Source organism: Schistocerca gregaria, chromosome 7, assembly GCF_023897955.1.
Source record: "Schistocerca gregaria isolate iqSchGreg1 chromosome 7, iqSchGreg1.2, whole genome shotgun sequence".
NCBI lineage: Eukaryota > Metazoa > Arthropoda > Insecta > Orthoptera > Acrididae > Schistocerca > Schistocerca gregaria.
The window spans coordinates 406,875,864-406,947,952 of NC_064926.1; the positions used below are offsets into that span (position 1 = coordinate 406,875,864).

The 72,089-nt window shown below is 42.6% G+C and overlaps 1 protein-coding gene across 1 annotated transcript; it reads left to right on the top strand.

The window, feature by feature from the left end:
* Positions 1–2,195: 2,195 nt before the first annotated feature.
* On the top strand, positions 2,196–56,711 carry LOC126281477 (myrosinase 1-like). Its single transcript, XM_049980473.1, has 11 exons — positions 2,196–2,355; positions 4,703–4,836; positions 11,770–11,904; positions 13,412–13,534; positions 19,227–19,410; positions 27,688–27,782; positions 33,439–33,583; positions 37,104–37,252; positions 41,413–41,547; positions 44,669–44,775; positions 56,475–56,711. Exons 1-11 carry the CDS (start codon positions 2,202–2,204, stop codon positions 56,599–56,601), a joined length of 1,488 nt encoding a protein of 495 aa, XP_049836430.1. The 5' UTR covers positions 2,196–2,201; the 3' UTR covers positions 56,602–56,711.
* The last annotated feature ends 15,378 nt before the right edge of the window (positions 56,712–72,089 follow it).

A 72,089-nucleotide genomic window follows, 5' to 3' on the forward strand; every position in this document is an offset into this window, starting at 1 on the left:
AACCATTCTTGTTTGTAAACTTATGTGGGCTTCAAATTTCGGTTATAACTTTCCATTTTCTTTCTTTTCCCAGCTGGGCGTATAATTCTGCCATAAGATTTTTACATTCCCGTCATTTATTCTGCTTACAGTTAGTTCGAGAAGGTCCAAAAATTTATATCTCTCTTCATTCGTTTCTGTTATAAAATCGTTTTCGTTTGTAGGAGCATGAGCATTTATAATTGTGTAGGTTTTATTCATTGTTTCAGACGTCAGAGCTGCAATTCCTGGAGATATTGCTTACAAATTTGTTGAATCCATTATTTTTATATTCACTCTAAATCCTGCTCCAAAATGGGGACTTTGCTTCATATCCCTCCACCTTAGTTTCCTACTATAAAATGTATATTCTTGTGATTAGACGGGTCTTCTATCGTGTTTCTTATTTCTTGGTGCATTATTGAAATGTTTTGTTAACTTAATTCATCTCTGAAAGTCTTGAGTTTTCTGGTCGTAAGTAGTGAGTTTATGTTGTGCGCCGCTATATAATTTATTTTATTATGTTGAACCTTCTTTTTGTGAGTCAGTGAGCTTTTTGGTGATTGCAAACACTCTCATCATTGCTGTCTTCCAGTTGGCCACCCACAGAATCCGATTTAGCCTTTACCTGTCTTTTTGGGCAAGACGGTGGTATTTCTTTTCCCAAAAGACATTTCCTTACTTTTGTCGTTTTACAAGAATTGCAGCACACTAATTTACTGAAAGACAAGATTTTCACTATTGACTGGCTGTATTTATCGTTAATCTCTTTCGATTTCGAACTGATGCCATTAAGAAGTGCTTCAGGTAGAAAAACACATCAGTCATTTAAAAAAGTAAAGTCGAATGTCATTGTTCGCTAGTAGACTCCTGAGGGCAGGCTGAGCTAAAAGGATGAAATGGTTTTTCTTATCTTTTGCACAGCACGGCACGTTTCCTTCACGAATTGGCAATTTCGCGTCTTTATGTGTATCTGGAAAGTGAAGGCGACTGTAATGGCTGTATGTGCAGTGTGGTGTCATACTTGTGTTGGATGATGATGACAATGATGATGGCATGTTGTTGATGGTGACGGCAGATAAAGGGTGAAACTTGATACTGGGATATAGGCAACTCTTCTAAAATAACACGAATGGGGCCACCAAGCTTAACATCACACTCTCACGCACGGTCTACCGTTAACAGCGTCACTTGCCATCACCTCATCATACACTACGTACACTGGAATTTAATGAACAACGTTGGTGCAAAGACTGGTGATTCGGGACTTCATGTGACCACCTCTCAACCCTTTTTCCGTAATCCAAACGAAAAGCAGCAGACAGCACATGGCTTACGCAAGCAGTTACCTGTCCAATGGCAGTGACGATGCTAAACTGAGCTGTCGAGATCCGATGTATTCAACGTAGCAAGGGTATTCACTATTTCAATTGTTTCGTTTCCAGTAAATGTACATAGACAATGGCGGATTTTTCCGTTCAAAAATATTAATGGATACTGCTAAGCCAAGTCAAATACATTTATATATGTTCAGATTCTGCTGACAAATCTGGATTAACTGCATCTGCATGGCAGCATGATGTCAAAGTTGTCACATAACTGTACACTGCTGCGTGGTTCATAGGCAACAACGCAAGTCCCCTTTTTAAACAGCAATGACGAACGGCGACATAAATTTAAAATGAGGACAAGTAACTCTGACGAACACTGTATTCTGGAGTGGCTGTTTGAGTAGTTTTTATCACCGAGAGAGACAGTTGTGAGAATACCTAAATCTGCAGTCCCTTCGTAAGAAATGACTCATGCTATCGACTACATATCTGTTATTTTGACGCGAAAGTACCAGATAAAAAATCTATCAGTAAGCGTTCTGATGAGTCTTTTGGGTCTAGAGTAGCTATTGGAATGGCCTTTATGTTAACTGCTGTTAATCTCCTGTATTGACAGAGGAAGTTGTTAGTATAAAAAATATCGCAGAGCGTGAGACTGTTTTCTGCAGTGTCTGTAAAGGAAGTGACGAGCTTCATCATCTGATTACAGAAGTGTTACTTGGAGGTCAAAATACGCGACAAAAAACTATCACACGCTATTACAAACGTTTAATAACTGACAATTTATTGTTATCAGATACCTTTGACTGTTTATAAGTGACAACGAGCGCCGTTACAGCTGCAGCTTTGAGCATGGCGGCACGTGTGACATTATACCTGGAGATACTGGGAGTCGCCTGTCTGCTGGCGACCGCTCGCGCCAGAGAGGTCAACCAGTTCCCAGAGGGCTTTCTGCTGGGTGCTGCCACATCCTCCTACCAGATCGAGGGCGCCTGGAACGAGGATGGTGAGCGACACACTCATCTACGATACTCAGCAATTTCCAGATGTTTCTAGGAGAGTTAGAATCTGAGGAACAAGCTAATACAGAGCTCCAGTAATATTATTACTTCTTGTTTGCTTTCTTAATTGCCGCCTCAACGTTGGCCAAGTGACATTCTGAACACTTCTTATACTGTGCTATACTCAGATTCTACAAGACTGAGATTGCACTCATGTGACTCTTGACATGAAGGCATTTCATTTGATTTTCTGAAGAGAGGCTAAGCCCGTAACGCGTCAAATATAGTTCTTAACAACGAGAGATCTGCTGTTTCTAAGCGAACTATTACAACAGTGTATAAGATGTGTTCACAATTTACGTTATACGTCGCAGGCCTCTTACGCGACTTTATGTCGCAACTTATGTCAACTGAAAGTCTCGTCTGGGCATCGAACTCCTATAGATAATTCTGCTAAAAGAAGTTTTCAATGAGAGGGATTGATGTAGCACCTATCACTTTTCCGAAGTCATCTACCCGTTTTCCATTAAGTCGTAGACCCAAACTCATCTTCAGAAATCCTGCAAAGCAATTCGTTGCTCCATGTACCACCCATTTCACTCCATCCAGTTTAATTGTCGTTTACCCGTCTTTGTGGCCGAGGAAGGTAACGCACGCGTTTTTCGTGTTGCTCACGTGGGAGTAAGTCGGTTCGAATCTTGGTGCTGAATTAAATTTTCGCTGCCACTATTTCGTCGGCAATGGAAGGAGACGTCGTGGCATGAAGTTCTTAGCTAGTAGTCGCCGCGCCAGGGTCATTTTCGTGACGGAAAGGAGCCTGTGGGATTGGTAGATAGGGAAAACCTTTCCCATTAGGCGGATATACCTGCCTTTCGGGATCACCCAGTCAGTCATGCCAGAGGACTTTTCTTTACTCAGCGATCAATTTTCTTCTCATTACAACAAATCTGACAATTTGTTACGGCCCGTTGTTAGTCAATTTTATCCGGTAAATACATCATCTGTACGCACTTCATTCTCTAATGTTAGCTACTGTATGTGGGTCCTCCCGAAGACCTTAAGAGACATTAGGAAAAATTGTATTATGAAATAATAAATGTATCATGAGTATATCACTGCAACTAATTCTATTTTCTCCAGTAGCATTTTGATTATGCGTTACAGACATTATCTGTGCGATATCACTTGCGGTTACATTGTTAATATTTCGTAGTAAATTATTTCTAAATAATTATATTGCAAGCTCTTGAAAGTGTACTACACAGTGCAAAAACATAATCTCTTCAGCATCATTACCATGTGACGAACTGCCATTATGCTGGAGTAATTTCAGGAGAGGACATTTTGTTAATCAGTACAACAGAAAACCAACCACAATTTATAACATCCCTTTATTTTGTTGAAGACTAGATTTTTGGTACCCATTTTCAAATCATTCAGATACTCAAGATAGTATTTCCTAAAGTACAACAATCATGTCAAAACGACACACATATTTGTTTTCTCTGTAACTGTTCATTTGCACTTTCTCAAACACATGTGTTTGTTATCAGAACATGGTTATTATGTACTCCGAAACACTATTTTGACTATCTGGATGATCTGAAAATCTGTCCCGACCCGAAAATAGTTATCAAGTAAACAAAAATGAAATTTACAACATTATTTGTTTTTGCGCTGTATTGATTATCATTTTGGTTTAAAAAGAGCTTACAGCATCGGAACTGACAAGAACTATTTCCATACTGTACGAACAGAATGCCACCTTGGACGTAAGGCAAGGAAGTAGCTCGATAGTTTGAAGCACCTCCATTTAGGAGTGAGTGACCCTTGACACCTGATGCATGTCCTTTATATTTGTTGATGCATCATGATTTTAATAATAAAACTCAGACTCGCAAATTTAACAAGATTTTCTTCTCATGTGACCGTTAAAAAATTGTTTGCCGTGCAGAATTTCTTATTACAGCTTCAAATTGGTACTCTATTTTTTTTTAGTTTGATTCTGCAGTCTTATCAAACGTGTACACCATTTTGGTGTAGCATTTACTGCCGCCCTAATTGTATATATTTTAGTATGCTGACAACTATTCACTTCAATATAAATCTATCAAATTAACAATAACTGTTCATGTTTATACGGATGTGGAATTCTGTTATTCATAGCTTAGGTATCACAGATATTATATATACTTTAGTATTATTATTGCTGACAGTATTACTATATGTGCTATGTCGATCTTGCCCTTTTGGAAACTGAACATGATTTTTGTGGTCGAAACTGGAAGTTATTTTTTAATTCAGTAGTTTATCTAAGTTAACATGACACCCTACTACCCTTTTACCTTACAGGCAAAGGAGAGAGCATCTGGGACCACATGCTGCACGAGCATCCAGAGTACGGCAACAACGGCGAGAATGGGGACGTGGCCTGTGACTCGTACCACAAGTATGCCGAGGACGTGCAGGCGCTCAAGGACCTGGGGGTGAGTGTAATGCGGGAGGAAACCGGCGCACAGTGCTCTGTTATTGTGTAGTTCAAAATAGACGACATTATGAGAATGCTGAAGAAACCCGTTATCCTTGTGCTTTCTGATAGAGTTTCTTCTTTCCACATTCCACATACAATGACTCTCTGTCGTCACCTGTAGTGATGCACACCTAGCTGTTGCCAGAAAGTTAAACAAATATGTGTCTGACTCAGTTTCGGATATTACTCTTGAATAATCAGGTAAGCCAAGATCGCTAGCAATTTTTTTTATTACAGTGACTGGTTTCGGCAGATGCACGCTGTGATCCTCGGACCTTGTGACGTTATTAGTGTCACATGGTTGTTATAATAGAGAAAGTCACATAGTATATGCATCAATTAAAACGCGAAAAGGAACATCACCATGTCACAAATAAAATAACACACAATTAAAAATTACAACTTGTTGTGCCCGTGTCCCAGTGTACACTGATCTGTTGATACTACAAAAGCGACTTAGCCGGTATTATACTAGCTACGTCGCCATTGTGATGATGACCCAGCGTATACTAATAGCTTGACACCACAAAGGCTCAGATGGTTCAAATGGCTCAGAGCACCATGCGACATAACTTCTGAGGTCATCAGTCGCCTAGAGCTTAAAACTAATTAAACCTATCTAACCTAAGTACATCACACACAAGCATGCCCGAGGGAGGATTCGCACCTGCGACCGTAGCGGTCGCTCGGTTCCAGAATGTAGCGCCTAGAACCGGACGCCCTCTCCGGCCGGCTACACCACACAGGCGACCTAGCTAGTATTACACCAGCTCTGTCGCCATTGTGGAGTCAAGCGATTAGTGTACGTTGGGACGTGAGCACAACATGATATATGTGTTAATTGTATGTTATTTTCTTTGTGACTGTCTGATGTTTCCTGCCCCATTTTATTTGACGCAATATCACTATGTGACTTGCAGTACTGTAAGAAGCGTGTACAACTAATAATCTTACGACAGCCGACGATGACAGCGTATATCTGCCGAAGTAGGCCATTATAATGTAAAGAATTGCTAGCGATCTTGTTAAGATGATTCTTCATAAATAATATACACTGATCAGCCACAACATTGTGACGACCGACCTACTATCGATATAAACCCGTCAAGGTGATAGCAGCGCCACCTGGCGAGGAATGACTGCCAGTCAGACACACGCAAGGTGTGTGTAGCATCAATGAGCGTGCCGTCCGTGCGTAATTTGGAGGAGGCACGAGAGCTGACTGAGTTTGACCGACGGTGGTCTGATATGGCCCGGAGACTCGGCACGAGCATTTCGGAAACTGCATGACTTGTCGGTTGTGGTGACTGCCTTCAACACGTGGCGGAACCTAGGTGAACCACGTCCACACGTCCTGCGGTTGGGCAGCCACCCCTCGTTACAGATGTCGGACTTCATGGGCGGGGCAGAGTGGTAAAACAGAACAGAAGGCGAATTGTGGTGAACTTAACAAAGACATTAATGCTGGGCAGAGTACAAGCGTGTCTGAACAAACAGTGGACCGAATACTTCTAACGATGGGTAACCGCAGCCGACGACGCATGCATATGCTATTGTTAATACCACGACATTGGCAACTACGACTGAAGTGGGCTTGTGACCCTAGGCACTGGACGCTGGCGCAGTGGCAGAGCGTTGCATGGTCTGGTGAATCGAATCCCGATGCCTTCTTCATCATGCGCGTGGGAGAACGCGAATCCTTCATCTCCCAGGGAAAAAGTTCCTTGTACTTCAGAACGGAGACAAGCTGGCGGCGACTCCATTATACTCTGAGGAACATTCACGTGGGCACCCATAGGTCCAGTGGAGCTCGTACAAGGCACAATGATGGCCAAGGAGTTTCGTACACGGGTTACTTTAATACCTATAGGGAATATGGTGCTCACCGCATGGAAGAACCACCAACCAGATAGATCACATCTTGCTGGACCAGCGCTTTAATCATAGTCGTGGACGTCAGGTCGTACAGAGGACACGACTATGCTTCAGACCACTTCCTCGTTGTATGCATCCTTAAATTCATGTTCACCTATATGCATAAGAAGAAGGGGACACTACAACCTTCTTTGAATGTTCAGGAACTATAGGAAAGTGTCCTTAAAGAACAATATGCTATAGAAATTAAAAACCGTTTTGAGGTCCTAGAGACCCAGGAAGCAAGAGAGAACTTGGAGGAAAAGTGGAAAGAAATAAAGCCCACTGAGCTTAGTGTAGCGGAGGATAAACTGGCAAGGAATAAGGTAATGAAGAAGACGAAATGGTTCAACGAGACATGTCAGAAAGCTACAGAAAAGAGGAAGAAGGTGAGGGAAAAGTGGCTAGCTGACAGGGAGAATGAGCAGAAAACGGAACATTTTATCCACGTCAGAAGGGAGACAAGGCGAATCCTAACAGCAGAGACGAGAATATATCTAACCAGTCTGCTAACACAAGTTGAGGCAGAGAGCCAAAACAAGAATGAATTCAAGGCAAAAATAGCCCAATTTCTTATTAGAGATAAGAACGGCAACTTGATAAATGACAAGGAAGGAATCGTAGATAGATGGAAAGTATGTTTCTCAGAACTGTTGAATCGCCCAGACCCAGATGAGATGTTACCTGCAGACACTACGGAGGAAAGGGAAGATGAAGGAGTGTGGTAAATTAGTGAAGAAGACATGAAGATCGCAATCAAAGGATTCAGAAACAAAAAAAGCCTCAGGGGAGGACAGAATAACTTCAGAATTAATCAAGGAACGAGGTGAGAACTTACACTTAGAGATACATAAAGTTATCCAGTTGATATGGGAGAAGGAGACACTGCCAGAAGAACGAATGTTGGCTATAATATGCCCAATATTCAAGAAGAGAATCAAAATGGAATGTGGTAACTACAGAGGAATCAGCTTGTTGAATGTAACGTATAACGTACTGTCTATTATTATCCTCAGAAAATTGCAACCATTCATAGGCAACAACATACGGGAGTACCAATCTGGCCTTCGACCAAACCAATAGACAATAAATTACATTTTCATAAGACAATTGTTTGAAAACACTGGGAATATGATAAAGATATCTACAGCCTGTTCGTCGATTTTCCAGGTGCATATGACAGGCACCACAGGAATAGCCTATACAATGCAATGCGTGACTTCAGAACACGTGAGAAGCTAGTGAGAATGGTGCAAGCTTGTATGGAAGGGTCAAAGGCAGCAGTACGTTTCCGAGGAGCCACATCAGATACATTTGAGATTGAGAGAGGCCTGAGAGAAGGAGTTGCTATCCTATGTGTTCTGTTGAATTTCATCTCAGAGAAAGTAATAAAAGAGTGTTGACAACAGGAGTGGGCTGGAGTACAGATCGTCGGTAACTTCAGTTCTATCGCATATGCAGATGACGAAGTACTAATAAGTGAATAAAAACATGAGTTAAAAGGAATGTACAAGAAAATCGACAATTATGCACAGACGGTAGGGCTCAAAGTGAATCAAGACGAAACAGAGTTCATTCTATTACGAAGAAGCCAAGAGAAGGAAGAATCTCTTGAGATAGGTGGCAAGAGGTTTAAGAGAGTACACCAGTTCAAATACTTGGGATCTTGGTTTACTACGGACAACAACACAAAAATGAACATCAAGAAAGAATAGCAATGGGAATGAAATATATGCATTCACTCAGAGTGACGATCGGCTCAAAATCGATCTCAGTGAACACTAAGATATAAATCTACAACGCAGTAATATGCCCAGCAGTAATGTACGATTAAGAAACATGGAGCATGACTAAGCGAGAAAATTAAAAAACTATTAATATTTGAAAGAAGGGGAATGAGGATGATACGGAGACGAGTTTTAGATAACAGAGAATGGGAGGAAAAACGAGGAAATCTGCCTTCTGATGCTACAACAAACTATCCTGCGGAATATAAAGAGCAAAAGAATGCAATGGGTGGGTCATGTAGCCCATATGCCAGACGGAGGACAGGGGAAACGAAACACCAAACATCGCGTTTGACGACCAAGGCAGCGCTGGATGACGACGTGGCGAAGGATCTTGCAGCCCTGGGGACTGAAGACACATGGAGGAACCAGGCACTAAACAGGAAAAAATGGAGGCAGTTTGTGGAAGCAGCGCGGCGTCCGCAGGGCCTGTGATCGCTGGATATGTATCATCTATCTAGCGTATTACCAAACAACAAAAATTGTAGCCCTTAGCTAGAAGATAACACACAAGCTAGTTATCACAATGAATGGGCCATGCTGCTAAGATTCAATGATATAGATGGACAACAGAAAACTGGGATCATGATGAAGAGATCAGAGCCAGATGGAGCACTCACAAGCACCATCTAAAACTCAGGTATTTGATATATAATAGGAATCTCATTTTTCAACATGTTGGCAAGTTGTAAAGTGTCGAACTTATACCACTTCTGAACAGCCAGTAATCATAAAAGTAGGAAGATGCAAAGCAGAAACAGACGACATGTTTGAAAGTAATATCTGGAAAGATCTGGGATATGACCTGAACAACGTGAGGATTCATTAAGAAATAGGGTTTTATACTACATGCAATTTACCAACATATTCATCATGTTACAAGATGAATCATAATTACTGACATAACAGATAATTATTTTGTAGCCGTGCCTTAGAAAGCTGCAAAATATGTTTAGACATGAAGAAAGCAATATAAAGGTAATCTCAAATTTAATAACGCATGTATTTAAGAGACTACAGGAGCGTCGTGTAAACGATAAAATCAACACCATAGATTATTGGAAACGAAATGGAACTGCACACTAACGTCCCACATATAAAGCAACATAGAGAAATGAAAATTTTATAAGAGAAACAATAGAAAAAGAGGTATGGGAAATCTAAGATACAAACTTATTTTAAGTATTAAATTTTTGCTAGTGAATACGGCAGATGGTAGAGTAACGCCCTCATAGAGACACAGCGGTGCAAGCAGGTAAGTATTTCTTTAAATGTTTGTATGTATCAAGATAAGAATTGGAAGTATTTCTTGTTAATAATGAAGGCAATGAATTTCCATAAGTAACTACAAGCCACATATATGTAAGGCCATCCGAAGTCTGAAAAAGACCATATGTGACGAAGGATAATGTGGTTGTAATAGAACTTATTTAAATTGCAGGAAAAGTAATACAACAGAAGTGTGTAAATATATTCAAGGAATGTCATAGTTGTCAAACAGTTCTGCAATATAGAGAAAAAAAAACAATATAATTAGATGTAATACAATATAAAATTATATATAATATAAAATTATAGACCAGTTGATGAGAATTTGTTTTTAAGAGAGTCGAGTAGATAGAACAATAAACGACGTGAACATAAAGACTGAGAAATGTTTTTGATCAATTCATCTGAATTTGAAAATTAAGCTTCTTAAATCCACAGATCAGTGAAGAGACGCATAACACTTCTAGGTGACAAACGAAAGCTAAAATTGAAACACAGAGCAAATCGATGTGGAGGTCGTAATTGTGACCGTCATGAAATTGAGATAGTCATCAACAGATTGTGTATCTTGCTGAACAGATAATGATAGACAGAGGAGACACCACCACGGGTTTCAAGAGATAATGAAAGGCCAATGTGAAGACCTAACGACCGAATTCAGAAACGTGTCTAGAAACCTCTCGAACCTGGTATATTTACCTGTCGTGTCCAAATTATCTACCGACTGAGCTAACCAAACACGTCTGCCGCTATTCTGCACCTTCCTACCCTCTCCCCCCCCCCCCCCCCCCCTTCAGAGCTTTACCTCCACCAGTACCACGTCCCCTACTCTCCAAACGTCGCAGAAGTTGTTCTGCATACCTTGCGGGATTAGTACTCCCGGAAAAAGTGATACTTTGAGCCTAGGGGAGCGTTACCAGAATTCATCATGGAAAGTGCGGATAAACCTAAGGCAGGTGGTTGTTCAACACTGCCTATCAAATTACCAATGATGGTGTGAATGCTTCCCAGATACCATCTCCAGGCAGATTAATACATAAAAATACTGCAACCGATGAGGTACATTATACATTTAGATGTGTCATATAAATTTCACAGTGGTCTATAGTGACTTTTGCAAATTTTTTATATGTACTCGTATATTTGACAGCATCAGACGGCGAGAACTTATGCAGATCTTTGCTATTGGTTACAGTGAAACACGTCGCGAGTGTTACTGACTGCTCTTGAAATTTTCAGTTACTTCAGTCATAGTCCATGATACCAAACCGATAGTCCCTTGTCTTACAGACCGCTCCTGTCCCTTGTACATCCACAGCCGTTGACCGAATTTATTGAAAGAATGGTCAATTGCATTTCCGTTAGACCTGACGTCAACACACAATTATCTGACCAATTTCAAAAATGTTCCTCATTATTTCTTGACATTGTAATCAAACTAATGGCACTTCTTCCTTTGGCAGAGCGAAAGATTCCTGTACTTGAATTTCCTTTGTGTTGCTTTCACACAGTGTCGGCACTTCCTTTACAGTGCGCCACAGTCCTCCCTGATACCAGCCAAGCAGAAAGAACCATATTACGAGTCAGATTACCCTCCATACATAATCCTAAGGAAGTAACAGGTCCCCACTGTATTTTAGTGGGACACCTGAGTAAAATTCTTTCTCTTTTTAGGCCACGAAATGTCGGATAAATGTTAGAAGTCTCAGCAGCCGTCACTGTCGTAGACGTCAGATATTAAGGATTTAGCTGGAAACTACAAGGTTTAATTATTGATAAGTATTTATCTTCTACTTCTTAGTTCATCATCACTGTCTAAAGATACAGCCCTTTTCTGTACATGTTAGTATCTGTGCACATTAGCTTCTGACTTCACATTTTATAGAGGTGCTGTGGTGACATTCGATTGGTTGTTTCAGGCCAAAGTATACCGCTTCTCCATCTCTTGGCCCCGTATACTGCCCAACGGTGACCTGGACGTGATCAACCAGGCTGGAATCGACTACTACAACAACCTCATTAACCTGTTACTGGAGAACGACATCCAGCCAGTGGTAAGAATTTATTCACTGTTAAGATTTCTTCAATCTCTGACTACGGGTGGAGTAGAGTGTGCATTAACCACAACACTCCTCCTCGGCTACTAACACAGGCAGATGGTAGTACAGTTATACAACAAACCTCACATATGCTGAACGGGAAAAAGTGTTCACTCGAAAAATTCAAAATGCTGGTGAGGTAAAGTATTGGGCCCTCGGCCGCTTCCCCTATACTCTACTCACACACATAGTGGACTCTAGCTTTATAACATCAACAAAATCTTGAGCTAAAGGAAACCATAGATGTAATGTCCCAAACACAAAGGAAGTGATGACAGCAAAGTCTTTCCCTTATCCTATTGATGAAATAAAGCTAACTACTGGTACACAACTAACTAGTTATTTTAGCTGTAAATTCTTTCCTCGTTTTTTATCATAGGCATGACTGGTTTCAATTTTTAAGGTATTTGTCTGGTGAATAAGTGTTAATTCCTCTTCTACTTTCTTCCTAGCGAAATGTTACCATTAGGTTTTCATTGCACCTTGCTTAACAATAACAATTTTTTTTTGCGCCAAGCCAAAGCCATAAAATTAATTATCACTAGGTTAGACGAAAATTCCCTCCTAACTAAGCACCATTTAAAATATCCTAATTCAGAAGGCTGATAATACCGAGAAAGGAAAAAAGCAAGGTTTTTTCCCTGCAGTTGAGTGAACTAAAACGTTTTTATATATGAATGGATACTATATAAAGCCCACTTAAGTGAGTGGCAGAATATCTTGCATTTTCATAAATTTAGACAACATTGTCTATGGAGTGCAGCGATCTCGTGCCATATTTATTTTAAAGTCAACAGTCGAGATTGCCATAATATTTGTTTATTTACTGGTTTCGGCTTATGTTAAAACTAACTCCATCATTTTTGTGCCCATTATGGCTGGAGCTGGCGGCTCCTCGGTCTTCTCGTGATACCACGATCTTACATTGTTTGTTACTGTTTAAAGGCAAAGAACAGATGAAATATACCCTCAGGGCCACTATATTAATAACTAACAATAGATGCTTTACTGATAATTTAGAGTAATACAGTATATTATGTGATAATATATAAATCACATGTTTATTAATTGAAATGGTCTGTTCAGAATCCACTTCCATAATTTTTATGATTCCAAAGTTATTTCCCATCCCCGCTTTTGTTGGTGTTCGACCGCTCGGAAAAGTAAAGGAAGTCCTTAAAACACATTAAAATCTAGTATCCTATCTTATTAGTTTCCAAGACAAACTGTGCCACTTTCAAACGTTTTCTCCTTATTGGTACTTTACTCTCTGTGTTGTCTGTAATATCTGCATGCTTCAGTACCAACTGCATTTTTTAAAGGTGATGTTGTTAAGAAAGAATCGGAACAATGGAAAGCCGTTTTACAGTTCCTACTATGTTTAGTAGATTACTTGGTGCGGAGATTGTCACCATGGAAAAGTATCAGTCGTTTTGTTCATAGCCAGTATCTCTGCTTACAGGTTACGATGTACCATTGGGACCTACCGCAAGCCTTGCAGTACATAGGGGGCTGGCCCAACCCTATACTTGCCGACTACTTCCTCGAGTACGCCAGGGTGCTCTTTGACAACTTCGGCGACAGGGTGAGTTCCTGCATATTCAGATTTCTTCCACGGGTCTTCATAATACTGAGCACCAACAGTTTCTATAAAGCAAATAGTTTCAGAATTACCTCAGCCAGTATTAAAGATGTACATTAAATTAAAGAGTCTTGCCACTATCACAAGGTTTCCTTTCTTCAGTGTGACTCCCGAGGTAGGCTACAACCCCGAGTTTTATGCTAGAAAGCAATGAATAATTCCCAGAAGGCGATAGTTGCTTGGAGAATGGATGAATTTTCTGTTGAAATGTTAACCCCTCATAACTGAACCAAGATTAGAATTTAACGCACTCTCGATTCCAAGTTTTCCCAGACATGCTGCAAGCGCGGACTCCAACTACGGGAAAATAAATCGGCCCTTTCAGTGTAACTACCTCGTCTTCACCGTGAATCGGTGTAGTGAATCATGGAAAACTTAACTCAGAAAGGCGGGACTGAGATTTGAACTCCATTCCCCAAACATGTTTTTGACAGCTGACGAAGAGAACAGAGATATTATGTGGGCAGTGAAGGGCTAACGCCATATTGCATGCCAGATGAAAATCTGTTGTTTATGGGAAAGTAATAAGTAAAGAATTGGAGTTAAGTCGGTATATTATGATGTTTCGTAGTCATCTGCAATGTTGATAAAACCTAATACCTCTTGTAATTTCAAGACGAATCGTTTGTAAAAACAACTTTGGGTTCACGACATGCCCGTAAGACTGAGAGCAGCTGTGTCGTATGCTGCAGTGGCGAAGTGAGCTGGTGTTCACAAAGCAGTTTTAGGTGTAAGAGACTTGTTACAGACAATGTGAACCGATGACATAAGGAACAACAGAGCAACCCCTGAAACAATGCAACTAGCAGGAAGTTTCACATCAGCGCACACTCCGCTGCAGAGTGAAAATCTCATGCTGGAAACATCTTCCAGGCTGTGGCTAAGCCAGTCTCCGCAGTATCCTTTCTTTCAGGAGTGCTAGTTCTGCAAGTTTCGCAGGAGAGCTTCTGTAAAATTTGGAAGGTAGGAGACGAGATACTGGCAGAAGGAAGGCTGTGAGTAGCGGGCGTGAGTCGTGCTTCGGTAGCTCAGATGGTAGAGCACTTTCCCGCGGAAGGCATAGGTCCCGAGTTCGAGTCTCGGTCGGGCACACGGTTTTAATCTGCCAGGAAGTTTCATATCAGCGCACGCTCCGCTGCAGAGTGAAAATCTCATTCCGCAGTCGCCTTTACTTTGAGATCGCATATTTCCATAATATTAACAGCGGTGGTATGGATTTATTAGTCTGTTTTGCTGACAGACGTACTAATGAGGAAAAACTTAATTGGCAAATTTGAAAGTAAGCTTGAAAATCGATAGAAGTAAAACTAAAATTGAGTATTAGTGATATATCGACAAAATTACAAATTAACAAGCAGATCACGTGTATTAGTACTCACTCAGCTGAAGCTACCAATTGTACCTGGTCCAAAAGGTACATTTCAAAATGTACACTTCAAAGATTAGATAGAGCTTTGGATCCTAGTGGTAAAATGAATTGCTTCTCAAGTAACGGGAAAGAAAGTTTGTTATAGGTGGATACTACCATTCTTTCGAAGACCATTGACTAAGTTTCGTTCACCAAACTAACGGAAAAATGCATTTTGGTAATGACTAGGACAAACAGAAAGAAAAAAAAATGGAACAGGAAACAGGCCAGAATGGAGCCATAATTAAGGTCGTAATGGTAGGGAGATTGGTGGAACTTGTGGAAAAGCAAGTGGGTGTTAGAAAGACCAAGAAATATTCGTACTTGAATTAATAAGACGATGATCTGTAAGGTAAGTGCAGAAGCAATACGAATGCTGAAGTCCAATGCGCGGAAGCGGGTTATCTAGCAGTGGATGGATTGACGATAACGAAGATGATGTGTTGTTGAGCAACACACACAAGTCATGTCAAAATGGAATGTTCGCTTCAGGTTTACTTGTAACATAGATCATCTAAGACACCTTTCATGAAGAAAAGGGTATCACTGACCATAATAGTTTCTTCTGTACGCCGCCACCAGCTTCGCAACCTTAAATGGTCCGCTCATTCTGCTACTTCCAATGCTATCAGCTGTAATCAGCTAAGAGGTAAAACTATAGTCGTATGACATCAACGGCTGGGAGACCTGAAGGGCAGTTTCAGCCTCAAAAGTGTTGGAGATGATCAGCTTTCAAACGGAGAGGGTATCAGGTATAACTTTGCACAGTGGGTGACGATTTCAAACGGAGGAGGTAGCACATATAGCCTTTCACAATGCAAGATGAATTATGTAAAACAAGCCTGACACAAATGATGTTCAGTGAGCACCAATTTCACGACGTTTTACAACGGCTCGAAGGCAGTTGTCAACTCAATCTGTACGTTATGTTATTTGCATTGACATTTTTTTGTCCTTGCTTGGGGCGACAATCTCGGTGGTGAGCAAGCAAGTAAAGTGTGTGTTACCCTCGACCGTAAGCGTCATCAGAAACAAGGGCGTCGTCAGGCGTGCTATACGGAAGAGTGACAGGACCGTTGTTATGTTCTTTATACATAAACGACCTTTCAGACAGGGCAACAGTTACTGTTTGATGATGATATTGAGATGCACGGGAAGGTGTCGTGATTTGATGACTGTAGGAGGTGCAAGATAACTTACACAAAACTTACAGTTGGTGTGATGGATGACTGCTAGCTCTACGCGTAGAAAAATGTGAGTTAAATCATATCAGTATGAAAAACAAAGCAATAATGTTCGAGTACAGAATTAGGAGTGTGCTGCTTGACATAGCCACGTTGATTAAATGTCCAGGCGTAACGGCGCGAAGAAGTTTAAAATGGAATGAAAATATAAGGACTGTAGTAGGAGAGAAGAATGATCGACTTCGTCTTCTTGGGAAAATTTTAGGAAAGATGGCGTAGTGAAACGCTGAAACTAGTTGTCAAATAAAATAAGGTTGGAAACTAGACGGCTGAAGTATGTTTGTATCGAACAGCCGAGTCCCGCAACCATCTCTAAAAAGATTAACTTAAAGAAAGAGATTTCAGGAAAGTGTGTTTCATCTTTAATGGAGACCACATTTAAGATACTGGCACGACCCGTTGTTGAGTAGGGGTGGAGTGTTTGGCATCCGCACTAGGTCGGAGTGGAGGAGACATCAAAGCTATTCAGAGGTGGGTTGCAGGATTTGTTACTTGTATGTTGGAACAACACGCGAATATTACGAAGACGCTTCCGGAACTCAAATAAGAATCACTGGAGAGTAGTTGAAGTTCTTTTCGAGGAACTCTATTGACGAAATTTAGAGAACTGACATTTGAGGCTGACTGCAGAACGATTCTACTGCCGCGAACGTACATTTCGCGTAAGGAACATGAAGATATGGTTAGAGAAATTATACATATAGAAAGTCCTTTTACCCTCCCTCTGTTTGCGAGTGGAGCAGGAAACGAAATGACTAGTAGCAGTACATGCTACCCTACTCCGCGAAATGACTTGCGGTGTCTGTATGTAGATATGGATGTAGATGTAGACTGTACGAGCTGAACTGATTGATATCTTCATGTTTTGGAACAGTTGAGACTAACGTTAATGATGTACATTCGCAGTTAACAATGCTTCAGGCAGATGAAAAATTGAAAGCGAGGTAAATAATAGTTGCGATTTCCGGCCTTTAAATATGACTCGTTCTCTCCTATGTTATTATAATTGTGGTAACGAACAGCGAGGTCTTCAGAAACTTGATTCATTGGAAGAATCCTAAGGAAATGCAATCCGAAAACAAAGGAAGTAGGCTACAGTACACTTGTTCGCCCACTGCTTGAATACTGCTCAGTAGTGTGGGATCCGTACCAGATAGGGTTGATAGAGGAGATAGAGAAGATCCAACGGGAGCAGCGCGCTTCGTTACAGGATCATTTAGTAATCGCGAAAGCGCTACGGAGATGATAGATAAACTCCAGTGGAAGACTCTGCAGGAGAGACGCTCAGTAGCTCGGTACGGGCTTTTGTTGAAGTTTCGAGAACACACCTTCACCGAGGAGTCAAGCAGTATATAGCTCCCTCCTGCGTATATCTCGTGAATAGACCAAGAGGATAAAATCAGAGGGATTAGAGCCCACATAGAGGCATACCGACAATCCTTCTTCCCACGAACAATACGATACTAAAATACAAAGGAAAACCGATAGAAGTACTCAAGGTACCCTCCGCCACACACCGTCAGGTAGCTTGCGGAGTATGGATGTAGATGTAGATGTAGAAAAACTCCATTTCTATGTGCAGCATGTTTAGTACGATAGGTCCGCAACTTCAGTGATTGCTCATAAACAAATAAGAGCACAACTTGCAATTTCATTTTCCAGCACCATGACTTCTTTTAGTGACCAAGGCAATATTCAAGTTGTTATAAACATAGCGTCGTAGAGACACATAGATCCACCTCCGTGTAAAGACAGGAAACCGGATATTAGTCCAAAAAAATGAAACGTGTGCTTCACGTAATGTAAACATGCAGTCAGTCACCTATAACTTAGCTCGTAAAAAACGTCGACTCGTATAATTCATACCGTACGAATAACTTGTGAACATCAGTGGTTGGGAATATGCATTGGCAGTACCATGGAGGCTCAGGTAAGGGCAAAGTTTATTAATGTTATCTAGTAATGGAATTCCACTTTTGCAGGATCGGATTTTACAAATAACGGTACTGAAGGTACGAACAGCGTCCGCAGCATATTACACTGCGCAAAGGATCACCTTTTTGAAGCCACATATCTGTCTCCCATCACGACACATGTTTGAAATTTTCCTCAAAGCTTTCTACAACCTTCCTTTGTAGCAGAGCAAAAGCGTGGCGATCTGGAGCGTCACTCTCAGGTTCGAAGACGCTTCAAATTGCCAGATGTCGACGCAAGTGAAAAGACACCAAACCTCGGAAGTTTACTCGGACGTGTAAATTAGGTTAGTGATCTCACATTAGCACCAAATTTCACCTGAATTCTGCTCAACGCCACTGCGTCCGCGTAACCCCATGGGAAGGCCACCACACCCTCTGTTACCCACGGTTCATCTCCTCTTATGACGCCTCTGTGATGGAACGCAATGCCCGGCGCTGAATCACTCGGCCTTCTTATCAAAGCCAAGGAAAACATTTTAGGCAAACTGTCAATCACAATCGGCAAGGAAACGTCTCAGTGGCTGGCATATAAAGAGCGTTGATAAAATCACACCTTTCCTTCGGACATTGATTCCTACACATCTCGCGGTCGAAAACGACTGTTTGCTGTGCTATGGATGAGCAACAGAAAGACGTTGTTGATCATCTTTGATACTGCTGACATCTCCCAGACGCTTCAACCCATCTCCAACGATATGGTAGGCTGGTAACCGAACTTAATGTGATCTCACTCATTTGGAGTGCATTGCGTGCGCAATTTGTGCTTTTCTGTACATGGTAGAGCCACTAGTAGTTCAATAATTCTCACCGTGGATTTGAGGTTTCATTTGTCTGATCGGTAGCAACATTAGTTGGACTAATCATGTTCTAGAAAGGTAGAATAGAGTCAAAAAAGTCATTCTAAGGCGCTACAATTCGGTACTCACCCACATTTTGCCAGATAACCATGTAAAATATGTAAAATCGATGGCGGCTAACAGTATAACTGGATCACGTTTCTGTTGCAGGTAAAATGGTGGACAACATTCAACGAGCCAATCACGTTCGTACGGGGCTACGCATCAAGCGGAGGCCAGGCTCCGTCGCAGAAAGCTCGAGGCATCGGCAACTATTTGGCTACGCACACTGTCATCAGAGCCCACGCAAAAGTCTACCGCCTCTACGACGAGCAGTACCGCTCCACGCAGAACGGTGAGTTGACCTCCTTCATGAGAAGTTTTGAAAATTAACCGTCTAAATAACTGACAGAGAACACAAGACATTGACAGAGTACATGATTATTGGTGTTCAAAGTACCCATCGTAAGGCACACAACACTTTTCGCAAAGTATTGTAAACTGCAAGACAGGATTAATTTTGAAATCAGTCGAATAATGATGCGTGACAGCTAGCGTTTCAGGCCCTGAGGTACCGAGCGAGGTGGCGCAGTGGTTAGCACACTGGACTCGCATTCGGGAGGACGACGATTCAATCCCGCGTCTTACCATCTGGATTTAGGTTTTCCGTGATTTCCTTAAATCTCTACAGGCAACAACCGAGATGACAGTGCACGGCCGACTTCATTCCCCATCCTTCCCTAATCTGATGAGACCGATGACCTCGCTGTTTAGTCTCTACCTCCCCCCCCCCCCCCCCGCCCACACACTCCAAAATCAACAAATTCTTGTCAGATCAGCAAATATCTGTTTAAAATGAACATCAATTTCTTGTGCTACCGGCAGAGTTTATTTTTCTATGGCGGCAAGGGAGGCTGAATGGTTCGACAGGACGACCAGAAGGAGCTTTAGCTTATCGTGGAGACACTATACATAATTTCATTTATGACCATTTTGACTCGGGTTTGTAGCTGTTGCGTCCCTGAAGAAGGTGAAGATGGTGGTTTCCCGTGAACATGGCTCTTAGTCTTATGTCTCACAAAATTCCCTAGAAATCTCGGTCTTATATTTTATGTTGCTATATTTGCTTCAGTAACTAATAGTAATTACTCAGCTGAAGCCACCAATTGTACCTACTCCAAAAGATTGTATTCTCTTTCTGTAAGAGATTGTTATCATTTACGTTTCGATTCAACACAACGCTACACTCCAAACGAATATGTTCAGAAAATACTCCCTAACATTCAGTGTTAACAAATATCTAGTTTTCAGAATTGCTTTTCCTGCAGTCGACAGTAACCATTTTTATCCTCTCTACTTTAGATACCATAACTTAGTTTTCTGCCCAAACGTGAAAACACTTTTACTACTTTTAGTATTTAATTTCCAAATTTCATTCCGTCTGCACTATTGATGTACTTCGACTACATTTCCTTACCATTACCCTTGTCTTACTTTTGTAGATATTCATCTTATACCTCTTACCTATTCTTATTCATTGCGTCAACTCTCATGTTCTTTTCTGTCTTTGACAAAATCACACACATTTTATTTCTTATCCCTGAATTGTAATTCCCTCTCCACCTTCTTCCTCGGTTCCTCAGCTCGCTCAGTATACAGATTCAATAGCCTATACAACTGTCCTTTTCTCAACTACTTATTAGCAATCATCTCCTTCGACTCTTATGATTTCAGCCTGGTTCCTATGTCAGCTGTAGATAATCTTTCGCTCCTTGCACTTTATCCAAGCTCCCTTCACAGTTTAAAAGATCTTAGTCTATTCAGTATTAGAAAAGCATTCCGTACACCCACAAAGGAAAATAAACGTGGGTTTTACCTTTATTTAACCTATATTTTAAAGTAATTCGTAAGATACATATTGCCTCACGTGTTCTTGCACTTCTCCGAGTTCTTCTCTAAATAATTCACGTCACTATTTCCAAACCATGGCCGATTAAACGGATGATTCCGAAGTATTTATCCTGTCATCGCCTAGCAAATTTTAAATTGGAGTTATTATATTCTCCTATGAGTATTTCTTTTGTCTTGTTTACCTTGTATACCATGTACATGCTCCACGCCAGGAAAATAGTTTTGGCGTGACTGGCCACCCCAAGGATCTCAGTAAGGCGTTTCGTCTAGTCCCGGGGCTATCGCATCAACTTGGGCCTCTCTGTCCTCTGTCAAATTCTTCTCGCACTAACGTATCTGTTTTCCTTCTCAATTTGCCTCATCTTGTCAACGAACAACATTTACACAGGTCAGTAACACATTCACGCACTTGAACTGCACTTACGCAGTGCATACTTGCTGCATTTTTGCTCAGAAAATGGAGGGTGTTCATCTGCTAAAATGTCGGCGGTTTACGACATCACCCGGCTGCATTTCCGTTACGTTGAAGAACGTATGTACACTTCACACATACATAAAATTTTGTTTTCGGTTGGGTCAAAGTCCTCAGCAACGGACGATGACACTGGGATAAATTAATGTGTCGCCAGTATCGCAGTAACGTCCAAGGTTTTCGAAGGCTTCCCTTGATTGTAAAGCGAATGCCGGAACTGGTAATCCCCCCCCCCCCCCATTTATTCACTGTTGATATCTCCCAACTGCCCCACTATCAGATTGTCTGATAATTGGCTGAATAGAACCGTATCTCTTTAATGGTCGAGATTTGGAGCAGCCCATTCCACTCTTTGGAGTGAAGAATGAAATATATATATTTCTCATATAAATGCTTATCATTTCTACAAAGCTATCTTTAGGAGTTCCTATAGGTGATATCAATCTTTCCCCTAGTCGTGAATGCTTCTACAGCCTTAGATTTGTCCTCGATTCATACTTATTTAGACATTGTGGACTTCCTGTCCATTTAACTTTTAGTACTCTTATACCATTTTGATACTCTCATTTAAAAGTCTGTAATATTATGAATTTATTTTTAAATCTTAATGTAATCTACCATACCAGTGTATATATCAGGGTTTCACTCCTTCTGGATATATGAATATGTGACTTTTAGTGTCAGGAAACCGGTAATGATCGAATAATAAAAGACGAAATAGAGTTGAAGCTGTTTATTAGTATACAAGATGACTTCTCATAGCTGTGGTTGCTCTACCTACATGTTTGTCTGCCCTTAAGTTTAAAATTACATTTCATGAGCAATTAAATATGATCAGATTCCACATATGCCCCTGGGAATTCTTTGCAGTTTAAAATCTGGTTTCCGAATACCTATCTCCCCCTTATGTAATCTACACTCCTGGAAATTGAAATAAGAACACCATGAATTCATTGTCCCAGGAAGGGGAAACTTTATTGACACATTCCTGGGGTCAGATACATCACATGATCACACTGACAGAACCACAGGCACGTAGACACAGGCAACAGAGCATGCACAATGTCGGCACTAGTACAGCGTATATCCACCTTTCGCAGCAATGCAGGCTGCTATTCTCCCATGGAGACGTTCGTAGAGATGCTGGATGTAGTCCTGTGGAACGGCTTGCCATGCCATTTCCACCTGGCGCCTCAGTTGGACCAGCGTTCGTGCTGGACGTGCAGACCGCGTGAGACGACGCTTCATCCAGTCCCAAACATGCTCAATGGGGGACAGATCCGGAGATCTTGCTGGCCAGGGTAGTTGGCTTACACCTTCTAGAGCACGTTGGGTGGCACGCGATACATGCGGACGTGCATTGTCGTGTTGGAACAGCAAGTTCCCTTGCCGGTCTAGGAATGGTAGAACGATGGGTTCGATGACGGTTTGGATGTACCGTGCACTATTCAGTGTCCCCTCGACGATCACCAGAGGTGTACGGCCAGTGTAGGAGATCGCTCCCCTCACCATGATGCCGGGTGTTGGCCCTGTGTGCCTCGGTCGTATGCAGTCCTGATTGTGGCGCTCACCTGCACGGCGCCAAACACGCATACGACCATCATTGGCACCAAGGCAGAAGCGACTCTCATCGCTGAAGACGACACGTCTCCATTCGTCCCTCCATTCACGCCTGTCGCGACACCACTGGAGGCGGGCTGCACGATGTTGGGGCGTGAGCGGAAGACGGCCTAACGGTGTGCGGGACCGTAGTCCAGCTTCATGGAGATGGTTGCGAATGGTCCTCGCCGATACCCCAGGAGCAACAGTGTCCTTAATTTGCTGGGAAGTGGCGGTGCGGTCCCCTACGGCACTGCGTAGGATCCTACGGTCTTTTCGTGCATCCGTGCGTCGCTGCGGTCCGGTCCCAGGTCGACGGGCACGTGCACCTTCCGCCGACCACTGGCGACAACATCGATGTACTGTGGAGACCTCACGCCCCACGTGTTGAGCAATTCGGCGGTATGTCCACCCGGCCTCCCGCATGCCCACTATACGCCCTCGCTCAAAGTCCGTCAACTGCACATACGGTTCACGTCCACGCTGTCGCGGCGTGCTACCAGTGTTAAAGACTGCGATGGAGCTCCGTATGCCATGGCAAACTGGCTGACACTGACGGCGGCGGTGCACAAATGCTGCGCAGCTACCGCCATTCGACGGCCAACGCCGCGGTTCCTGGTGTGTCCGCAGTGCCGTGCGTGTGATGATTGCTTGTACAGCCCTCTCGCAGTGTCCGGAGCAAGTATGGTGGGTCTGACACACTGGTGTCAATGTGTTCTTTTTTCCATTTCCAGGAGTGTATTTGGAGCCTTTTGTTGTCTTTAGACCTCTTCCACGTATACAATTTTTGTTGATTCTTAAATCAAAGTTACACTTTGTACTAGCGTCTCCAAGAGGGCCTTCCCCTTTCATTCTTTATCCCACTTCATATTCTCCTAGTATTTTCCCATCTTCTCTTTTTCCTACTATCGCATTCCAGTGTCACAATGCAGTTAAATTTCCGTGTGCTCTTTACATGTAATCTTAAACTTACTTCCCGTTTGCCCCACGTAGTTGATTTCACAATCCTGACTCTTCATTTGAATTAGCCTTGGCTACAGCTTGCACTTTTATTAACAACGCGTTTCGACTTTTTGAGGCACCTTCAGATTATCTTGAAACTTTTCTTTAACAACAAATTAAATACGAGAATAAAGCCTTGTGCTAGTCTGAAACATGCATAGAATAGTGGAAGAAATTTTATCCTGACACTTTTATCGTCAAGTCCCGCGTCTTCCATTCAGTTCTTCAATATGCCAATCACATGCCGCAGTCTCTATTCCTGTGTGTTCTCCGTCCTGAATTTAATTTTCACTTCTTTGTTGTTAAATAACGTCACCAATTATATGGCATAATTCCAGAATATTTCTGAGGGTTTTTGTGCTCTACCGCTGCATCTATCCTATTAAACCTGCGTCAAAACCATTTTCTGACAGTATATACCTACGTATTTTTATCCATTCATCCTTCTTGTCAGGAATTAGCTGAATGCAGTTACACCATTTTTGAAGAAAGATGATGTATGATTATTTGTGTGGCACTTAACATTTTCCTTTAAAAAGGCTGTTTCATTTATCAAGGAAACCAAGTAAGAAATACACTTATCAGCCAGAAATTTGTCACCATCGACCTGCTATCGATATAAACCCGTCCAGGCGACAGCTGCGTCTCGTAGCGATGAATGACTGCATGTCAAACACGCGCTAGATGCATGTTGTGTCAGTGAGCGTGCTGTTAGTGAGCTGAATGGGGAAGGCTCGCAATCTGTCTTTGACCGAGGGCAGATTGTAGTGGCCCAGTGGTTCGACACGAGGATTCCGGAAACTGCACAACTTGTCGGGTGTTCGAGGAGTGGTGTGGTGAGCTTTTTCGACACGTGGAAAAATCATAGTGAAACCACGTCCAGAAGTTGCGGGATTGAGCGACCACCCCTCATTGCAGATGTCGGTCGTCGTAGGTTGGTAAAACTGGACAGGCGGCGAACTACCATTAAACTTCAGTGCTAGTTAGAGTATAAATGTGTATCAACACACAGTGCACCGAACACTGCTAACGACGTGCCTTCACAAACGATGACCCACTCATGTGCAATATTGATACCACAACGTCGGCAACCTACGTCTGAAATGGTCACGTGGCCCTCGGCACTGAACGTTGGAGCAGTGGCAGAGCGTTGTATCGTCTGGTGAATTCGATACCTTCTTCCTCATGACGATCGGAGGGCACAGTCGCCTTCCAGGGGAGCAGCTCCTTGACACCTATTGTGGCACAAAGAGAAGTTGGTGGCGGCTCCGTTATGTTCTAGGGAACACTCACGTGGCCAGCCATTGGTCCAGTGGACCTCATGCAAGGCACCCTGACGGCAAGGAGTATCGTATACTGTTTGCAGAACACGTACACCCCTTCTTGACGCTCACGTATCCCGATGGAAGTGGAATTTTTGAAAAAGATAATGCTGCTTGCCACAAGGCCAGGAGTGTGATAGAGTGGTTCAAGGGACACAGTGTCGAGTGCCAAGTGATGTGCTGGTCCCTCAGCTCGCCAGATCTGAACCAGATCAAACACACCTGGGATGTGATTGAGCGTGACGTCAGAGGTGATCGGTCAGCTTTCCGGAATTAAGTGACTTGAATGTGCTGCAGTTATGCCAACTCCTTGCAGCGACCTACACTCCTGGAAATGGAAAAAAAGAACACATTGACACCGGTGTGTCAGACCCACCATACTTGCTCCGGACACTGCGAGAGGGCTGTACAAGCAATGACCACACGCACGGCACAGCGGACACACCAGGAACCGCAGTGTTGCCCGTCGAATGGCGCTAGCTGCGCAGAATTTGTGCACCGCCGCCGTCAGTGTCAGCCAGTTTGCCGTGGCATACGGAGCTCCATCGCAGTCTTTAACACTGGTAGCATGCCGCGACAGCGTGGATGTGAACCGTATGTGCCGTTGACGGACTTTGAGCGAGGGCGTATAGTGGGCATGCGGGAGGCCGGGTGGACGTACCGCCGAATTGCTCAACACGTGGGGCGTGAGGTCTCCACAGTACATCGATGTTGTCGCTAGTGGTCGGCGGAAGGTGCACGTGCCCGTCGACCTGGGACCGGACCGCAGCAACGCACGGATGCACGCCAAGACCGTAGGATCCTACGCAGTGCTGTAGGGGACAATGCATGTCCGCATGTATCCCGTGCCACCCAACGTGCTCTAGAAGGTGTAAGTCAACTACCCTGGCCAGCAAGATCTCCGGATCTGTCCCCCATTGAGCATGTTTGGGACTGGATGAAGCGTCGTCTCACGCGGTCTGCACGTCCAGCACGAACGCTGGTCCAACTGAGGCGCCAGGTGGAAATGGCATGGCAAGCCGTTCCACAGGACTACATCCAGCATCTCTACGATCGTCTCCATGGGAGAATAGCAGCCTGCATTGCTGCGAAAGGTGGATATACACTGTACTAGTGCCGACATTGTGCATGCTCTGTTGCCTGTGTCTATGTGCCTGTGGTTCTGTCAGTGTGATCATGTGATGTATCTGACCACAGGAATGTGTCAATAAAGTTTCCCCTTCGTGGGACAATGAATTCACTGTGTTCTTATTTCAATTTCCAGGAGTGTATTAAGGCCTCATTGCTTTCAACTGCTTCCACGACACGACGCGTCGCCGTTGTGATCCATACCAAAGGTGAACATACTGGTTATTAGGCATGTGTTCATAATGTTTTGGCTGATCAGTGTAAGTGAATAGACAAGTAAAATTAACAAAATACATCCGCAGAAACAGAGATTCACGTGTCATCCGTAGTCGCCATCTAGCGGCGCCAGTGCCCAACACACTAATAGCCTAGGTCTTTGGCGCCAAACTTAGCTTACAGATTAATTGCTTAAAAAGTTAGTGTTGGAGGAAGGCTACAATCCTGTTTGAGACGTTCAATCTTTCTAGTCATTGTAATAAGTAAGAATAGAATTTTACTTGCACCTTTACATTTCTACACAGGCTCCTTTTATAACGAGCAAATTATCGTGGATTCACTGTGTACCCACCTCCTTATCTATCCACCTAAAAGTTTTTACTAAGTCAGCAAATGTGATATGCGTCACTAAGGTAGCGCCGGCCGGGGTGGCCTAGCTGTTCTAGGCGCTACAGTCTGGAACCGCGTGATCGCTACGGTCGCAGGCTCGAATCCTGCCTCGGGCATGGATGTGTGCGATGTCTTTAGGTTAGTTACGTTTAAGTATTTCTAAGTTCTAGGGGACTGATTACCTTAGAAGTTAAGTCCCATAGCGCTCAAAGCCATTTGAACCTTTGGCGCCGAGGAAAACAGCCGTGTCGTTAGACATGGCACAATAAAGATTATTTTGTACTTACTAACGGTTTTCTTATGGATTTTGAAAATGGTAAGAAGACGGATGGGACCTGATACATACAAAAGGAGGCTCGCAAAAGGACCCTTCAACTAATCTAATTTGTCGTTCTTCAAAAATGGTGTAACTGCATTCAGCTAGTTCCTGACAAGAAGGATGAGTGGATGAAAATACTTAGGTATATGGTGGCAGAAACCATCCATTCTGAAGGTGTCACTTTTACATCAGTAAAATGGTAGGATGGCCTCTGCTACTACATCATTTGTTCGCGACTTAATCGCTGTGCTTTTTGTACCATACCTTTTGCAGGTAGAATCGGCATCACTCTCGGCGTCAACTGGTACGAACCTTACAATGACGACGAGGAAAACTTGGCTGCCCAGGAGCGTATCATGCAGTTTGAGGTAGGAGAACTTCGCCTTCCTGTCGTGCTCTGCTTGTCCTCGACTGGAGTTTAACTAGTCTTTAATCGATGTTGCATTTGTACAAAAAAAAGTCCATTTTAATATTCAAACACGTGTAATAGAATAAGTGGCTAGTTCTAAGTGTGTCCTTACACGTGTTTCCGAATGAAACATGTGTCAAGAGTCACCTTAAATCTAAGATTATGTATACCTCTGGAAGAAACACATTGACTGGAGGTTCCCAGTCTTCTTATTCCTTTAATAATCCTTGAAGGAGGTCCCATAGCGATCAAAAAGGTACCGATTAATTACTGCTACACCTATATCATCGTCCTGGCAGGTTGGAACGTCCCCTTTGAAAATTTAAGAATGACAGTGCTGGAAAAACTCTTACGTTATTTAATACAGAGACAGCTGAGTAAAACTGAAAGTACACAGACAGTTTTATCTTTACTTATTCTGATCATCACTAAACTGACACGCAATATTTAAGTGCAATGCAGTCTGGCTTTCAATAATCCCTACAAAAGAATGACCCTGACTAACAGTAACCTATACCTTTCATGTGTCACTAAACTCACAAAAATCTTCGTTACTCGAACTACTTCAATACAACGAGCTCCAATACTGCCAGCTAAACATAAGATTCTAACTACTGAAGGCACTAACTACTGATAGGCATAGTTAGCAAACGAAAGATGTTGATAGGGAACAAACGATGTGTTTACCTTAATAACGTTTAAGAGTCATCACCTTTCAAATTTCCTTCTTTTGGCGGACACGTCCAGATCGTCCGCTTATAGCAACCTCTCAAAAGTCTGGCATCTCTCTCCCCACATCCACCACTGCTTGCGGCCAACTTCCAACTGCCCAACGTTACGCGCTGTTGACATCCAACTGCCCAACGCTACACTAGCGAATATTTGAACAATGAGTCCAAGCAGCCACACACTGCACACAACGCAGTCAGCGATTTACAAACAGAGCGCTACGTCACGCTACAAACATAAAAACCTAAACAGCGTTCTTACAAGGTTACTGAAAGATCACTTTAGAGTCGGGGTTTTCAAATGGAATAAATGTAGAATATATTATTTATTTACTGAACATCGCAAATGATACCATGGTACGTATAACTTTAAGGAGACAACAGGAATGAGGCTAGCCTTATTAGGAGCAGTAATCAGCAGGGACATGATATTTAAAGATGACAAATGTTTAACTGAAAATAAAGGTGCTAGGTAGGGTTTGTGTTTTTGCCAGGATAAAGAGACACTGTCTTTTGTGTAGTACAGGGATCTGGGCCTCTATCGGACGCTGACCATTTCGAAAGATGAGCAACAGGCATGATAATAGTATTGCTTCATTAACTACAGCATGTAGTAGAATCAATGAAAAATACCAGCTTGGGGACACACTTAAAAAGGCACTTCTTACTATTATAAGAGTTGACACTGTCACGTTTGACCGATTTTAAAGTTCAATGTAAAATTTATTTGAGTTGGTTGCACATTTATAAAACGATCACTCGTTTCGACTGCTCTAGGAATCATTAGCAACAGATAAAGATATCGTTTTAATGAGCAAGTTGTCACATGTAATACCAACATATACTGTGTTATTAAAACTCGTCCGCTACATGTTTCTACTGCATGTGACGAGTTATTCGCAGTAGATATATTTTAATTATTTCAAAATGATTGCTCGTGCAATCTAAACCAGTCATCGTTTCATGGATGTGCCATAAAGATAGCAAACATATTGCACTTATTAGTGTTTCATGAAAATTTTCAATGGAGATTACCTGAACTTACTTTCGTAGTATAATCGGAGACTTTTATTCAGCTCTATATACCTCAGACTGACACTAAGAAGTTAAATTTAGTTTACTAAGAGGTGGTGGTCAGGTAAGTAGCAGCCATTAGAATGGTTCGGACGTTACAGATACAGCTATAGTCATTTAAAAACCATGCTGTAGCTAATTAGCTCCATAACCATTGTATTGTGTCGCATTAAATTAAAGACCTAGAAAAAAGGCGAGGCCTCGTCCCGCCGGAGCCCTCAGTAGTTCACCACTCCACAACAGGCCACAGCAGTCTACCCATCCCACCGCCGCCCCTCACTGAACCCAATGTTATTGAGCGGTTCGCCCCCCCCCCCCCCACTCCAGTGGATCCCTCCCCTCCCCCTCCCGGAAACGTGTCTCATAACAGACGAGTATAGCCCCAAATGTTTGCGTGGTAGAGTAATCATGGTGCACCCGTACGTTGAAATGGTGTTTGAGCAGTAATCGCCGACGTAGTGTAGCTGAGGCGGAATACGGGGAACCAGCCCGCATTCGCCGAGGTAGCTGGAAAAACCGCCTTAAATTCCACCCACGTGCTGGACGGCACACCAAACCTCGACACGAATGCGCCGGCGGATTCGCGCCGGGGACCGGCACGCCTTCCCGCTCAGCAAGCGTCTATAAGCACAGTTTCTTAAACATAGTGTTTTCTTTATTATGTGTAACGTTACTGTTCGATTCGTTATGAGGATGTATGAGAGCTGTGTCACGACGTTAAAAATTCAGTAAAAGAAGATTGACTGTAATTATGCCTACCAGCCATTAATAACTAAAGTACGCATTGACAGGTAATAATAAATTAGTGATTGGTAAAGCAGTTTCACGTTTGAGAACAAATACTGAAAAGTGAAACTGACTGCCGGAAAAAAATAGCACAAGCTTTTAGAGGTTTCCAGTTCCCTAAAGATTTATTGTTACAACAGTGCACATGGAGTACATGAAACGAATAAATTTACAGATAAGTAGCACAAGCGCTTGTGACGTGCCAGGTATAGATCCACGCTGAAACACCAATAGGAGTACACGATGTAGTCTTCACGGGCGGCAATGCAGGCGCTGACTCTGGCATCGAGTCGACCGTACAGTCGTGGAAAACATTGTGTCACGCCTGGTCAACTGTTCACGTAGACTTGTAAGAGTTGTTGGCTGTGAGTCGCACGGGTCACTTCTCGTCCCATCATGTCCCCACAAGTGCTCGATTGGAGACAAGCCAGAGATGGCCAGGGAAGTTGCTATACGTCTTGCAGAGCACGTTGAGTGTCACGGGCAGTTTGTGGTCGAACACTGTCCTATTGCTACAACACATCACCTTTCTGTTGCAACAACGTTAAAAGGTCTAACAACATTCTACATGTACCGAGTGCGGGCTAGCGTCCCCTACAGAAACACCAAAGGAGAATTGTGGCTTATTGCCCCCCCCCCCCTCCCAGACAACAAGACCTGCGGTGCAGCCAGTGCGTCTTAGACGAATGCACTCTACGAGACAGCGCACACCAAGTCTACGTAAAGTCATCTTCCAAACGATCCTCTGACTTCACCAGTCGAGTCGTTCTCGTCGTTGCAGTGGCGTGTGTGGAAGACGGGATGGAGGTGTACACGCTCGTAGTCCCACTGTTATAACTGGTTCGCTACATTCGTGTAGACACGTCTGGGCTCACAAGCCCTCTTATCTGTGTTGTCACATCTGCGCCATCGGCCACTGCTGTGCTACAGTACAACGATCCTGGCTGGTGTGTGTGGGGTATGGACATCTAGAAACTCGGGTACAGTTGTGAGAATGGTTGGGTGACCACTGACAGCAGAAACGTTGCACGGCTGACACAGCAGGTCCAACATGTCTGGTAATTCTCCGATAGGACCACCACACCACTCGGACGATCAAAATTTGACCTCGTTTCAAATTCACTCATCTGGCTGTAGGAAGCACATCTCCGTGGCATGGTGGCCTGCTTGCTTCATACGCCACTCTGAGGCTTCTGGCTGTGAGCATTACCTGTTAAAGATTAGAAACAGACGACGCTGTGGTAAGTATATGTTGGCGGACGACATTGAAACTACTGGCAGTACATCTGCTATTCCCCAGGAGGCGTATGTCGTCACCGGGCCAAAATCAAATTGTCATTCCAGGTATACTTCTTCCGGCAGTGTAAAAAAATTTACTTGATATATGCGATTTCAATCTTTCTCTGCGTATTCCACTGAAGAATTCTCCTCGGGTTATCAGCCTAGTGGTGGCGTCGTCTTGTCGTAACGTTTCAATGAGTTTCGTACCCATCATCTTCTGTCTACTAGGCCACCCACTCGACAGCAAACGCGACTTTGATCACAGACGGACAGTAGGAGGTACGTGTCACGATGTTTTTGACTGATGACCACGATCGCCGCTGGAGATGACGGAGGTAGTGCAGGGCAGAAGGACCATGTCTCTTATCCCTGCGATGCTCTTTCGCCGTGGTGGATGCACTTTAGGACGCCCTTTATTTTTCTTCTGTACACCATTAAACATTGGAGATAGAGGGCTCAGAGAGTAAAGTAAACTTCGGCTGGATAGCAATGTCCAAAACCGTCATAGACAGATGCCACAGAGCATCCCATTCGTAGCAGACAGGGTCTTTCCACGCAGCAGCTAGCTCTACCTTCTCCACTTGGCATTGCGGGAATCGACAAGGATGACTGAATAACAAACAACATTACGAGACATTCCGCCTACGGTCTCTCAGGGTACAAGGTCTGGTTTCTGCCAAAGGGGTTGCCCAGCGGCAGGGGCTGGCGGCTATAAATTCGATACTCTGGACCTCCATTGGATGAAGTTGCCTGTCATAGGTTCCAATCCTCGTTTTGTTCTTCAAGACATCCTCTACAGCCCTTCCAAGTCTGTCACAACATTTCTGGGACATCTTGAGTATTGGCATTAATTTAGGGTTTCACTAACTGTATTCCACAGAATACCAGTCACCTGTAGGAAGTAGCTATTAATAACATGGTTTTTTCTCGGCATTTTCGCGTTACTAATTGGTTTTAAATTTTATTATGCTATCCGTGCTATTAGGTATGATCTGAAATTGAAGCGTTCACTCAATAGAACAAGCGTTAGTCACTTTTTTTGCATTTTTATTAACTTTCAAAACAAAAGAGATGTTCCGCTAAACTACCAGGGTTCTCACAGTATCCGTTAGAGGAACAGTTCAGTATCACTTGACGGATAATGTGAAAACAGGTCTAAAATTGTTGCTTAGAGCAAACGACGGTTCCAGAATGTAGCTATGAATGTGAGATAGAGTTTCTCATTAATTCATACCTTGTTCCTCGATTTTGCCCTGTGTTCTTGGTTAAGACGTAGAGACGAGCTTATATAGTCTACTATATAGCTCGCTATATTGCGAGACAAAGAGGTTCTTCAGATCCAGACAGTAACTGCATATTCAGATTAATTACCATTGTTCTGATGTACCAGCCTACCTGACATTGGTTCTTATCTGGTTTACCAAGCTCTTTCAGGCAAATGCAGGGTAGTCCTCAGTCTACGCCTCATAAAATACGATGCACAAGCAGTTAAGATATCATAACCCAGAGAACAACAATACGCGTTTCGCAAACAACTGTGGCACATAATTTAACTCCCTTAGGTCAACTGACGACTGTGGAAGAGTGTCCAGTCTACAATCGCAAACAAAATATTTTCGTAACATCATGAAAACAGTGACCTTAATGGGATTGACCATGCGCTACAAAAGATGACGTAAGTTAAACGCACTGACAGGTTTCTGTAGCTGTGTGTGAAGTAAATATCATACGGTGCATCTTTTACAGTTGGGTCTGTTCACGAACCCTATCTTCGTGGACGGCGACTACCCGGCTGTGGTGCGAGAACGTGTGGACAACAACAGCAGAGCCGAGGGTCGACCCAGGTCTCGGCTGCCCAGCTTCACAGAGGAGGAGAAGAGGATGATCAACGGTCAGTACACCTGCTAAAGGGGCAGCAAGTCCAGTCATATTTCATGTTCTCAGCTCTGCTACTCATTCCTGCAGTCCCTCCTGGCACTGTGTATTATTTTAAATTCTACACTCTGCCTTGGTTGAATGCTGGAAACATTGGAAGTCTTGGGCATGTCACGTGTAGAATACAAGCGATGTGTATCGAATGCTTCACAATCGAGGGAGCGAATTTAGATATTGTTTTCTGCATTTCCAAGGGCCTATTATGCAACGCTATAAACAGTAGTGATCCTGTTATGATATCTAGGAAAAGTACAGTTTCGTGACGAAAATTAATTCCTTGAATATGTACTGTGGAAAAGTGCCTAGAGTTTTGCTGGGAGCACAGCTTCTTGCCAAAAGTGGAACAAAAAACTTGTGTCCAATGTCACGGTCAGACAAGCGTTAAACGTCACAAGAAAACCTGTGATATCGAGTTCTACTTCGAGCTGTATTGCACAAAATGTAATAAAAGTACATCAGTAAGGAAGAATACCTGGTTTGACACGTAAAAATTGAGCAGTGAAAAGAGTGTTATTATCTTTGCTGCTGGGTGAGGATCTATGGATTAGAAGCCACTGCTTCCGAAAGTGAAGAGTCTATCATGACCATGTGTAACAATTACAGACTCTGTCGCGAATTGTATTATGCCATTGTCACGAACGAAAATGGACCCATCGGTGGTCACAAAAAAGCGTAGAAATTTACGAGTCGTATCTCGCGACTCGTATGTACGCCAAAAGACATCAATAACGAAGAATACCTTGCTTCACACGTAAAATTTGGGCACTGAAAAGGGCGTTATTATCTTTACTGCTGGGTGAAGATCTAAAATTAGAAGCCACTGCTTTGGAAAGTGAAGAGTCTAGAGTCTCTGTACAAAGAATCGAAGAAATAATTTATCCTTCGTGTACAAATGGTTCAAATAGCTCTGAGCACTATGCGACTTAACTTCTGAGGTCAGTCACCTAAAACTTAGAACTAATTAAACCTAACTAACCTAAGGACATAACACACATCCATGCCCGAGGCAGGATTCTAACCTGCGACCGTAGAGGTCGCTCGGTTCCAGACTGTAGCGCCTAGAATGGCTCGGCCACTCCGGCCGGCCTTCATGTGCACTCTCGGGAAAAGGCAACTTGACAGCTCCTGATAAAGTATTTTATTTTACCTGGTTCATAACAGACAGGTGGATATCGTATCGAAATTTGCGAAAAAAATGTATCGGCTACGATTTCGTCACCCACTCTATAAAGTTAGTTTCATGTGACGATTCATCTGTCACCTGGCTAAACACTGAGAGTTTATGGAAATCTTAAAGTCATCTATAAAGAGAGAAAGTCGTCCGGGGGAAATAGATGACTATACAAGGTGAGTCACCTAACGTTATCGCTGGATATATTTCGTAAACCTTATCAAATACTGATGAATCGATTCCACAGCCCGAACGTGAGGAGAGAGGCTAGTGTAATTGGTTAATACAAACCATAAAAAAATGCACGGAAGTATGTTTTTTAACACAAACATATGCTTTTTTAAATGGAAATCCCGTTAGGTTTGTTAGCACATCTGAACATATAAATAAATATGTAATCAGTGTCGTTTGTTACATTGTAAAATGTTAATTACATCCGGAGATATTGTAACCTAAAGTTGACGCTTCAGTACCACTCCTCTGCTGTTCGATCGTGTGTATCGGAGAGCACCGAATTACGTAGGGCTCGAAGGGGAACGGTGATGGACCTTAGGTACAGAAGAGACTGGAACAGCCCATTACGTCCACATGCTAAAACCTTTTTATTGGTCTTTTTCACTGACGCACATGTACATTACCCTGAGGTGTGGGGTAAACGTACACACGTGGTTTCCGTTTCCAATTACGAAGTGGAATACAGTGTGTCCCACTGGAAAGGCGTCGACGTATGTGGTATCAGCATGATGGTGCACCTGAGCATTCCGCTATTAACACTAGGCTGACCCTTGACAGGATGTTCGACGGGCGTTTCATAGAACGTGGAAGACGCATAAATTGGCCAGCCCGTTCTCCTGATCTTACACCTCTGGACTTCTTTCTGTGGGGTACGTCAAAGGAGAATGTGTACCGTGATGTGCCTAGAACCCCACAGGATATGAAACAACGTACTGTGGCAACCTACGGCGACATTACACCAGATGTACTGCGCCGTGTACGACATTCATTACGCCAGAGATTGCAATTGTGTGCAGCAAATGATGGCCACCACATTGAACATCTATTGGCCTGACATGTCGGGACGCACTCTATTCCACTCCGTAATTGAAAACGGAAACCACGTGTGTACGTGTACCTCACCCCTCATGGTAATGTATACGTGCGTCAGTGAAAAAGACCAATAAAAAGGTGTTAGCATGTGGACGTAATATGCTGTTCCAGTCTCTTCTGTACCTAAGGTCCATCACCGTTCCCTTTGGATCCCTACGTAATTCGGTGCTCTCCGATACACACGATCGAACAGCGGAAGAGTGGTACTCAAGCGTCAACTTTAGGTTACAATATCTCCCGATGTAATTAACATTTTACAATGCAACAAGCGCCACTGATTACGTATTTGTTTATATGTTCATATGTGCTAACAAAACTAACGGTGTTCCATTTTTTAAAAAAACGTAGGTTTGTGTTAAAAAACATACTTCCGTGCATTTTTTTTTTTATGGTCTGTATTATCCATTACACTAGCCCCTCTCCTCACGTTCGGTCTGTGGAATCGATTCGCCAGTATTTGATGTGGTTTACGAAATACATCCAGCGGTAATGTTAGGTGACTCACCCTGTATATACTAGTATTCCAGTACTTACATTTCCATAACTTACATCTGTCAGGGAAATACATTCTATCGCAAATTCTCCCAATATTTTACAGAGACATTACCCCAATTTGTCTTGAACACCGAAAACAAAGAAAGCTGCCGGCTGCATGGACCACACATGATATTTTCAACGGTGAGAATGTCGCTGACGACTGCAGTAAGTTTTATTACTCCTCTTTTTATTACATCGCTTGAATGGGTACTATTATGCTTCCATTGATTACTTGCCGGCCGTTGTGGCCGAGCGGTTGTTGGTGCTTCAGTCTGGAATCGCGCGACCGCTACGGTCTTCGGTTCGAATCCTGCCTCTGGCATGGATGTGAGTAGTTCTAAGTAGTTCTAGTTCTAAGTTCTAGAGGACTGATGACCGTAGGTGTTAAGTACCATAGTGCTCAGAGCCATTTGAACCATTTTCTTGATTATTTTCTTCAGTTCACAGTGCGTTCGTCTGTGTTGGCAAAGACTCAACAGTGAGGCATTCGGTATATGACTCTCGTACTGCATACGTGACTTCGATACCCAAGCCTTCTTCCAATTTACCGTATGCTTTTGCCAGTGCTTCCTCCAACATTTCTACATATTGTAGTTCTTTCTGTCTCCTGCAGTTTCTGCTTTCGTGGCAAATGTACTAACCTCTCCTGTATTTTTCACAGGATCTGCGGACTTCCTTGGATTCAATTCGTACACAACTATGCTTGTGAGGTCTGCAGAATTTGGTCTGTCACCCTCGTGGGGTCGGGACACTGGAACCTACAGGTGGTACAACCTCTCGTGGCCCGCCAGCGGAGCCACATGGCTGAGGGTGAGTGAGCTGCGGGTGTTTCCGTGGTTACCACATTAGCTATGCATGCAATCATTGTTTCTAATCGGAAAATCCCTGCAACGCGTTCGTCATAATCTTTCTGCTCTTACCTATGACTGCAAAATAAAATATAACTTCTCACGAGCTTGCGGCAAATGTCAGATCACAAGATGGAGAGTGACAGTTATTAGAGACATAATTTTCGCAAAGCTTCCCAATGATCGTAGGCGTCATTTAACGCAGGCTCTTCACCCGGGAAGTGGAAGGCGATCATTCAGCACGATAGGCCTACCAAAATTGATTCGCTTCTAAAAGCGTTAATTGTAGAAAACTGGGCTATCAACTTACTGGCGTATGTAGGAAGCTGCGTTTCGAGGCAGTGCAGTCTGGAACGGCGAGACCGCTACGGTCGCAGGTTCGAATCCTGCCTCGGGCATGGATGTCTGTGATGTCCTTAGGTTAGTTAGGTTTAACTAGTTATAAGTTGTAGGGGACTAATGACCTCAGAAGTTGAGTCCCATAGTGGTCAGAGCCGTTTGAACCATTTAGGAAGCTGCAATCGTTGTTAGAAGACCCTGGGAGATCGGTCAACTCTCTGTGTCAAGGGGTCAGTAAATACTAAAGGACGCCTAGCATTGTTGGTGAGCACCAGCGACCGTGACTCGCTAAAACACGTAGGTGGAGTTCTTATAGTAATTATTGTAACCATTCCTTCAGGTATCTTTTGTCATTGAGATAGAGCGCATTATATAGTTTACTCAGCCAGGAGTACAAGGAAGAACACAACACAACACTAAGAGGTGGATTATGTTACCAACTACCATCAAGACTCTTCCTTAGTTTCAGTTCGCCGTGAGTTAAGACATGTATTTGGTAAGGATATCAGCTGCTTACATTTGTAACAAGAGAGACACGCTTACAATCAATTACAACTTGTCGTGCTAGTGTACAATGGAAACTGCAACTTGCCATGCATCGTACAGGAATGCTCAGTTCTTGAATCTAGGTAATCAGAAAATTCTTATTTTTACTATTTAGGTACGTTTCTAATTTGTCTTAAATTCGTAGGCTCTCCCAGTTTCTTAACTTATTTTTGAAGAGAGCTGGTAGAAAACCACTGCACTGGATTATGTAACTCCACTGAGAACAATAGCCAAGGAGGAGAAAATCTAAACGACTTTTTTTATGTCTAGCAACCCTATTGTTAAAATCATAGTGTAGCTGAAACACAATTTTAATATCAGCAAGAAAGACCATTAAGGAGTAAATGTACTTGGAAGCAAGTGTAATAACTCTGAGCTCATCAAACTGCTTGTTCTTGTACAATATACAACTTTTTCATATCGTGTTCACTGTCACAGGACATAATTCCACAAGGCGGCACTCTGTGAAAACATGCATCTTAAGCCAAGGCTCTTTATTTCTGAACGATGAGAGATGATGGTCCAGTTACAGAATCAGCTCGTAGCCCATATTTCCAACCATCGTGGAACGCTTTTCGGTTCTGGTGATTTTTGAGACATTCCAGTTTTCTTTCAGGATATTGCCGCCTCGAAATAGATGCCCTTGTATATTTATACCGTTTATCTCGCATATCCATTACAGAGATTATTTTCGAATCTCCTTCTGGCTTGATCGTTTGCTTTTAACTTATCTTAAATGTTTAACGCATCATACTTTCCGAAGAAAAGACAAAAATTTTTGCACCTGGGTTCCATGTACAAATGTTTCTCAGAGTTTCTTGTGTTTCTTCAAAACACATAACAACCAATCTCTGTCTTTTATAAAATAATGTTTATTGTTTCATTAGCGGAATTCATCACTGACATTTCCAGTTAGTTTGAATAAGCAAAACATTTAGTAAAATGAATAATGCTTAAGAATTTCCTCACACACATTTAGAGAATAAACGCGTGCGACTACGGACCTCTCCAGCAACAACATTCGTAGAGAACCCTCAGTTTTCCGGCAGATACGTTTCACAAACGTGTCGAGGGGCTTATTCAGCTTACACTCGATACAGGGTGTAAGGGTATAAATACATAAGTCACTTTTGGTTACTAAAGACGACGCAATGAACACCATTACATCAATATTTGCTTCATTTGCAATCTAATGATTATACCAATTAAGAGTAGTTTGTTTTTAGATTGGTTAGTTCCTCTAAGTACATGTGGCAAGAGCAAGCCAGTAATGCTTATTTTTTCCTGGTCAGCAGTCAGGTGTTGCAATGTGGACGCAAAAAGGGCGTAGCCCACTTAGTGGTGCAGTTACCACTATGTAGCAAAATATCTGAATATTAATTTCGTGACGTGATTGTGGGAAGACTGTTCGACGCAAATAAACAACAACCAACATATCTACACTCCTGGAAATTGAAATAAGAACACCGTGAATTCATTGTCCCAGGAAGGGGAAACTTTATGACACATTCCTGGGGTCAGATACATCACATGATCACACTGACAGAACCATAGGCATATAGACACAGGCAACAGAGCGTGCACAATGTCGGCACTAGTACAGTGTATATCCACCTTCCGCATCAATGCAGGCTGCTATTCTCCCATGGAGACGATCGTAGAGATGCTGGATGTAGTCCTGTGGAACGGCTTGCCATGCCATTTCCACCTGGCGCCTCAGTTGGACCAGCGTTCGTGCTGGACGTGCAGACCGCGTGAGACGACGCTTCATCCAGTCCCAAACATGCTCAATGGGGGACAGATCCGGAGATCTGGCTGGCCAGAGTAGTTGACTTACACCTTCTAGAGCACGTTGGGTGGTACGGGATACATGAGGACGTGCATTGTCCTGTTGGAACAGCAAGTTCCCTTGCCAGTCTAGGAATGGTAGCACGATGGGTTCGATGACGGTTTGGATGTACCGTGCACTATTCAGTGTCCCCTCGACGATCACCAGAGGTGTACGGCCAGTGTAGGAGATCGCTCCCCACACCATTTAGCCGGGTGTTGGCCCTGTGTGCCTCGGTCGTATGCAGTCCTGATTGTGGCGCTCACCTGCACGGCGCCAAACACGCATACGACCATCATTGGCACCAAGGCAGAAGCGACTCTCATCGCTGAAGACGACACGTCTCCATTCGTCCCTCCATTCACGCCAGTCGCGACACCACTGGAGGCGGGCTGCACGATGTTGGGGCGTGAGCGGAAGACGGCCTAACGGTGTGCGGGACGGTAGCCCAGCTTCATGGAGACGGTTGCGAATGGTTCTCGCCGATACCCCAGGAGCAACAATGTCCCTAATTTGCTGGGAAGTGGCGATGCGGTTCCCTACGGCACTGCGTAGGATCCAACGGTCTTGGCGTGCATCCGTGCGTCCCTGCGGTCCGGTCCCAGGTCGACGGGCACGTGCACCTTCCGCCGACCACTGGCGACAACATCGAGGTACTGTGGAGACCTCACGCCCCACGTGTTGAGCAATTCGGTGGTACGTCCACCTGGCCTCCCGCATGCCCACTATACGCCCTCGCTCAAAGTCCGTCAACTGCACATACGGTTCACGTCCACGCTGTCGCGGCGTGCTACCAGTGTTAAAGACTGCGATGGAGCTCCGTATGCCACGGCAAACTGGCTGACACTGACGGCGGCGGTGCACAAATGCTGCGCAGCTAGCGCCATTCGACGGCCAACACCGCGGTTCCTGGTGTGTCCGCTGTGCCGTGCGTGTGATCATTGCTCGTACAGCCCTCTCGCAGTGTCCGGAGCAAGTATGGTGGGTCTGACACACCGGTGTCAATGTGTTCTTTTTTCCGTTTCCAGGAGTGTATGTGCGTACATATTTAGGTACTGCACATAAAAAGTGTGCAGTTATGCCAGTTACATCCTGTATGAGCCTTTAACCAGCTGAACTCGTCTATCGTGTTCTGGCAAGGCAATGTATTAAGATGAGCAATACTTTAATTGCTGTCTGTGCCAAATACTTAACCATACAAATATTTCTTGTCTCTTTCTTAAACAGGATGCCGATATTCATATTAAAAGAACAACTAAGCGCGTAATCCACTCATTCTCATTTCGGTGCGATAAGTTTCACCTTATTTTGATTTGCTTTGCTTTCTGTGCAGTACACCATAGTATGACTAAAATAATAGCAGATTTTGTTTTATTTAATATGTTTTCGTTGAATGTCTCTTCCTCTAGGTTGTGCCGTGGGGTTTCCGAAAAGTTATAAACTGGGTGTCAACGAGGTACCCGAGCTATCCAATCTTTATCACGGAGAATGGCTACATTGATTCGGGAGAACTGGACGATCAAGGGCGCATCAGCTATTATGGCGTAAGTACAACGAAACAATAAAAGATGGAAATCTTAGTAATTGATTACTACTCTTCTGTCACGTAAACTGATTCTATCGTCGCATAATAATAAGTGGAAAGCACTATATCGCGTACGTTCTACAGGATTAAGCGTATTCTACATCACATGTAGTTGTTTTTATTTGGAGGATTGTTCAGTTGTCGGAAGGATCAAGGCTGAGAAGCTAACTTCACGTTTCAAAAATTTTGTTTGCAATTTTGGGTCATATGTAAATTCACACTATAAATCGTAGCTATTCCTTGTTTTGTTCCACGAATGTAGCATGAGAAACAGAACTCACACATTGACGTACTTCACTATCAAAAACTGAAAATCACATGGGTGCCGCTTGGGAGTGATTGTCAAATGTAACACTTTTCGATGAGTACGCGTTTCGTTAAGAATATCAGTTCCGCCTGACTATATGCTAACGTCATTTGCGTTGTAAACGCTGTTTGTTGAACCCGATGTGTTGAGTTGACTTTGCTTTTTGTCTCGGTAGTCTACAGTAAAATACGGATAATTGTGCTATGGTGGCATATTTTGCCATATTAACTGAGCCTTCCGTCTCTTCTTGGTACACCAACGTAATAATAAATGAAAAGCACTCTACTGCGTACGTGCCTTAGGATTTGCAGTTTGATAATCAGCACAGACTGCTGCCGCTGCGGAATATAGTATACTTCTTTCGAACGTCATATGTGATTCGTGGCTGGTATTATGTGTAGATCTTACCGAGAAGAAACTAGTATAGAAAACTTAGTCTCCACCCGTATTTCAGCATTCCTCGTACATCTGGTAATATTCTAATCTATAATTAATGATTCAAAGATGAGCTCCCACTTGGTCTTCGCAAGAAGCATTCGGGAGTGGTATAGTTAGGGGAGGATGATACTCGTGTTCCATGTACATGTACGATAGATGGGGAGAGATAATATTGAGTTTATGTGTACCTTCAACTACGAAAAATGGCCGTTGAAGTTCAAATGTATCTCACTGCTTGCTGCGTATTCTTCTGCATGTTTCCTTTGTCAGCATATAGTAGATGAGTTAATGGTGGGAAATAGATTGTGTCCACTGGCACTCCCTTCTTTCCATGAAATAGATAACCCTCGTTAACGCTACATGAATATCTACCATATTACAGATTGGAGTTCTCCGCCGTGTTTTCTTGTCTGAATGTGCGGTATAATCTCTGGAATACTGTAGGTATTTTGATACTGTTTTCACTAATAGATAGGCTGATTCATTAGAGCGTTAGTGCGTATACCTCGTAAATCTGGGGTCGTTTAGTTGAGCTCTATTCTTACCGATACAATCAAATAACGCTCCTATTGAATGACCCAAATCTGTGAAGTGGTCCTCACTTTCTTATTTATCATTTTGGAGTTGCTTATTAATTTTTGGAAACTGCTCATTACTTGTTTTATTAACAATGCCAACATGGTACTTATGTCATTTTTAGCATCTCCTACTAATTTAGAGGATTTTTCTGTCCTACTGCTTCATCAATAAATCTTTCCTGTTCTTAATTCTCCCTTGTCCGTATTACTCACCACTATTTCGAATTCGTGTTTAATGACTTCATTGCTAATATTATTCATCCTTTCTAGAAGATGCTCGACTTCATTTTGTTAATTAATGTGAACACTGGTGGACTTTCTGTAGTCGAATAGACTTATTTTCAGTCATGTCACTTCACAATACATATTAACATCAAACACTATGCTAACACAATGTACATGAAACTTCTACTTCATCCTCGCACTTCAAACTCGTACTTCGAACCGCCGAAGGGCAATGGTTTACCTCTAACAACATGTAGCAAAGAAAGTACTATCGTATACCTATTCCTGCAAAACCACCTTTAAAACAAACATTAAAAAAAATAAAGTACAAATAATTATTTATTACCGATTCTCGTTTTAAGAAGTCCGTAATCAATATTGTAATTACATTCATTTTTTGTATTACACAGGTTGAAGTTTATACTTTTTCGTAGAGCTGTAATGAAATGGATTTCTGGATTTGAGAGCTGAAAGCTCTGTCATTTGATATGATCCAAGATCGGTTCGTACATTTCTCTTGGCGTAACCAGTTTTATTGTAAGTGGCAGACGTTTCAAGAGAGGTGTTGTGCATCACGGAGAAGTTTGCTATTGAAATTTTGAGAGAAGACCGGGAAGAGTCGGGCACATATTACTTCCTTCCACATACTTCTTGCGAAGATTCGAGCCATTAGAGATAATACAGAGCCTTACCGAGAATCATTCTTCTTACGCGCCATTAGCTAGTGGGACAGGGAAGGGGGGATCAGTTAATGGTGCCATAGATACACTCCGCCACACACCGTCAGGTGGTTTGCGGAGCATTGATGTAGGGGCATGCAGATGTGTCAGATAACAGGGCTTTGTGGTAGACGTAACGCGCTTGCATTCTCAGAGGTGACTCGTCAGAAAGAATAATCTGCCTGCCACGAATACTTTCGATTGAGAATCTGGAGCAATCTTCACTTGACAGTGGGTGTATACGGCAAACGCGACCTTTGTTAATTATTATCACATCACTGTCTCAGGACCAGACCGGAATAACTCGTCAATAGGGTGCCAGCTGTAATCACTATCTCCTTAAATATTTGTTTTTGTCCTTTCTTTGGGTAATATCTTTCAAAAATAGTTCACCTCTTAGCACCTCTTACATTACCATATTCAATGATTAGACGTTCTATACTTTCCTTGCCAAAGGCTGTTTCAGTGACTGCTTTGTAGAACAATTATGTTTAGATCTGGTAAATAATTTAGGAGCAGTGTGCTGGCACATAACATTATACGGTTGATATTCATGGTATTTCTTTTTCACAGTTCTATATTAACTAACTGAATACGTCATGAGATACTCAACGAAGATGTCATATATGAGTAAGACATTACAAGACAAGAATGACATGTATTACTATAGCTCCATATTTTCTCTCACTACACATGGGATACACTTAGATTTTGATCATTTCTTTAACTAGAAGCAAATATTTTACTGGAAAACATGTTTGGCTTGATCTCTTTAAGTGAACTTACCAGCACCTTCTTTTTTATCTTTTTCAGCAATACATGGCTGAAATGCTGAAAGCTATTAACGAGGATGGAGCCAACGTAATTGGATATACGGCGTGGAGCCTTCTCGACAATTTAGAGTGGAACTCTGGTTACAAGTAAGTTGACATTGGATGCTACGGCGTGGTGTTGTGTACAGACTCATTTCGTCCTTTCACTTGTCAGCGGCGTGAGTGGAATGTTTCGATAAAGACAAAAAAGAATATAACACGTAAACAAGAAGCAGATCCGTAAACTTCTTCAATCTTTCTTACATTGATGGTTCGATTTTTGAAACAATTGAATTTGTATTTCCTTCAAATTTCGTATTAAGTAACAACGTGATGAACTCCCTGATCCTCCTTTCCGGAACAAAACTGGATATTCCAGACATTGGGGAGAAGGATACGTTAGAACTTTCTGCGTCTCCCTACCATCTACACCCCTCTGACTTCAAAAAGGATATATTATGCCGCAAATGCTCACTTTCGTACGTTCCTTGTCACATCATCAAGCGTCAATGTCATGCCACAGGACTAACAAGGTTCAAATGGCTCTAAGCATTATGGGACTTAGCATCTGAGGTCATCAATTGCCTAGACTTAGAACTACATAAACCTAACTAGCGTAAGAACATCACACAGTTCCATGCCCGTGGCAGGATTCGAACCTGCGACTGTAGCAGCAGTGCGGTTCCGGACTGAAGCGCCTAGCACCGCTCGACTAAGAAGCTTCAAAAATGGTTCAAATGCCTCTAAGCACTATGGTACTTAACATCTGAGGTAACCAGTCCTCTAGAACATAAAACTACTTAAACCTAACTAACCTAAGGACATCACACACATCCATGCCCGAGGTAGGATTCGAACCTGTGACCGTTGCAGCAGCGCGGTTCCGGACTGAGGGGCCTAGAACCGCTCGACCACAACGGCCGGCGACTAACAAGGAAAAGGCGCCTTTCGCGACACTTAGTTCGATAAGACATTCTCATTTCTCTAGCCGCGACAAACGGAAACAATGGATTTAACTTCAGACTTCTGCTTCTATTGTCTCTTCATAATGAATACGGTTAATGCAGGCGACGAATTCCTGAACTTGAGCGACGGAGAGTTTTCGTGTCGTTTTGTTTCCGCTAAATTTATTCCCTTGCTCGATCCTGCCCATTTATTACTTTCTCGAGGCAAATATTGAGCTTGTCAGTGAATAGCTGCTAATAGTCACAATGAAGTCTATCAGTGGTGTTATTAAATATGGGATTAGAAGATGGGTGCTTAATGCCCTCAACTGGCAGTGCTGTGAAGATGCTGAAGACAACGAAGACTAGTGTATTGACAGTATATTAAAATCTATAAAACAAAGTCCTGACGATTTCTTGCGACGTTTTTTTCCATTAAATTAATTGGTAGATCTTGGAATCTCGTGTTCGTATTTGCTCTTAACCGTAGGACATTGTGTAAAGCTAAGAAAGAGTCAGTCTGTGGAATATCATATATTGGAGTCGACTCGAAAAAATAATACAATTTCGCTGGAATTTACAGTAGTCAAGATTTATGAATCTGACAGATATTTTTAAAACATTATGCTATTATAAAAGCGTTAGCCACCAGCAACGTTACTGGTATCCCTACTGTTATGTTTATGAAGTTAGCTAACGAAATGCTAACGCAGTGCTGTAGTGGAACTACTTTGTAACTGCCTGCCCGTGGAGTATCGTTTCAGTTGTGCAAGCAGTTTCTTGTCAGAAATCTCTCAGTCCATAGTAACTCATAAAAAACCATCGAGTGAAACAGAAATACTTGTCGTTTCGCAAAGAATTCAATAGGCTTTGTGATATTCCTGATACGTAAACGATAAGGAGATAACCTGAACAGCCCTCTTTGACTGTTACCAAATTATGGTGTCGTTAACGTCTAGCAAAGTTACCATACGATCAAAACGAATTGCAAAAGTATTTGGACGCGATATCTGTAAGATGCAAAAAGTGATAGCAGACTCTAAATAATGAGAAGTATGAACTCATGCACATGAGCACTACAAGGAACCCGCTGAATTTCGGTTACACAGTAAGTCACACAAATCTAAGGGATGTAAATACATGTAAAGACTTAGAGATGACAGTTACGAAAAACTTAGTTTGAACCAATCACAATGATAATTCTGTGGGAAAAGCTAACCAAAGGGCGAGTTACATTCGCAGAACATTCCGAGCATGGTCGGTCAAGGCGTGTGAAACTTCACTCGGGGCGATAGTACAACCAGCGTGCGAGCAATATACCAATCTTGTTTCGTCTGTGGTCGTACCTCCCTGGAAGTACTTGATAAGTGTGACATTTCAGTTAGTATTAGAGAATGGCATATTTCACTGAACTCAACTCTCTCCAGTTCGACAGAACCGTGGTTCAGTGCTGGTAACTCTGTTCGCAGGAGGTTCACAGGTCCAGTGGCTGTTTGCACGAAAAGAGGCAGCCTAGCGATTTATTGTAACAAGTTTTTAAGAACGAACGGGAACGACAGAAGAGAGGGATGAAAATTCTCAGTATCAGTTATATGGTAGCATAAGCATCATTTGATGCTTCTTTACTATGAAACTATATTACAAACTATGCAGGAAGAATTTAAAGATTTAGTCGACACTGAAAGAGCCAAAATTTACAACTATCGAAAGACGGCAGTAATTATTCGTTAGCTCAAGTAGCATTTTCTGCTAAATTCTTAGGCATGCAACACGTGAAAAAAACTAGTGGTATGACCAGCAAAATTTCTGAACTCGCAAGCATATTCCAGTGTCAGCTGCAACAGTCTTCGATGGAATTGAATGGAGGATATAGAGACTTTATGTAATACTGGAAAGTACGTTGGTTAAGTCAAGGGGTATATCGAGACAAATTTTCGATATAAACCCGGATATTTGTATATTTATGAAGGAAAAATGAGTGCAGAAACGAAAATTAGAATTTCCCGGCAGTTTAAAACTGTGTGCCGGACTGAGACTCGAACTCAAGACTTCTCCATGCATAATGGAGTGCAGACGTCGCATTTAAAGTGGTATTGATTGTACACAGCCCATAGTACGACGCTGTAAGGTGAGAAACAATTTCTTTCTGATTCGATGGGGATGTGCATAAAAAGGAAATCGCGTTATAAAAGGGACGCATTCTAACAAAGACAGTCCAGTTCCCTACGCTCACTGCCATTAAAGAAAAGGAGATGTTTAGGGAATTCCCTGTGATGTTGAAATAATTATGAGGCTAGTGTCCTGAACGTTTTGGGGACGCTGTCAGTCTTACACTTGTTATTGAGCTGTTTTTGAGATAGTTTGTCGTTTCAGTTGAAAGCGCCCCTCTGCATGGGAAGATGTAACTGACTGACCTGCGAGGTGATTCATGTTTTAATGATAAATCATTTTACACTAAAACTGTCCAGGACGTGTACATTTATTTCCATAAAGAGGATGCGAAAGAATATTTGTAGCGAAGACCTTTCTTCCAATATGAAACTAAATAAATTACGATTACATGGCATCTTCGATGCGAAAATCTGTGAAATTGTCCGTATATGTCCATTTGCCGACAGTTTGTACTAGATAAAAATTATATGAAGTCAACAGTGCACAAAAGAAAAAAAAATTAAATAATACTGTAAATTTGTTTGTTATCTGTGTGGCTGAAGAATTTGAAATTCCAAATGAAGTCGTATGTTGCGCGACTACACAGCCATACAAGCACTAAGCCACAGTGGCGTGGCGGTAGGTTAAATGTGCCAGGGTGTACCACCTAAGCCGGTATGTTGGCTACCCCTGATTAACATACAGTGAGCTACAATTCCAGTGAAGAAGCTGTGCACACCACTTTTTTCCATCCTCTGCTAGTGTACTCTTTTGCGGTAAGGGATCCTTACCAGGTATGATTCACGGAGTACGTGAAATAGTTAAATGAAGGACGGCTCGTTCTGTACGGATAGATAAATAGACGAGAGAGTGTCACTGATACGATACCAGCGTTGGTGTCTCACTTTTCGCTGTAGAGGGATCTTTTCAAGAAATTTCAATCACCAACATTCTCGTCTGCAAGCGAAAATACCTTGATAGCACCCACCGGTGTAGGGAGAAATGATCATTATAATAAAATAAGAGACATCAGAGCTCGCAAGGAGAGATGTATCTGTTACCGCGCCCTGTTTGATAGCAGAACCATAGTAAAATATCTTGAAGATGGTTCGATGAACCCTCTACCAGGCACTTAATTGTGGAGAGCAGTAATGTAGATGCAGATGTAGGTGTAGATGTATATGTACACATGAGACGTAACAGCTATAACTTAACGTGTGTGTTGAAATTTCGCAAGTGATGTGAGAATAACAGCCCTCAGCTGTTCAGCGATATAAACGAGTTTGCGCACGTGCGATGACGAAAATCTTTTATTTGCAAGTATCGCGATTTCCTCAAATAACTTCAGGTGATGAGGGAGTTGTTCTTGTGAAACGATCACATTTTGTTCCACCATTGTTCTGCTTGTTATCGAATCGTTAACGCTCATTCTTCTGTAGTGCCGGCCGGAGTGGCCAAGCGGTTCTAGGCACTACAGTCTGGAACCGATCGACCGCTACGGTCGCAGATTCCATTTCTGCCTAGGGCATGAATGTGTGTGGTGTCCTTAGGTTACTCAGGTTTAAATAGTTCTGAGTTCTAGGGGGCTGATGACCTCATCAGAAGCTAAGTCCCAAAGTGCTCAGAGCCATTTGAATCAATCTTCTGTGGTCTTTCCTATACCCTCATCAACCATTCCTAGCCTTTAATTTCGTTATCACTCCTTGAACTGTCGACAGCAGCCACCATTTCGTCTACAATTTGCCTGAAGGTACGCCATGTTGTCGGTTTGAGAGACTGAGGCCACAGAACTTTTTCTCGTATATGACTATAGTGATTACTAAGACACTTATTGTTTTGAACTCGGATGATAGGCCGTGTGCAAATAGTCATTCAGCAATAGGTAAAACTCTTCTTCGACAAATTGCCGAGATAGAAAAAAATCAAAGGATTTATTAACCACGTGCATCTCAGCTGATGTGTCTTGTCTTAGATTAAACAGGAACTGAGATAGACAGAATGAATCTTCCAAAACTACGAAAATAGCAGTACTGTCAATTAAACTACAAAAAAATAATATAAAAATCATAAGTTACGTCTCTACACATGAGGAAAACGCAAATCTCTCTGTTTTTTTCTTCCTCTTATTCTCATTCGTGCCGCCTCCCTTAGAAGCAGGGTCAATGTACACCATTGTTTGCTGTAATGCTTCCTGCAGATTTAGGCTTCTTGATCTTTGATCTGCCGTTGTATTGTCCAGACACCGTAATGTACGTACGTCGTAATCAATGTCTCTGGCCATCGACATTGAGATGATAGTCCAAGCTGATGACTGGAGCAGTTGATGCCCGTATGATGCGTCCATGCTACTGAAGTCTTCATTCTTACATCTTTTCATTAATCGGGAAGTCCCCCCTCTCCTCCCAGCTAGTTGTCTGATGGTTGTGTTGTTGATGCGTTAGAGCAAGCAAAAACCCAATACTAGCATTTCTATGACACACAGTGACTGCTCAACATGTCTAGATGCGGGACAACACTCGCCACTATTCACTGCAATTGTATCCACTATTGTACACATTAGGTTGATAGGCATCTTCTTATCACAAAGAATAGCAGTGACGTCTCTGAATCACATCCAGATCGCATGTCATTCATGTAGCCGTCATTCTGTATTCAAGAATGTAGTTTTTGGTATGTGCCCACGTTGGTAAGCGGACAACCATTAATTTGTATATCTCCAGGAGACAGAACTTCTTTGGTCAGGAACGACTTCTTTGTCGGTACCTGTTTGATTATTTGCTCTTCGTACAATTGCTGATCTTGGAAACAAATGTATCAGCTTCCTGACGCATAGATTTCCATTCAGTAATGTCGTACGGAATAATTTTCTAGGGTAACTCATCATTTAGGAAAAAAGTATTGATTTCAGAAAAACGAGCAGTAAGAAATAATATGTTATTCTACCCACAGGTGTCATGTGGGTACGTCTCCAAGGAGATAGGTATTTTAACTGTGCCGTCACAGTACATATTTTCGCTAACGAAATTCATCAAAATAATCCCTCACAATCCGAGTTGAGCAGTGATGCACATACCTACAACGTTGAAAAAAAAAAAAAAAAACATTATTACCCATGGTCAAATCTGTCAGTGTGTCAGAGAGAAGTTCAGTAAGGAGTAATAAAAATTTTTGATCATTTGCCCCACAAAATAAAACGTCTGATACGTAGCGAACTAACTGTTAAAACTAATTTAAAAGCTGTTCTCCTGGACAACTTCTTCTATTCCACTGAAGTATTTTACGTAAAAACTGGTAGCCAGAAAAAAATTAAATTATGAAATAATTATAGTAAATAAATAAATTTCATTTAAGTTTATTTGCATGAGTAGGAGTAAAATGGTAATGTGTTCATTAATGTTAGCTCTAATCACTTATACACATCCCGTAAATTGACTCGTTCCGTATAATTTCGATAAAAGAATCGTTCAAGTGATCTATTGAACTTGTAACTAACTAACTTATTATAAGTGGCAGTCAAATGAAAAAAAACACAGCTGCAAAAATAATAAGCATCTGTTTATTATTTCAAAAGGAATTTAATCCAATGAGAGGCAAGACGGTCAGGGTCTTCATGGAAAAACTTACGAAACCGTAACTGTACCCAGTCCAAACCAAATCGACGGCTACGAATGCCTTTCTACAGCGATCAAAAAATTTGGAAATCGCATGGACAGTAATCGGAGCTGTAATGAGGATGTGTAAGGACCTCCCACCGAAATGTCGGCAACGTAGTCAAAACAACCTCAACAGCTTGTCGACGCCCGTTATGTTGCAAAAGACTGACGCCGTCCGTTGATACTAATGGACAGCAGGACTTGGTGGCGCACTTTAATTTTTGCAAAGTGTTAACGTATCGCTATGAGATAGCTGTGGCGCCGTGTTCCAGAAATAAAATGAGAAACGGTCCCGTGCAGTCAAAGAAAAAGGCCATCACAACTTTCCCGGAGATGGTGTGGCTCTCATTTCGACTACACGGCAGAAGTTTTGCAGGAGAGCCTTTACACATCCTCCATACAATCCTGATTGAATCCCATGCGATTTACATATTTTTGGAGTCCTGTGCCCCAGTAGGATAAATGCATTAACATTCATGGTAATCAAAATATCCACGGGTGTACTGCCGGTCTATAGTGTCCAACGGGCACAATATTTCGGCGATCAAACATGTCGCCATCATCAGGTGAACTGACGGACTGAGCTCCTGTGAACGTGCCGGCACGGAGATCCGTACGCTATGGCTGCTCAGGGGGAACTGGGTTCGGTCGCGGCGGCGGCCGATTTAAATACCCTCCGCCCGCGGTGCGCTCCCTCCGCCGTCCGCGCCCCGCGCCACGGTCTCGCGGTGGAACAGATTGCGACGGCGTCTGAGATGACGTAGGTGTGATGGCTCTGTCCGCCGTGGTCGTCACAACTATGCGTTTGCTCGATTTACTCTTGATTAACCCAATCGCTGGTTCCCAAGCCTTGCTAAGATTATAGCCACAGTCGCGGTTTATGAGGTCGTCATTGGTGCGAATTTCGATGGCCTCTCTAACAACGCTGTCCCAGTATCTCGACGTCTGTACCAGAATCCTCGTGCGGTCATACTCCATAGCGTGATTTTCCGACAAACAATGTTCAGCGACCGCCGACTTGCTCGGATACATTAGTCGAGTGTGCCTCTGGTGTTCACGGCATCGATCCTCGACAGTACGCATCGTCTGACCAATATACGACTTGCCACATTGACACGGAATCTGGTACACGCCAGCCTTCCTCAAACCGAGGTCATCTTTGGCGCTCCCCACCAGTGCACGAGTTTTATTCGGAGGACAAAACACAGTTCTGACACGGTGTTTCTTCAGAATGCGGGCGATTTTCCCCGAGAGTGCGCCTGTGTATGGAATAAATGCAGTGCCTACCTCCTCCCTCGTGACTTCATCCATATCAACAGGTTGTGCTGCAGTGGTTGGGCGGAGAGCACGTTGGATCTGCCACTCTGAGTACCCATTTTTTCGAAACACAGTTCTCAGATGTTCCAATTCCTGGGGTAGACTCTCTGTGTCAGAGATAGTGCGCGCCCTATGTACTAGAGTTTTAAGTACCCCATTCCTCTGTGAAGGGTGGTGGCAGCTGTCTGCGTGCAAATACAGATCAGTGTGTGTTGTCGTTCGATACACCCCATGACCTAGGGTGCCGTCAGCCATTCTCCTGACCAGGACGTTAAGGAAAGGTAATTTACCCTCCTTTTCAGTCTCCATAGTGAATTTGATGTTGGGGTGTATGGAGTTTAGATGTGTAAGGAAGTCAAGGAGTTTATCCATACCATGTGGCCAGATGACTAACGTGTCGTCCACGTGACGGAAAAAGCAAGTGGGTTTCCATTCGGATGACGACAGGGCTTCCTCCTCGAAGTTCTCCATGTACAAATTCGCCACCACCGGTGAGAGTGGGCTACCCATGGCGACTCCCTCCGTTTGTTCGTAGTATTCTCCATTAAAAAGAAAATACGTGGAAGTCAAGACGTGCCTGAAAAGTTCAGTGGTATTCTCGTCAAACCTCTGACCAATCAACTCTAGCGACTCTCGCAGGGGTACCCTCGTAAACAAGGAAACGACGTCAAAACTCACCATGATATCTGACTCATCCAACCTGAAGCTATCAAGGCGTTTAACAAAATCCACGGAATTACGGATGTGATGAGGGCATTTACCCACATAAGGACTTAATATTCCCGTCAGGTATTTGTCCAACAAATATGTAGGTGCCCTGATGTTGCTGACAATGGGGCGTAATGGTACCCCCTCTTTGTGAACCTTCGGGAGTCCATATAGTGTAGGCGGTACCGGACCTTGGGGTAACAATTTCTTAGCGTCAGCCTCCGGTAAATCTGCGTCCTTGAGAAGAACCCTCGTCTTGTTCTCCACCTTCTTTGTAGGGTCAACGCTGACCTTCCGGTAGGAATCGTCATTTAGCAGGCTCTGCATCTTATCAGTGTAGTCCTTACGGGAGACAACAACTGTAGCATTGCCTTTGTCAGCCGGTAAGACAACAATTTCAGAGCGTTCCCTCAGATCACGAATAGCCGCCCTCTCTTTACTGCTGATATTTGACTTCATCGGCTTGGATATTTTGATTATCAAATACGCCGGGAGAAACTCAAGAATCACAACATTCATGGTGATTACATTTGAGATAATTAACAGTTCATCTACTTTTCTACATCTTTTTCGTTTTCAGTTGACTGCTCTTTACATGTCCTCCTTGCTTCGTCCGTCATGTGTGATTTTGCGTCCAAGGAAGTAGAATTCCTTCAATTACTTCACTTCTTAACCCCAGATTTTGATAATTTCTCACTAACATCATCTGAGCTATTCCTCATTATTTTCGTCTCTTTTCGCTTTGCACTCAGTATATCTGCTGTGCTCAGTGGGGCGTTCATTACATTCAGTATGTCCTGCACCACGCTTTCATTTAGGATAACGGTATCATCAGCGAAACGTGCCATTAATATCTTTTCAGTTAATCAAAGTAATAATGCCAGTAGCTGCTATAGGCAAATGAAGTAAATTATTGGGGAAAATTGAAAACTTCTGCCTGACGCGGATTCAAACGCGAGTTTCTCCGTTTATCGCGAACCGTTTCTTCAACCGCCTGTGCCATCCGCACACAGTTCCTGAACGATCTACGTTTCTCACTTATCCACATACTACTTACGTAGTGCACCTGCCCATTATCCTCACTACTCGTAGCGGTCGCCAATTACCTTAGCAGTTCGGGCGTGTTTGTGTATGTGTGTGTGTGTGTGTGTGTGTGTGTGTGTGTGTGTGTGTGTGTGTCCACATGTGGAAGAAACTATGACGGAAATAAGAAGAAGGTTCTGGAGTGAGATTAAAATTGATATAGAAGAACTTCGTCATACTGGTAGTCTGCTGTCAATAACACAAGCTAATATATATATATATATATATATATATATATATATATATATATATATATGGCCGTCGAATAACGCTAGCTGCGCAGCATTTGTGCACCGCCGCCGTCAGTATCAGCCAGTTGCCGTGGCATACGGAGCTCCATCGCAGTCTTTAACACTGGTAGCATGCCGCGACAGCGTGGACGTGAACCGTATGTGCAGTTGACGGACTTTGAGCGAGGGCGTATAGTGGGCATGCGGGAGGCCGGGTGGACGTACCGCCGAATTGCTCAACACGTGGGGCGTGAGGTCTCCACAGTACATCGATGTTGTCTCCAGTGGTCGGCGGAAGGTGCACGTGCCCGTCGACCTGGGACCGGACCGCAGGGACGCACGGATGCACGCCAAGACCGTAGGATCCTACGCAGTGCCGTAGGGGACCGCACCGCCACTTCCCAGCAAATTAGGGACACTGTTGCTCCTGGGGTATCGGCGAGGACCATTCGCAACCGTCTCCATGAAGCTGGGCTACGGTCCCGCACACCGTTAGGCCGACTTCCGCTCACGCCCCAACATCGTGCAGCCGGCCTCCAGTGGTGTCGCGACAGGCGTGAATGGAGGGACGAATGGAGACGTGTCTTCTTCAGCGAAGAGAGTCGCTTCTGCCTTGGTGCCAATGATGGTCGTATGCGTGTTTGGCGCCGTGCAGGTGAGCGCCACAATCAGGACTGCATACGACCGAGGCACACAGGGCCAACACCCGGCATCATGGTGTGGGGAGCGATGTCCTACACTGGCCGTACACCTCTGGTGATCGTGAGGGGACACTGAATAGTGCACGGTACGTCCAAACCGTCATCGAACCCATCGTTCTACCATTCCTAGACCGGCAAGGGAACTTGCTTGTTCCAACAGGACAATGCACGTCCGCATGTATCCCGTGCCACCCAACGTGCTCTAGAAGGTGTAAGTCAACTACCCTGGCCAGCAAGATCTCCGATTCTGTCCCCCATTGAGCATGTTTGGGACTGGATGAAGCGTCGTCTCACGCGGTATGCACGTCCAGCACGAACGCTGGTTCAACTGAGGCGCCAGGTGGAAATGGCATGGCAAGCCGTTCCACAGGACTACATCCAGCATCTCTACGATCGTCTCCATGGGAGAATAGCAGCCTGCATTGCTGCGAAACGTGGATATACACTGTACTAGTACCGACATTGTGCATGCTCTGTTGTCTGTGTCTATGTGCCTGTGGTTCTGTCAGTGTGATCATGTGATGTATCTGACCCCAGGAATGTGCCAATAAAGTTTCCCCTTCCTGGGACAATGAATTCACGGTGTTCTTATTTCAATTTCCAGGAGTGTATATTAGCTTGTGTTATTGACAGCAGACAACCAGTATGACGAAGTTCTTCTATGATTTGTTTTTCACTTGAATGTACTAATGATAATGACGTGACCCGTTCACCTGTAACTTCCTTCGAGTGCTGACACCAGCGGTCTAAGCTTGAAAACATCTTCCGCTACATTTCATAGATGTGTAGTACCGGCCAGAAAAGTTGTCCCACACAGAAGTGGAGACACGGGTGCCCTACCGAACCACGCCAAGGAAGCTGGTTTACTTTCACATTCATGACAGATGTGTCTATATGTAGCAGTATTGAGTATTACCCAGGTCTTTTATTCAATAGTTTAAATGCAGTTTCAATTTGGCACTGCAATAATTTGCCGCTTCTGAAGAAACTTGAAATTCATTATTGTGTTCTTGCTTTCAGAATGAAATTCGGGATCTACCACGTGGATTTCAACAGTACTGAAAGGACAAGAACACCCAAGGCTTCAGCGAGCTTCCTTGCTGGCATCTACAGGAACATGAGTGTACCAGAAGAATATTTCACATAAGTTTTTGGCTGTAAATGTGTCAAGGAAAACTTAAAAACAAACATTGTAAATATTTTCTGCAGAAATCATTAACCCATAACTATTTGTAAATAAAACTATTTAATGTCTTATGCATTAAGCCCCTTCCTTTTGACTGCTCACACGCTGCCTGATCCATACTGTTGGTGGACTCATAAATATAAATATGGCCTTCATAATGTCAGATTTGTGATGTGTTCCTTTTTGAAAAAGATATTTATATTTTTATCAAATCATTATTCTCTTGTGAAGATTCAGAAATCTGTTGTGAGTTTTGCACCACTTCTTGGCGGGAAGAGCAAAGACTTTTCAAAAACTTAAGTATTGTAAGTGATAGATGATATTTCACCTGAAATAGTTTGCAGACGGCGTAGCGTTCTCAAGATTAACAACAGAGTTCGCATTGCCACTTAATTTATTTGTGTCATGATCATGTTCGATCACGACCCGATATGGGGCGTAGCAACTACGAACAGAGAAACCTAAGAGACCAGACCGAGTTGGAAATTTCATTTGCTGTGCTACACTACACATTAAAAGAAGTTGGATTTAAATCACAAACAAGGAAAAAAAAGCAATGCGCCTTCTACCTTAACTACGACGTTTGCCATCATGCAGTAGGTTCCTGGTAGCTGTATGAAAACTATAAAAACACCGTTATTTCTGTTGGTATTAATAGGAGATCTAAGGAATAAACAGGCTCTCCAGGATTTGAGAGCGCAATAACCAATTTAATTACCTTAGTCAGTATTGCTAACAATAGGCTCCGTACATTTCAATTTTATATCTTGCTGGATGCTTCTTGAAATAAAGTCCTTAACATTTTCTACATTTCATCTTAGCTGCGCACATAAACTCTTACGTAGCATAGCGCAATAATAATATTTTATAATACACTACTGGCCACTAAAATTGAGATGACATGCTACAGACGCGAAATTTAACCGACAGGAAGAACATGCTGTGAGATGCAAATGATTAGCTTTTCAGGGCATCCACACAAGGTTGGCGCCGGTGGTGACACCATGTTTCCAACCGATTTCCCATGTACAAACAGCAGTTGACCGCCGTTGCGTGGTGAAACGTTGTTGTGCTGCCTCGTGTAAGGAGGAGAAATGCGTACCATCACGTTTCCGACTTTGGTAAAGGTGGGATTGTAGCCTATCGCTATTGCGGTTTATCGTATTGCGACATTGCTGCTCACGTTGGTCGAGATCCAATGACTGTTAGCAGAATATGGAATCGGTGGGTTCAGGCGGGTAATACGGAACGCCGTGCTGGATCCCTACGGCCTCCTATCACTAACAGTCGAGATGACAGTCATCTTATCCGAATGACTTAACGGATCGTTCAACCTCGTCTAGATCCCTGAGTGAACAGATGGGGACGTTTGCAAGACAACAACCATCTGCACGAAGAGTTCGATTACGTTTTGCAGCAACATGGACTATCAGCTCGGAGTTCATGGCTGCGGTTACCATTGACGCTGCATCAGAGACAGGAGCGCCTGCAATGGTGTACTCAACGACGAAGCTGAGTGAACGAATGGCAAACCGTCATCTTTTCGGATGAATCCAGGTTCTGTTTACAGCATCATGATGGCCGCATCCGTGTTTAGCAATATCGCGGTGACCGCACATTGGAAGCGTGTATTCGTCATCGCCATACTGCCGTATCACCCGGCGTGATGGTATGGAGTGCCATTGGTTAAACGTCTCGGTCACCTCTTGTTCGCATTGACGGCACTTTGATCATTGGACGATACATTTCAGATGTCTTACGACCTGTCGCTCTACTCTTCATTCGATCCCTGCGAAACCCTACATTTCAGCAGGATAATGCATGACCGCATGTTGCAGGTCCTCTACGGGCCTAGCTGGATACAGTAAATGTTCGACTGCTGCTCTAGCCAGCAATTCTCCAGATGTCTCGACAATTGAAAACGTCAGGTCAATGGTGGACGAGCAACTGGCTCGTCACAATACGCCAGTCACTACTCTTGATGAACTGTGGTATCGTGCTGAAGATGCATGGGCAGCTGTACCTGTACACGCCATCCAAGGTATGTTTGACACAATGCCCAGACGTATCAAGGCCGTTATTAGGACCAGAGATGGTTGTTCTGGGCACTGATTTCTCAGGATCTATGCACCCAAATTAGGGGGAAATATAATCACATGTCAGTTCTAGTGTAATGTATTTGTGCAACGAATACCCGTTTATTATCTGCATTTCTTCTTGGTGTTGCAATTATAATGGGCAGTGGTGTAACTAATTAGTGATTGCGGACCACGCCATACAAACGTCTGCCATCTGTGGGAACAAAAGAGGATTACAGTTCTTCAGCTGTCAAAATATCTCTATCGATACAGTTTATGAACAATTCGTATTCCGCGGAATGGCGCGTAAGGTATTCTTCGAAATATCAAGTCGTCGCTGTTCAGTAACGATCTAAGAGCGTGCATGGTTAGATTATCGAATGTAAGTTTATTTAAGCTATCGAAATAGATACTAATATTACACTGCCTCCCATGAGAAGGGCAGGAATACCGGAGGTATTACTTCTGTGCTCATGTCACTCGTAATATTAGTGGCTTTTAATACATGTCTATTGCTGAAATTGAGTAGTAATATAGTACTACGCACTTGTCGTTTCGTAAACATACCATACTAGAGAAAACATTCACTGTTAAAATCACTAGTAAAAAGTGCCTTTGTGCAGTTTATTTGCATCTCTGCTTTGGTCACAGGGTTTCTTAACAACTATAACAACATGGAAAGTATTACTATTTACAATAAAGAGCTAATACATGATGAGATGATAGGCACAGTCGCAGGAAAAAAAACATATACAGACAAGTACTTATATAATCGTAAAATGCTACATACTATGAAATTTATGTGGCATTTTGGCCGTTGCACACGTTAAAAATAAAACTAATACACACAAGGTGTAGTATAAATAGTCGTGAAACAGACTCGCTTTTCGACGCAGAAATTTTCACTTTCACTTAGATAGGCGTTCGTGGACTATACATCGTCCTTCATCTCGCCTCCTCTTTGCAAAAATAAGACTTTCACAGAAGGATAACAAGATACCTTCACTAATAATATTTACATAGTTTGCTTATATATACATATATATTCTTAATCCAATGGCCACGTCCGGTACAGAACTGCTGTCGATCATTATCTTTATGGCTGTCTATTGCTTACCAGTCTTCCACTTAAAACTATTTTTCAATTTCTTCTTATAAACTCAGCTACCAGTTTCATTTATTCTTTACTGTCAAGTTCTTATTTCATTTTTCGATTGTCTCAGAGACAAATTAATTGACTTCCTCTTTGAGGACACGCCTCTTTTTATTACTCTTTTTATTTATGTGTCCATTAACTTGGGTTTACAGTGTTATTTAATTGAGGACAGCCTCCAGACATAGAGACTACTTCCTTTTCCACGCTGAATACTATTCGCTTAAAATTATACGGGCGGTATCTAACTAATCGCGCGTTACAAAGACAACAAACTCAATTGCATGCCAAACAAGTTGCTTGACTCTAATTTGCGTCATCAAGCTAAATTTAACTGATCTCGCCGCGAAACTACAAGCTTTTCATATGAGTTGCTTCGCCCAGACAGCACAAGTAAACCTCTACGAGCTGATCCTTGGAATAGGGTGTTTGAAGGATTAACAGGGGTCGGTATCTTGGACAAGATTTTATAAAGGAACACAAAAATCAGCTGTTAAATAATCTGGGCATTATAAAGATTATTATACTAAATGAAACATTTATATGCGAGCGCTTATGCTGCTGCAAATGCTTTTTGCGTGACATTCACTTAGAAAATGTGATTGATTCATTTGCATGCCTCTATGCACGTGCTTGTTTGACCAATTATTTACTTGGTTACTTGAGTCAGTAGTCTTCTACAAGAAGCTGTCGTCCATTCATTTTATTTTATTTATTTATTTTTTACTGCGGCATCACTCTTTAAAGCGTCGCAGACTCCTGTTATTAATCGCTACATTTAGTCTTGCGGCCGGCATTTCCTAAGTATAACATTTCCATGGAACTTATAATATAGTGTTATCTCTACCCCTTCTTTTACTTGCTACGCCTTCGAATTTGTGTCAGCATTATTATCAAGGATTTCATTAGCGGAGAGTGGCGAAAACTGCATAACGAAGAGGTTCACGAACTCTATTCAAGCCCTGGCATAATCAGTATTATTAAATCACGTAGGCTGCGATGTGCGGGACACGTAGCTCGAATGGATGAGGGCAGAGCGGCGCGCAGAGTACTGGTAGGGCACCTAGAGGGAGAACGTCCCGTGGGCAGACCGAGGCGTATAAGGGAGGACAATGTGAAGGCTGATTTGAGGAGCCTAGGTATTGAAGGTGAATGGAAGGAAATAGCCCAAGACAGGGACAGATGGCGAAAATACGTTGCTGCGGTAATGGACTCTCGAGTCCGGTATGACCACTGAGTAAGTAAGTATAACTATCTGCCATAGACTTTAAAACTCTGTTACGAATGAAGTTTTCCACATACATTACTTTTCCCAAGCATCGGATCTTACGCATGTTCTTTAGTATATTATAATTTACTCCTTTTCTCTAAGGTAATGTGTCGCTCTCATTACGATATCCTCTGTTATTCTTTGATTCTAGTCACGAAAAGTTATGACCCTTAATTTTACACAGGACTACAACTTGTCCTCCGAGAGCCTTTAGTTTCTCAAAAAAATATTCTTCATTATGGCACCTGAGAGAAGGTCACTGATCACACCTCCTATTTGACTGATACATATCGGGGGCTGATTACCAAACGAGCATGCATCATACACTTATATACTAACTTAAAACTAGTAGGCCTATTAAGTTCTCTAAAAATGATTCAAATGGCTCTGAGCACTATGAGACTTAACTGATGTGGTCATTAGTCCCCTATAACTTAGAATTACTTAAACCTAACTAACCTAAGGACATAACACACATCCATACCCGAGGCAGGATTCGAACCTGCGACAGTAGCGGTTGCGCGGTTCCAGACTGTAGCGCCTACAACCGTTCGGCCACCGAGGCCGGCACTAAGTTCTCTCTTTGACATTTTCTTTTACCTGTATTCAATTAACAGATCGGTACAAACTTTCCTCATAAAGTCAGCACTATATGTTACCTCCAGTCGTATTAATTGCTAGATTGTCATTTTCCTTGAGTTATCATTCGACGTCGACGACTTACCTTATTATCTGATTGTGCTTTACAACTGCCTCGTACTACTAACACTTCTAAATTTCTTGTGTTATCGTTGTGGAGTTTTCTTAAGTCACTATGCTGGAACAGACCTTTAATCCTGCCAGCCACGGGGTCGGCTAGCTAGTAACTTCCTGCGTGCGGCTTCCTGACAATGACATATGAGCCTTCATAAACGCGCTGCCACTTACGATTTTTCTTTCGTAGCTTAGATGGTTTTAAATGAGTCCTTAGTAAGATTCTCTCATCACCTCTATATTCAATAACTTATTTACCTTTTTGTCAGATGCTTTCTTACGGAGGTTTGCATTCGTTTTCAGTGAAATCAAAGTCTGCCTAATTTTGGTGTCAGCTTCTTGTAGTGGCTAAAAAATGCTGTTTCTTTTTTTCCCGATTATGGTGGTTCTCCATATCGGATATCGCCCTTAACGTTTCCTCCGTTTCGTGTTGGAGTTATGACTGTGGCACGAAGGGTGGTGGACAAGTTTCTTGTCCCGTGTACGGTCCACTTTGCGCGTAATAGAATTGTGTAGTCCTTTGCCGTTCCCGCTTCGGATTTCCTGCATAAACATTTGAGTGAGCGGAAATATTTGTTTGTGGGAGGTCGAAATGTGTTCTGGGCCATGTAGTGTATTGTGTTGTCATTATTAGCAAAATGTTGTTGTCCTCCACTTGTCCCATGCCATTTATGTGATTTCCACTCACGCGTATTCTTAAAGGCTGGTCCGCTCTGATAATTTCCTTGCTGTGGTGGTTTGTTCCCGTACTGATTTTGTGGATAATTGTGTGTTGAGTTTCCGTAATGTGGCCGTTGTGTACTATCCATTGGATTGCACGGTTGTTTATTATTATTCTCCTGTCGGAACTGTCCATTTCCGTACGACACCTGTTGATTTTTGTAGCCGCCGGACGGTTGGTAGTAAGAGTTGCTACCGCGCGATCTTACCTCACATCCATTGTTGACCGCGTAACCTCCACCTGCTCACTTCATTCGGAACGCTACCAACATTTGCTACTATGTCTTCGCGAATAAAATAGAATGAGTCCAATATGGAATGAAATGCTTCGATATCGTCCTCTGAAACATTAACGAATTTCTCCCGTATAGAGATGGGCAATTTAGTTTTCAAAATCATGATCGCGGCTTTATTTGTAGTTGATGAGTCCCAGAATTTAAATTTTGCTAAATATTTTTCGAAATATCTTCTGAGACTGGAATTTCTGAGACTGCTGTGTTTCTAATTGAACATTTCGGCATTGAGTACTTATTTTCTTAAGCGCTGCTGAACACCATCACTCCAAAATTTGTTCAGAGACATCCGCTCGAAGTCATTGTATGTCCTGCACTTTTGTGTCATTTCTGTTCCCCATAAGGCAGCATCTCTTGTAATATACCCCTTTACAAACTGTATTCTTTGCTTGTCTCTCCAACTGTTCCGAAATACTCCAGCAAAGTTTCGCAAAAACGCGATCGGGTGTATGTGACGTTTTTACGGGTGTAAGGTTGCAAATGTTTTGTGTTTCAATACACTTTCTTCCTGCATTTGGGTTATGAGTGTTGGTGGGCTGTTCAGTGTGGTTATGCACTTTGTTTGTCGGACGGTGGTATGACGTGTGATCAAGTGGAGTGCTGTAATGAATTTGCCTATTGTCATTTCGGTATGGGGAGTGATTCCTTTCGCTACCCATCGGATGTGAGGGACTTTCCACTTTGTTCTTTAGTGTCTGCACCTCTCCAATGACCTGCTGCTTCCATTGAGGAAGGTCTTGTGCCAAAGTTCGCCTTACCTCTCCTAGCTCAGATAACACGGGGTCTCCCGATTTTCCTGGTATGTCAAGTGATTCTACATGTTTCGTCAAATCATTTGTCTCCTTTCCCATATTAGTGATAACCAGTTTCACGGCGCTGACCACCTTTGACATGGTATCACAATTACCCTTTAATGCAACAGTTTCGTTATGGTATGCTTCTACCGTGGCATTAATTTCACCCTTGGCAGCTGTTAGTGCTGCATCTAATTTACTAGATACCTGCTTGATCTCAGCCTCAACCTGTTTACAGATCTCAGTTTTTACTGCTTCGATTTGCCCACTTATTTCTGAATTAACCTCGCCCAATTGGGTATTCAGGTCAGTTTTCAAGTCGGTAGTTATTTCAGTTTTTACCACTTCAAACTGGTTATTTAAATCGGTAAAAGCTAGCATTAGCTCTTTTTTATTTTCCACTTCTCGTTCAGCTCTCTCTCTTGCTTTTCGTTTCTTATCTAACCGCGATTGTTCCTTTTCCCTATCGTTATTTGCCATCCAATTTTGAATTTGAAGGGGCATCGCATTCGTATCTACAGTTGGGTTGCTACCCGCGGGAATCGTTTGAATTGTTTGGTCTGTGTCAATCATATCACCGGCGTTAGTCTCCGCCTCCACTCGCATGCTAATTGTACGTGAGCGCAACGGATATTGAGTGCTGTTCATATCGTCACTGTCACCTGCTGTCGGGATTAACGTGGTGTCTGTTTGTCAACGCTATTACGTCAGCTACACGTGGTTTGCTATGCGGTTCGTCTGTCCTTTGCTTGTGACGTCAGGTCACGTGATGTCTGTCAAGTATGGGAGCTACACTCGCCTAGCAAACGACTGTGAACTGAAGTGGAGAAGACAAGACAGAAGACGGGCACACTTAACAACTGAATTAGACACAGCGCAAGCATTTTACATGTAATACGACGCCACATTTAGACATTGGAATCAAGACTCAACAATGGTATTTAGACACTACGTTTCAAATCCTACTAAATTTTGACTAAATAATAATTTTAAGCTGATTTTTTTTAATGTGCAGATGGAAATAAAAGGAAGAAGGGTAATGTAGCTCGAAAGACAACTGTACTACTGAAGGTTCACAACTGCATACGAAAATTTTTTCGTAACTTACGTTTGGTATCTTGAAAACCGGCAACTGGATATTAAATTTCTCCGTTTCCCGCTGTTGGCTCGACTTTCCTCTTTGAAAATTTCATCCACAATTTTTTTAAGCGCGTAGCGTGCACATGAAAAATAAATGTATTGTTAGATACATCTATATTAGCAGGAAACACAAGAGGACTGATTTTCGTGATTTCAGTCAAATCCCAGTCTGTGAAGATTCAGAAATCTGTTGTGAGTTTTGCACCACTTCTTGGCGGGAAGAGCAAAGACTTTTCAAAAACCTTAACTACTGTAAGTAATAGTTTTATATTTCACCTGAAATAGTTTGCAGAAGGCGTAGCGTTCTCAAGATTAAGAACGGAGTTCACATTGCCACTTAATTTACTTGTGTCGTGATCATGTTCGATCACGACCGGATATGGGACATAGGAACTACGAACAGAGAAACCTAAGGGACCAGACAGAGCTGGAAATTTCCTTTGCTAAACTACACCACACATTAAAAGAAGTTGGAGTTAAATCACAAACAAGGTAAAATATCAATGCGCATTCTGCCTTAACTTCGACGTTTGCCAACATGCAGTCAGTCCCTGGTAGCTGTATGAAAACTATAAAAACACCGTTATTTCTGTTGCTATTAATAGGAGATGGATAGCATAAAAATACTTTAAGTAATAAGTAGGCACTACAGCATTTGAGAGCGCAATAACCAATTTCATTACCTTAGTCAGTATTGCTAACAATAGCCTCCGTACATTTCAATTTTATATCTTGCTGGCTGTTTCTTTAAATAAAGTCCTTTAACATTTTCGACATTTCATCTTAGCTGCACACATAAATTCTTACATGGCACTGCACAATAGTAATATTTTATAATAACTAATTAGTGTTTGTGGACCACGCCATATACGCGTCCGCCGTCTTTAAAAAATATCACGACTGTTGTAACAGAAGAGGATTACAATTCTTCAGCTGTCAAAAAATAAGAAACACAAAATATCTCTATCGATACAACTTATGAACAATTCGTATTCCGCGCCATGGCGCGTAAGGTATTCTTTGAAATATCAGATTGTCGCTGCTCATCGACGATCTAAGAAATTTTTACACAAATTGTATGGCTTTTATGAGAGTGCATGGTTAGATTATCGAATGTAAGTTGATTTAAGCTATCGAAACAGATACTAATATTACAGATTTTGACAGAGGGAAGAGTAACTCTCTCAAGTGCAAGCAGTATAAGGTCTTTTCGTCAGCTGAAGAATGATTTTCTACACTCTAAAAGACAGGCCTACTTTTCTTGTACATATACGAGATGAGACAGGCGTTGTATTATTGTATCGACATTATTTTTATTTTGTTTCCTTACTCATATTCTCCCTCTTCTTCTCTACCGTTCTGTGGTAAAACTGCATTTCGAACGCTTTGCGAGACGATGATTTTTATTAGCTTGGGGATCTGAAGGATATTTTGTGTTTTACTGTCCCATTGCCCCGTAACAGCGAATGATTCAGCTTGAAATATCGAAGCCTAACCTGTTGGTTGAAACTTCCTTAGGTCATGTACACAAGAAAGCCGTCCTGTGTGATTTTTCTTATCCATGTGTCGATTAATCTGTGTACACCATGTGATCAAAGGTATCTGGACACTCCCAAAAACATAATTTTTCATACTAGGTGCACTGTGCTGTCACCTACTGCCATGTTCTCCATATTTGCTACCTCAGTAGTCATTACACATCGTCAGAGAGCAGACTGGGGCGCTCCGCGGAACTCACGGACTTTGAACGTGGTCGGGTGATTGGGAGTCACTTTTGTCACACGTCTATACGCGAGAATTCCACACTCCTAACGTCCCTAGGTCCACTGTTTCCGATGTGATGGTGAAGTGGAAACGCGAAGGGACACGTACAGCACAAAAACGTACAGGCCGACCTCGTCTGTGGACTGACAGAGACCGCCGACAGTTGAAGAGGGTCGTAGTGTGCAATATCCAGATCATCACACAGGAATTCCAAACTGCATCAGGATCCACTGCAAGTACTATGACAGTTAGGCGAGAGATGAGAAAACACGGATTTCATGGTCGAGTGGCTACTCATCGTCCACACATCACCCCAGTAAATGCCAAACGACGCCTCACTTAGTGTAAGGAGCGTAAACAATGGTCGATCGAAAAGTGTAAAAACGTTGTGTGGAGTGACGAATCACGGTACTCAATGTGTCGATCGGATGGAAGGGCGTGCGTATGGCTAATGCCCGCTGAACGTCATCTGCCAGCATGTGTAGTACCAACAATAAAATTCGGAGGCGGTGTTATGGTGTGATGGTGTTTTCTGCGTAGTACTATCACAGCATAGGTCTACATTGATGTTCTAAGCACCTTCTTACTTCCCACTGTTAAAGAACAATTCGGGATGGCGATTGCATCTTTCAACACTATCGAGCACCTGTTCATAATGCACGGCCTGTGGCGGAGTCGAGCTGAACATCTCCGATGTATAGCTCGATAATATAACAACCATGTCAAATGTAATAAAACAGAAGTACATCCTATTTGAATTATAGCATTTTTACGGTCTTACTGCGAGAGTAAAAATTATAACTAACTATTACACCTATATATGTGTCCATATTAATAAGTTATGAAAATAGCTTGGTTTTGTTTATGCACCGCTTGAAAATGTTCTATGCTCCAAACAGGTGCTAATAAATAAAAAAGATATATAAACAAGCAACTTTTGTAGAATTACATTACAATGCATTTTATACATTATTCCATTATTTAACCATTATTTCGTGTAGCCCCCGTAGGCATTATCGCGCTACATCACAATAAAAATAATTATGCTTTCAACATGTTATTTTCCACACATCTGTATGGGGAAACAGCAAAATGTGTTCGCCTCCTTAAACACAGTCTCACACTACCATAGTAGATATAGATGTAAATGCTCCAAACTAGCGACATGTCCGGGTGCGCACTTTTAGCGCTCGATATAGATAGCCGGTCACTTGTCTACCGTAATGGTAATAAATTATACAAGGTGTAATAAAAAGGTATGACCAAAGTTTCTTTTCAGGAAATATTATTCACACGTACAAGAATAATATGTTTTATATGAGCACATGGTCCAGATGCGCTTCTTTTTCGTGTTAGAGCTCATTTTCTAGTGCTCTTCACAATCTATTGGTACGAAGGAACGGTAACTTTTAATTCTTAGGCAGTATGGTGTCTAGTTTCTTTCTGATACGCATTAAATGTAATGTGAGCTCTATATGTTTTTTTTTCATGTGTCGTACTTCATACATGCATTCTGGACATTTTTCAAAGAGCAGTTAAGATTAGTCGATACATTACGCTACAGAGGTTCTGAGTACAAGCGCTGTGATCTTTGGTTGTCAGTAACAATGACGTTGCCAGTAGCATTCTGTGAGAACACAGAACTTGGTAAACCAGTCAGCCACAGCCGTTAAACTTCATAATGAACGGAAGAAAGTCAATGAGTCGGGCGTTGGTCTCACAACTGAGCGGTCTCGAAACACGTTGCAGAACACAGAGGAAGATACAGGGGATATTTCATTTTGTAAATATGTTTTTGTAAAGGTGAACTAGGGAAGTGTTATTGCTGAACTACATCTCTGCACGTAAGTCTGGATGTGTTTGGAAAAAGAAAAGTTTTAGTGGGATGTTTCTTTATTGGTTTACATTAGTCAGTTACTTTGTTCCGAAGTGAGCAAATAACAAAATACCTGTTCACACTGCTTGCACTCAGAAGCCATACATTTACAGTTTGGAGATATTCTGCAGTTCTGCATCATCTAATCATTCGATCACTGCTCTACAAGTGCCAGTATATAACTGCACTACTTAATCATTAACTGAGGATTCACGGTTATAGCAATAAATGGGTAACAGTAGTGGACAGCAATGTCAATAAATGCCTACATTGCGTACCATCTGTTCACTGCTGTGCGTTATTCGTACTTATATGGAAATAACCGATTATTTCCAAGCAGTTGTTGGTAATGGAGTCTTATGTCTGTGGATGTAGCCTTCATTGGCTTAGAGCTAACACTACCTGTCCGCATGGCTCAAAGTGAAGTATGATCTCCATGTAATTAAGCTTTAGCTCTCCTGAAGCAAAATTAAATTGTAGCTTTTCGAAAATAACCAAAATGTCAATATTGTTATTTCACTTCTCCAAGTTGTTTGTTCCGAAATGGAGGGACTGTGGACCAATTATCAACTGATTTGTTGCATCTTCAAATACGTTTCACGCAACCAAATGTAATTCATTAATATATTAAATCTCTGGACCTTCTCTAAATGGTTTATGAGTACTGATACCTTACTAATGATTTTTGTTTCAGTGTATTGGGCTCGACACTGATCTATAATTATGTTGTGAAGAAATCGAGGATTTTATCTTTCTAAAACGCACTTGTAATTTAGCGGATTCAGAAGGAATGATGATAGTGTACAGTGTCGATATTATCAAGCTGCCATGGGCGATAAACTTTCTGCTGTCGTTGTCGTATTGTGCCGATAGCAACAACTTATCTGCTGAGAGCATCTAGTTTTTACACCACTCACAAAGTCAAGCATAACGTCCAATACTTCCATCTCTGTACCTTAAAACTCGAAAAATATGCATGTTATCAACAAAAATCACTACACCACCTAAACGTCCATCAAATTTACCATAGGAATAGGCGAGAACCGAATCTTCAGGGAAATAAAACCTGATGAAACAGGAAGTTACGCCTTGTTTCGTGTTAATACACTGTACAGTGTTCTAAAGTTGCTCCGTTTTGGAAAGTTCTCTGCGATTCTCATCGTGAGTAGAACTTGTACCTCCTTCGGTTCAAAATATCTGTCGACATTATCGGTCTCAAGACACTAGTTGTTCAGAGAAGGTGAAATCCGCGTTTCACCACAGTGCGCTGCTTTGAGTCGTCCCGGGCATTCAGCAGATTTCTTCACGTAGTGCACTGAAGTATAGTCGTGCCAGAAGAGAATTAGCCATTTCTCATATGAGTGCATGTCGAACCAAGACACTGGTCCATCAATAAAAGCTGCTGTTGAGAATTATCTCGTTCTCATTAATGTGGTGGTCCAGGCTCAACACTGAGGAAGCTGACGTATGAGCAGTACGTGGCATCAGCGTCGTACGAGGCATCAGAAAGCACGACTTCCGTACCTTCCAATGAAGCGACAGCTCAGCAACACACCTTCAGAACAGTCCATTAGGAGCAGTAGTATATCGGTAACTAATTCGATCCAGAGCAATGGAATGAAGTTGATCAAAACTGGGTAGCTTCCCTCCACCACAGTGAAACACCTGATTCCCGAGAGTCTCCTTCAGCTTATATTTTCAAATGCCTGACAAGTTCCCATGGTGACTATAGTGTGTGCGAGCAGCATTGTTCTCCACGAACTGTGTCACCAATGTGAAGGTTAGTGCTCCATCATCAACAACTTGCAGTATCACTGTCTGAAGTAGCTGAGGTGACAGAAGGCATTAATTACCTCCAGTGCCAAAAGCCTTTCGCTGGGACCAAATAGTGCACAAGAATCTTTACTGGGGTCGCCAACAGATCGAATCAGATTTCCTACTTTTTCGATGTCTTCATCCGTTTATGATGTTGACGAGAGTCCGTGGTGTGGGTTTTCTTCAACAGCTTTCGGCCATCTTGGAAACTGCAGAAACACTCAAAAACTCGTGTACATGGCAAGCAGTTTTCACCATAAACATGTCTGATGATTTGAGTAGCAAAGGAAATTTTCGGCTCTTACAGAAATGAAGGCCACCACCACACTGATTTGTCCATAGACACCAGAGATGAGAAGGTTTCACGCTTCACACTTGCTGGTCACTCAACTCCGGCACACGCGTACTTACTCTGTGACAGCATCAGTGCCGTTATTTTATAGCCACCCTTCCTACAGAGAAAGTATAGTGCTGACGAGAGATAGAAAGATTGGATAGGTCGCTTGGCTGTGGGTAGCGAAGGGCACTATTCATAATTTTCACTTTACTGCCTCCCTCGGGTGTGGGTGTCCTTAGGGACTGACGACCTAAGCAATTAAGTCCAATAATAATTCACACATGTATGAACATTTGATGAGAAAATTTCTTCCGCGGTTTTGTTATGAGGATACCACAATTTCATTGAGTTATCCTGCAAATGTACAGAAACTGCAAACTGTTCTCAGCACTCTTACGTACTGCAACAAATGCATTCCGAATGCCGCAATAATAGCTGTTTATTTGCATCGTTTCTAGCATGTGCTGGAGACTTCAAATAATCTTCTCAGAAAATAAAACATGCATAGTTCACTCCCCCGGATCTTATGCACTTCGTTCATCAATAACGAATAAGCGTTCAAAAAAACCAGAAGCAAGGACGGACAACTGGAAAAGTAAGTTTTAACCACAATTTACAATTTCAAAAAGTTCCATCAGGTTCATCAGTTTCTTGTAACTGATCACAAGCCGCTGACTGCTCTTTCTCATCCGGCTGAAGATCTACGTGACCTGAAAGATCTACTCTGCTATGTAAACCGCCCCCGTCCGCCTGCGCAGCAGCTGCTGTCTTCACAGCCGCTGGTACCTCCATAGGCGTGGCAGCAGCTGCAGAATACGCCGTCCGCAGCGACCCTAGCGGCAAACATCGGAGCCCGCACCAGCTGTACAGGCATCAGCTTCCTCAGCGGCGCCAGTGTTTCATCTACTTCTGATGCTGGATAGCTTTCTCGGCAGATGTTTTCGGTTATTCGCAAGCAAATGTGGGTACGTGAGTTGATAGGCGACATCTACCATCGCACCACAGTCAATCCAATTAGCAGCACCACGGCTCGGACCCTGTCCCCAGCACCTGCGCTATGCGCCGACGGTGCGCTAATTTAGGAAACGTCATGGGAGGAGTGCGTAAATAACTTGTCGCCTATATACCTTAACATTTTAGTAAAATTTGAAGAAAATTCTTTTACTACATTCCTTGATACTTTACCACAACCATTATCATTTCTTAATTATTTAATTTTGATTATTACACTACTGGTTTTTAAAATTGCAACACAAAGAAGAAATGCAGATGATAAACAGGTATTCATTGGACAAATACATTACACTAGAACTAACATGTGATTTCTTTTTCAAACAATTTAGGAGCATAGATCCTGAGAAATCAGTACCAAGAACAAACACCTCCGGCCGTAATAACGGCCTTGATACGCCTGGGCATTGAGTCACAAAGACCTTGTGTGGCATGTACAGGTACA

Coding starts and splice junctions, on each gene's coding strand:
- LOC126281477 (XM_049980473.1), top strand. CDS start 2,202: ATGGCGGCACGTGTGACATTATACCTGGAGATACTGGGAGTCGCCTGT. Junction 2,356..4,702: donor GGGCGCCTGGAACGAGGATG/GTGAGCGACACA, acceptor TTTACCTTACAG/GCAAAGGAGAGAGCATCTGG. Junction 11,905..13,411: donor AGAACGACATCCAGCCAGTG/GTAAGAATTTAT, acceptor CTCTGCTTACAG/GTTACGATGTACCATTGGGA.